The sequence below is a fragment of the Mesoplodon mirus genome (assembly GCF_964341445.2).
Source record: "Mesoplodon mirus genome assembly, chromosome: 8".
NCBI lineage: Eukaryota > Metazoa > Chordata > Mammalia > Artiodactyla > Ziphiidae > Mesoplodon > Mesoplodon mirus.
Window position 1 is genome coordinate 7,402,623 of NC_138984.1, and position 60,602 is coordinate 7,463,224.

Consider the following 60,602-nt stretch of genomic DNA (forward strand, 5'->3'; position numbering starts at 1 on the left):
TTAAAATTTTAACAGTCTACCAAATTGTCCTTCCAAAGGACAACAGCAACGTACTCTCCCACCAATACCATGTGGCAGAGTACCAAAAGCGATTGGTTTTGGAAAGGAGAGGAAGGGAGCAGGGAAACTGACCCCCGATAAGGTCCCTCCGATAAGGACCCCCAATAAGTGCCTCCCTAAGTTGTAGAATTGTAAGTTGGCCCCCTAGAACCAGTTGGCCTCCCCCACAACCAGTCAGGCTGGTGGGTAGGGATGTGGCCAGAATCTGGTCTGGTGTACAAGCAGGGTCAGCGAGGAGAAATCTGAGCAGGGACAAGGCCACAGGTGTCAGGTCACATGATCAGGCCAGGAGGGCTCAGCAAGTGTCAGCTGCAGGGGCGTGGCAGGTGAACAGGCAGCTTGGCAGAAATCTCTCCAGGCTGGTTGGGAAAGGAGACTCAAAAAAACAGAGGAGCTAGGTGAGTGGGCATCTGGGCTTGGGGCCAAGGCAGCAGCCCGGACTGAGCGTTTCTGGGCCACCCTGGCCTGGAGTCCCTCGCATGTGACTTTAAAGACCCAAGGCTCAGAAGGAGAGAGAATTGTAGCAGTGCAAGGTAGAAGACAGAGAGGGGACCCGTATGTCCTGAGCAGTAAATATATGCCAGGGATGGAATCTGCCAGGTAGACAATCACCATTCCCATCTTACAGAAGAGGAAACGGAGGCTCAGTGAGGCTACGTTACTAGCCTAGTATCTGATGGCAACTCCTATGACATCACACAGTCTCCAGGGCAGAGGCAGAACTGATTTGTTTGTTGGTGTTCCCTATTTCTCAGTCAAAGAGGGGCCTTTGGGGAGTTGACTCATCACCTTTCCAGTGAGACAGATGTCCACGCAATCTCTGCTGTCCTCACTTTCAGAGCTGTCCTCTCAGGCTAGGCTCCCATGTCAGGTGCTTAGAAGGTCCCCGAGTCAGTGGCAGTGGTCTTCCCTTGCCCATCTCTGTCTGCTCCAACAAAGCTGGTACGTCCTTGTGAAACAAACAGGCATGTGCGGTGGGAGTTTGTCACATGCAAGGCAGCATACTAGGCCCACAGCAGTGGGTAAGGCAGTTTCTGCCCTTCAAAGAGTCCGTAGTCCAAAGAAGGAAGAAGAGAAGAAAAGAGAAGGATACTGCATAATGTCATAAGGATTACCATAGAGAAAAACTTAGGGTGAAATGGGAACCCTGAGAAGGGGCACTTGGGCTGCAAGCATTAAGAAAGCTTCCTGAAGATAATCTCTTAGCTGAGTCACAATGAGAAATAGTTTGCCAGGGGAAGGGAGGGAGTGCCAGGCACAGGGAACAGCATGTGCAAAAGTCTGGAGGAGTGGCACTTTCTAGGAACTGCTAGGTATTGCATATTCCGGGAGTGTACCATTTGGAAGGGAGGGGGAAGGGCAAGAGATGAAGCAGCAGACGGTGAGCAGGGCCCAGATCCTGAAGGTGGGAGAGATGTTAGCAACGGTCCTCAGTTTATTAAGATTATTCTAACGGCAGTTTGGACAGTCAGGGCAAAATGATGGCAGGGAAACCAGTTCGGAGGCCACTGTAGAGAACCCAGGAAAGAACCAATGCAGGCCTTGGCCATGGAGATGGAGGATGGGAACTGTGGGTAAGAAGCACGAAGGGAACACTATCTATAGGACTTCACGACCAAGAGGGGGCAAAGAAGTGCCGCCTCTGGTCTTCGTAGTTCCATAACCCAATATTTGTCCATTTTTTTCCCTTAAGTTCTTTTTTTTTTTTTGCTGTACGCGGGCCTCTCACTGCTGTGGCCTCTCCCGTTGTGGAGCACAGGCTCCGGACGCGCAGGCTCAGCGGCCATGGCTCACGGGCCCAGCCGCTCCGCGGCATGTGGGATCTTCCCGGACCGGGGCACGAACCCATGTCCCCTGCATCGACAGGCGGACTCTCAACCACTGCGCCACCAGGGAAGCCCCCTTAAGTTCTTTTGTGTCACATTTTCTATCATTTGCAATCAAGAGGTTTTAGCTCTTACATGGCTCTAGTCGTCCACAGAGGGAAATGGACATTTGAAGTAATTAGACTGTTGTCTCCATTCCTTCCTTCCTTCTTTTTTCTTTTCTTTCTTTTTTTTTTAAATTAATAGATTTTCTTTTTTGGAGCAGTTTTAGGTTACAGAAAAACTTAGCAGAAAGTTCAGCGTTTCATAGACCCCTCTCCTCCCTCCCCCTCCAGTTTCACCTATTATTAATACCTCGCACTAGTGTGGTACATTTGTTACAACCGGTGTGCTCATATTGGCACATTAGTATTAACTAAAGTCCATAGCACCATTAGGGTCCACTCTTTGTGTGATACATTCCATTGGGATTTTGACAAATGTATAATGACCACTATAGCATCATTTGGAAGGTTTCACTGCTCTAAAAATCTCCTGTTCATCCCTCCCTCCCCGCCCTAACCCCTGATAACCCTAATCTTTTCACTCCCTTCATAGTTTTGCCTTTTCCAGAATTTCATATAGTTGGAATCATATACAATGCAACCTTTCCAGATTGGCTTCTTTCACTTAGCAATATGCACTTAAGTTTCCTCCATGTCATTTTGTGACTTGATAGCTCATTTCTTTTCAACAGTGAATAATATTTCGTTTTATCGCTGAATTATTATTCCATTGTATGGATCGACCACAGTTTGTTTATCCATTCACCTGTTGAAGAATACCTCGGTTGCTTCTAAGTTTTGAACTATGAATAAAGCTGCTATCAACATTCGTGTGCAGGTTTTTGGGCGGACAAAGTATCTCAGCTCATTTGGATAAATACCAAGAAGCACGATTGCTGGATTATATGGCAAGAGTCTCTCCATGCCTTTTTCATATCCACTTCCTCTGGTGGGGAGGTTGGAGTGACCCTACATGGAAGAAGGATGCCTGAGAATTGTAGGTCTTGGGTTTGTGCAGAAACAGAAATTATTCTCCCTGGGGAGCTAAGGGTGTTCTTTTAGACCAGGGGTCTTTACCTAGGTCCCCTAAATACCCTGGAATTATACATGGGAGGGAAGGGTCATTGGCCCTCATCAGAGTTTCAAGGGGTCCAGGCAGCAAGAGAAATTAAGCTGCAGATTTTACCTGCAGCTGAAAGAATCCTCAGTGATGGGAAGGGGGAGAGTAGCTGACAGGCAGCCTCAGTACTCAGAATGCCCCGGAGTGAAAGCCAGACCTCTAATCACCACTTCTAACTCTACTTCGGGGACTTGGTGTGAAACAGTAGGCTAGGCTGGATGTGGCCCCCACAGAAAGCACCCTTCTCTCCCCTCCAATTCACAGAAGACGAGAAGCACATTGATGTGATGGCAAAGTCCATTTGCACTGTTTATTTAAAAAGAACAGCCGTAAGGTAAAAATGCAGATGTTTTCTTTTTTGTAGAGACAGCAGGTAAAAAAGAGAAGAAATAAATATGATGTTAGAAATTCTTTTATAAAATACAAAAAAATCCCCTGATATTTGTGAGCAATCCCAAGAACTCATAACATATAAAAAATTATGCTGAAGAACAGCTTCACCTCAGCACCTTAGAGCAGAGGTTGGAAACCAGCTAGATGGTGAGGATGGTCGTGACTTTTGGGATTTGGAAAGGCTCTGGGTTTGTCACTTGGGAATGTCAGGGGTCTACTGTAATATAATTTGCATAAAGTCAGAGTTAACAGGAATTCTTCTACTCATTAATATTACTTATAATCATTCTTTCATTCTTACAGTTAAGTAGCACAGTATTTAAGGGTAGGAAAAAAAGGCTGAAGTGGGAAGAGGAATGAAAAGGATAGATATAGGGGGGATGTTAAGAGGACAATGTTAAGAGGAGAAAGGGGATGGGAAGGAACAGAACCTTCTATCCTTTCACTATGTTGTGTCATCTCAGCAGCATGCCGTGCCCGCTGTTGGAGAGGGGATAGGGAGTGGTCCAGCCTGGCCTGCCTTAAACCTCACCATCATCAGAGGACAGAAGATGCAAAAGCACCTGGCAGGATCAGGCTAAGAATGAGAACAGGGAAGTTGGATGAGAAACAAAGGAGAGAGGGGCATGACGGGAAGAGGCACAGAAAAAGGATTACTCAAGAAAATGGGCAGCATTAACATCGTAGGCCTCCAGGGACTATCTCCTCTGAGGACCACCAAAGAAAGAAGTATCTGTACAAATTAATACAGCAGACCACTCTGATGTGGAGTGGGAAAGAGACAAGGAAAAAGTAAAGGTTGCTAAGTAGAGGCACATTCCGGCTACAGAGGAGCGCAGAGGAAGGCGAACAGGAGAGGGACTTGTGGGGGACAGCTGGAACCCCTGGGAGGGGCTCCCAAATGGGGATGAGAGCCGCCCCCTGCCACCCCTATGAGGTTAAGGAGTTTGCGCTGCGTGGTGGTTGTGAAGGCTTGTTGGGGCAAAGGGTCAGCAGGGGCGAGGATGCCCGGCCAGCTCTCCCCGGGTCATCTGTGAGGCACAGCTGTGGCCAGAGGTCAAGGTCAGCTCAACTATGTACTGAAAGCGGCCTTGAGTTCCCGGAAGGCTGCCTGGCGGAGCCTCCTCTTCTCTTCCGCCTGCTTCCGCTCATCTTGCTCTGCTTTTAGCTCCGCTTCAAACTTACTGGCAGAGTTCAAGGCTTGGACCTGCAGAGAAACAGCGAGGACAGACCAACAGAGTGAGAGAGGAAAGAGAAACCTGCAGAGGGAGCAGCCCATCAGACAGAATTCGCTTGTCTCCAGCCACGTGACCTGGGATCCTGGTCCGACCCCCGCCCAATACTCCCTTCCCTTGGTCTTCCAGTGTTTGTTTTCTAACAGCGAGGACACCGTCACTTTATTTGCTGCTGTGTTACACATGCCCCTTCCTATCTGCTGGGGTTGGCTTTTCCACCTCAGCTTCTTTTTCAGGATACCTAGGGGTATCCACACCTATTGCCCACTTCTACTTTCCACCTTTAATTTCATAAGGATATTCTTTAGTTCTAGGGGAAAACAAAAACCAAATGAGCTTCCTGCAGGCATTTCGAATAGGATTGCATCAATCTGCCTGTGGCAGAGGGATATCTTTATAATGTACAGTTTTCCCTGAATGACTCAGTTTTCATTCAGTACTGGTTGTTTTGGGGGTTTTTTAATGTTACCGACTAAAATTTTCAGCTTTCTCTGAATCAATCCTTCCAAATACTGAATGTTTTTTGTTGGCATTGTGAATGGGATATGAATCCATCTTCAATAATACAGTATCAGATAAATCCATCTTATCCTCTATTCTAGGACTGATTCTTCTTTTTTTCCTCTCTGTGTGTCTCATCAATTTTGTAGAATTTGCAAACATGTTGGGCATGTACATTATTTTTAATAAAGACTGCTAAACTGCTCTCCAAACAGCTGCTCCAGTTTGCACCCCACCATCACGGAATGCAAGCGCTCATTTCCCAACCTTACCAACGCTTATCATTAACCTTTTTCCTGTTTGCCAATATGACAGGCAAAAAAATTGGCACCTTCTATTATTTCCTCTTTGGTGAATTACCCATTTGTATGCTTTGCCCATTTTTCTATTCAGTTGGTTTTTTCTTTTCCTTTAATTTGCAATTCTTTACATAATTTAGGTTTAGCCCCCTATTATATACTTTTCTTCAGTTACTTTTCTCTAGTCTTTTGTTTGTCTTTTAACTTCAAGGTATCTCGGGTCATACAAATATTTAAATTTTGATGTCATCAAAAATTTCAACAGAGACTGCTCTTTCTTGACTCTGGCAAGAAGTCCAGGTTGGAATTTACTATCTACCCAGCCTCCCCGAGCATCCATAGAACCCTACAACCAGGGTTCACACTCCCATTCTCTAGTGTGTTGGCCTCGCCCTAGTTTACTTTCTAACCCGAAAAGGATGCCTGACCGGTCTTTGCAACACACCTGTCACAGTACCTCCAACTCCCAGGACCTGCACTTCTTTTTTTTAGGACCTGAACTTCTGCCTGACACACTTCACCTCTCTTCTCCCAGTCTGCCAGGTGCTGCCCTTGGACCAAGGACTTTGTTCCTGCTTGCAGGAACGTGTTTTGCTTAGAAGTTTCACAAGGACGGTGTCTGGACCCTCTGGGAGGTGAGGATTTCCAGTTTGGGCTGGGCCTTCAGTAAAGCTCAGCCCTCCTCCTCCCATCTCTTTCCCCATAGCGGTCATCCGAACAGCCGCAGCCTTTAAGGATCCTGCCACTCTCAGCAGCCCACCTCCTCCCTCATTTAGAAAACACAGAGGAATGCAGTCCGTCCACTCTGGACTCCTCACCCACCCATTTTATCCTTCCCCCTTTCCCTATGCTTCTGGAAGTGAGACCCTGGGCGCTTCATTGAACATCTCTAGGCTCAGAGGTGTACTGGCTGGTACCTGCTTGCAAGCCAGTTGTTTGATTTTCAGGAATTTTATGAGCTGGTTGTTAAATATAGCCATTGTTAGGGATTTCCCCGGTGGTCCAGTGGTTAAGGCTTTGGCTTCCAATGCAGGGGGTGCAGGTTTGATCCCTGGTTGGGGAGCTAAGATCCACATGCCTCACAGCCAAAACACCAAAACATAACAAACAGAAGCAATATTGTAACAAATTCAGTAAAGACTTTAAAAATCATCCACATGAAAAAAATCTTAAGGGACTTCCCTGGTGGCACAGTGGTTAAGAATCCGCCTGCCAATGCAGGGGGGGCATGGGTTTGATCCCTGGTCAGGGAAGATCCCACATGCTGCGAAGCAACTGAGCCTGTGCACCACAATTACTGAGCCTGCGCTCTGGAGCCCGTGAGCCACAACTACTGAGCCTGTGTGCCACAACTACTGAAGCCCGCGTGCCTAGAGCCCATGCTCCACAACAAGAGAAGCCACCGCAGTGAGAACCCCGCGCACCGCAACCAAGAGTAGCCCCGGCTCACCGCAACGAGAGAAAGCCCGCGCACAGCAATGAAAGACCCAACACAATCCAAAAAAGTTTATAACAAAAAAATCTTTAAAAAATATAGCTGTTGTTAAAAATTAGATTTATATACTTTCACAATTAAATAAATTATATTACAAACAAAAGTAATACATACTTAAAAGTCATCACTTCCTGATTATTTTACTACATTTTACTATTATTTGTGTTCTTGAGGTTACCTACGTCTGTTATACCTCTAAGGTGGAAATCCTATATGATTACATGCTACCGTGAATCTTCCCAACTCCGCGTTCAACAGCATCCTGTTGGTAGCTTGAAAGCAACCCCAGTGGGAGTATTTACATCTTGGAACAACTATGCTACAAACAAGGGTTTGATTATTGTTTCATTGACTACCTAGACAATCTTTTCTTAAGAAAGTGATGGAAAAATATTTAAAATGTTTTTAAGTTTTAAGTTTAAACTTAAACATGTGTAGTGTTTGTAGCCTTTACATTGTGAATAGCTCCAAGATGGAGAGAATGTTCTTCCAATATTTGGAAACTATTATCAAATTCAGCGAAGATGTTGTTCACGTCATTGATGAATGAATGAAGTTCTGATATATGTCCTTTCACTTTTTTCTTAGAAATTAATTTTAAACAAAATACCAACCAACATTCATGTTGGAATTACATTTTTTTTTTTTTTTGGCTGCACCACACAGCATGTGGGATGTGTTAGTTCCCCAACCAGGGATCGAGACTCTTGTCCCTGCATTGGAAGCACAGAGTCTTAACCACTGGACCACCAGGGAAGTCCCCAGAACTACATTCTTTTGTCAGTTGCAATCATAGGCTGCCGACAGATGCAAGAATCCAGCAAAGGGGGATTCCTGCTCTGTCCAGGGGTTAGGATTCCTCCACACTTCCACTGCAGGGGGCACAGGTTAGATCCCTTATCAGGGAATTAGCCCCCGCTCACCGCAACTAGAGAGAGCAGCGCACAGCAACGAAGAACCAAAGCAGCCAAAAATAAATAAAATAAATAAATTTATTTTTAAAAAAAGAATCAATAGGCTATATGGAATCTACAATTAAAATAGTATATATTTTATTATTTGCAAATTGTGTGCTACATATCTTTTATATCTGCAAAATATATTTATAATAAACTTAGGCATATATATATATACAGTTTGTCCAGATAGCCATTTGCTTAACATTTATCAACAAACCACTGTCTAAGTTTCAATTTCCTCATCTGCAAAGTGGGTCAGTAACACCTACCTCCAGAGTGATTGTGTGGGCATTAGATAACACATGAATCTGAAGCGCTCAGCAGAGGGTCTGGCCAATCGTCAGCTCTCACATATTTGTCAGTCACCCCACCTGCCCGTTCCTGGCCAGGTCAGAGGAGGCTTGGGGGCCCTTGCAATTACTTTACTTGGACTCCTCCTTCTCCACATTAAAAGTCTACCTCATCTCTTGATTCTGTGATCTCCAAGTCCTTGTCCCATCAATCACCCCTTCCTTTTTTTATCTTCATGTTTTCTTCTGCCTGGATCACTTCCCTGTGACATAAAAACACACCAACATCTATATTCCCTAGGCTTTAAAAAGAAACCCAAAAACTCCGAAGTTCTTTCCTGATCCTAAGCTACCATCCACACTTTGTCCAGGTCCCCTCTGCCAACCTTCTAGACAGAAAAGCAGCCCTCAGGACTCCTTCCCCCCAGTTCCCACCCACCTCTTGCCCTGTTACAATCTGCCCTCCACAGTGAACCTCGTCTCTCAAAAATCTCCACTGACCCATTTGCTGGACCCAAGACCTCTGCTCTGGCCTTATCTGATTCAACCTCTTCTTGAAATTGCTCCTGGCCTCCAAAATAGCATTTTCTCCAGGGTTTCCTTGTATCTCTGGTTACTTCCTTTCCCACAGTCCAGTCACCATTACGTTCTGCCCTTGGTCAATTCCCTCTAGTTCTCGGGTTTCAGCTTGTATCTCGTGAAGATAGATAGCTCCTGTGGTCTGTGTGGCTGAGTGTCCATGAAACATCCATTTCCTCCTTCTTTCTTTCTATGAGATGCTCCCCTGGCACATGGCCCAAGGGTCTAGGGGAGACTGACCTCACCCCTGGGCTCGAGGAGCGAATCCAATCAGGGTAGATGCTCCAGCCCTTGCCAGCGGTTGGTTCAGGAGTGGACAAGTGTGGAAGAGATTATTCCATGACCCTCAGTATCTAGTATGCTCATCTTCCTTAGTAGCAGAATTACAACTGGGCACATGGATCCCCAGGAAAAAAAAAAAGGCATTTTGTAGCCTCCCATTTAGCTGGGTGCGGCCAGGTTCTGTCCAATAGAACCTGAGCAGAAACTATTAGCAAACAAAAGGCACAAGGTCTTTCTTTTTTACTGCGTCTGCAGACAATCAATAAATATATGCCAAGTAGTGAGAAACACTAGAAAGAAAAATACCTAAACTAAAGAGGCTTGGGTAGCAGGGGCGCTAAAATAAACCCAACAGTGTACCCTTCCGATGAAGGGGCCTGAAGTCACCTCGGACTTAACAGTAAAACCCAGCTTACCACTTTTCCTCCATAAACCATTCACATTCACGGGCATGGGTCCTGTCTTGATTCTTTTAAACATCAACCCCTGGCCACACAACTCCAATAACCTCGTGACATTACACTTTCCACCTCCAATCAAGTGGTCGTAAATACTGAGAGTTCTAGGGAGTTGGGGATTCATCCTTATCTCCTCCCCAGCCCCTTTGTCATGCTGTTCATCGGACCTGCAATTCTTCTCCAGCCATCTACGGAGGCTTCCCTGAGTCCAGCCTCCCCCGGGGCAAGTCTGTCCCCATAGTGCCCACGGCTGATCCCATCAAGGCCCTGCTCTCCAAGCCTGGCTATGCACTGCATCCACCTGCAGAGCCCAGGTAGAGTTAGGTGAGGTCTGGGAAGCTGGTTGGCAGATAATTCTGGTGATCAGCAGTCTGCGGAAGGCCTGACCCTCAGGGGAGCCCAGAGCCTCCTGTCCAACTGCGTCCAGTATGGACAGAGGCCAGCCTCCAGACACTCCCCCCGCCCCCCCGCCATGCCTTGGAGCCTTTGCTCTTGCTGTTTCCACAGCAGGAACGCCTTCCCTTCCCTGATTACAAGGTGAATCCCCATTCATCTCTGAACATCTGTAGCAAATGTCAGCTCCTTTATGGCCTCCTCCCAAACTTGGGCAATAATTCCTTCCATTCGTCATTCATGCAAACATTTCCTGAGGGCCATTATTAGTCAGGCACTGTAATTACAAACAGAACACACCTGCCTTTGAATCTGTGGGTGAGGAGGCAGACGTATAAACACAAAAAATTGTATTGTTATTCTTTTCATCTTTTCTCCTTGTTGTAAAAATAATGCACACACATTATAAAACCTTACAAAATTATAGAAAATAAGTTCCTCTGACATCACTATTACTAATACTTTAGTATATAATTATCCAGGTTGTACTTAACTATTTAATGAAATTGGGTTTCAGACATACTGTTTTGCCTAATTCATTCGGGAAATCTGTCCACACATAAATGCAGCTGCGTCTCATTCTTTGAGAGCTGCAGGGTGTACAAATGTGTGGGTGTACCACAGTGGACTCAATTCCCTGGTACTGGAAGTTTGGGCTATTTCCAATTTTCCTCTGTTATAACAATACTGTATGAAAATCCTTGTCTATGCATCTATGTGCATTTTCATGAGTATCTCTGAAAGATAAAATCCTTAAGGCAGATTTCCAGAGGTGAAGGATATGAAATGTTAACAGCTGGCCCCAAACTGCTCTCCAAAAAGTTGGGTCAATTTATACTCTTACCAAGAGCGTCCAAGAATGCCTTGAACAGATAAACTATAATACTGCTTCCATTCATCATAGAGGCACCCAGAAGAGCATGGACAGTCTCAGCCCTGAGAGTCAGGAAAAGCAGCCAAGAAAAGGCAGCTCTTTAAGGTGGGTTTGATAGAATGAGTAGAGTTCTCGTGGAAGAGGCATTTGGGTGGGACATTCCAGGCAGAGGAAACAGCAGGTGTTGAGGCCCAGTTGTGAAAAGACGTGGCAGTACTTGAAGAACTGTGCATAGGGGTGAAGAAGGCTGGAGCTGGGATCAGAGCCAGATTATAAAAGGTTGGGAATGCCCAGATAAGACATTCCCAGAGACTCCATACAGACTTGAGCACTCGGCATATCGCGCTACAGCAGTGTGCTGAAAACAGGGTCCTGTTAACTTTGGGTTTCAATCCCAGGCCCCTGCCCAAGGCATCACGGGAGATCTGCAAGTGGTGATTCAGTCAATGAATAGAGAGGACTCATCCCACCATCCCTCCTCTCTACGCATCATTATCAATGCGAGTCTCTCCAGAGCTTGATTTGGTGCCTGGCATTTCTGGAACTGAGTTGAACCAATGTTACGTCGTGAAGGAAGGGCCAAACCACTTTCAAGATTGGACATACGATGCTGGCGTTGAAGGTGCAGTGAGTGGACCGCCTGTCCCTGAAACTGCCAGGTGACAGCGGTAGGGGATTCAGGCAAAAGGAGGCCACCACGATTCACAGTTTACATACTGGCAGAAAGATGACGGACTCTTGTCTCCAAGGCAATGTCACAGAGAAGTGAAGAGAGAGTGCTGCTTAGGGGCCTGAGCAGGCTGGGCTGTATCACCAAGGACACTTTGTCTCCGGGCAAACTCCTGGAATAAGCCGAAACTCCACAAGAGGCTGGCTGTCTCCTGCCTGGAGGGGAAGGGCGTCCCAACAGCTCATATCACATACAGAGTGCTCTCGGTGAGCCAGGAGCTTGCTAAACACTTCAGACACATGAATGCATTTAATCCTCATGGCAATCCCATTATCAACCCTGTTATACAGATGAGGAAACTGAGGCACAGACAGGTGACAGGTAAGTAGAGGAGGCAGAATCTGAACCCAGGTAGCCTTATCCACTGCACTCCACTGCTGTGGAGGGGGATTGTGCCCTGCGGAGAGGAAAATGACAGCACCCAGCAGGGGTAAAATCTCCATAAACGTTCAACGACTGTATGAACTCGTGAATCAATGGAAGCACCCAGAAGGGCTCCAAGACCAGGCACTGGAGATTCCTTCCCAGCTCCCAGCCATTGTCAATGATGCAAATACGTTTTCTGATTCAGGGCAAGCCACCAAGGCACCCTCCTTGGGCCCCATTATTCACTTGTTTACACACAGGTGTCTAAGATGCAAACATGCAGGTAGCTGTTCAAGTAACTCAACTGTGGTTTGGGGTAAGGAGGAATTCTTTAGGAAAGTCTGGATTCAGAGTCAATCTGGCAGCATTGCACCAGCAAACCTGTTTGAATCTGAAACCAGGATCAAATGCATTTGCCGTCTGGCAGGTTTCCTGTTTTGCTTTTAATTTTCAGGTGGCACACAAACGCACTCTCATTTCCCTACAAGCTCACATGATTAAGCGCTTGCTGTTTCACTTGTCCTGAGGGAGTTAATGAGCTGGTCGCGGGCTGGGAGCTCCTGCTGGGCAGGGTGCACAGAGGGAGGGATTGCCCCGCACAGGAAGGAGGCACCTACCTTGGCTTCAAAGAAGTCCTTGGCACCTTTGACGCCCTCCAGGGCAACATTGATCTCAGAAAGCTTCGCCAGCGCCATCAGCCCACTGTCCTCCTGTAGTTCCCCCGCTGCGGCCTTGTGGAATATGAGCAGGAACTACAGGGGAAGGTTGGTTAGGGTCAAAGTCAGCATCACTGAGAGATTCGCAACAGTCCCCTCTGGCCTGAGCTAGGGTCATTATAGCCCAGCCTATTAAAAGGGGTGTATATGTGTCCGTGTGACAAATTATTTTGTCAAAGCTGAAAACGTGGGGAATTCCCTGATGGTCCAGAGGTTAAGACTCTGCCCTTCCACTGCGGGGGCCGTGGGTTCGATCCCTGTTCGGGGAGCTAAGATCCCACATGACCCGTGCCAAAAATTAAAAAAAAGAAAGAAAGAAAGACAGAAACCAAAGCTGTCTATTTTTTCCACAAGGATGTAGGGGAATGGGCACCCTTATATCGAGTTAATGGGAATGTAACTTGAATCAAAATTTTTGGAGGGTGCTTTGGAAATATTTACAAAAGATAAAATGTTTTCACCCTACCAATCATTAATTCCACTGCTGGGAATCTATCCTTTAGAACCATTTACACAATGGTTTAAGAAGCATTGTCTGTAAAAGCAAAAAATTGGCAACATCCTAGTTAACAGCCATGAAAGAAAAAATCCAGTAGACCTGTATGTACTATTTTTTAAAACTAAATAATTCAATATTTCTGACAGTTTTGAACCATTCCTATTTTCCATTTGTGTCCCATTTTGGGCATTAGACTATTTACCTTTTTTGGTGTTTTCTAAGAGATCTTTATGGAACCTTGTTCCAAATACTTTATGTTTCAAATACATTAGTTCTGCCACTTCCCTTTCAATTTTGTTTACAGCAAAACTTTTTCAAAAATTATCGATCTTTTCTTTTCTCTCACCAATGTTATGCTTAGAAAATCCTTCCTTGCCACCAAGGTTACAGAAACAATTGCCTGTGTTTTTGTCTACTGCCTTTATGACTTTTTTAAAAGCGTAAATATTTAATCTCAAATTTATTCTGATTTGTCATGTGAAGTTGATCATTAACCTTATTTTCTTCCAAATGGTTAGCTAGTAATCCCCACATCATTTATTGAATAATCCACCCCCTTCCTCCAGATTCAAAATGTGACCTGAATGAATTTGTCTTTAAAGCCAACTTGTACTAAGACCTCTGCAAAATAAATTTTTAAATAAATAAATAGGCCAACCTGAAAGAGCTGTCCCTGCCCCTCTCCACTCCCACCTGCACGTCCTTCCATCACCCCCAAGGAAGTTTTATGGCTTTTTACTTCTCTTCTTTTTCTTTTTTTTTTTGGTTTAATTTATTTATTTTTTGTTTTATTTTATTTTTGGCTGCGTTGGGTCTTCATTGTTGTGCGTGGCCTTTCTCTAGCTGCAGGGAGCGGGGGCTACTTTTTGTTGCGGTGCGCGGGCTTCTCATGGCGGTGGTTTCTCTTGTTGCAGAGCATGGGCTCTAGGCACGCAGTCTCAGTAGTTGTGACCCGCGGGCTCTAGAGCGCAGGCTCAGTAGTTGTGGCGCACGGGCTTAGTTGCTCCGCGGCATGTGGACGAGGGCTCAAACCCGTGTCACCTGCATTGGCAGGCGGATTCTTAACCACTGCGCCACCAGGGAAGCCCGGTTTGCTGTTTTTTCTAAACCTACTTTGCTAATGAATGGGGCGGAGTGAGGCTCTAAGTGTTATGCAGATTGTGAAACTGAGTTTTTGGATGGTTAAGTGACTTTTCCAAGGTCACAAAGCCATAGAATGGCCAAGCCAAGGCTTCAGCTGCACCCCCTGGGTCACTCCCAAGTGCATATAGGGTGAATATGCCACCCCTGCTCTTAACCAGGTCCTGAAACCAGGTGTGTGATCTCAGTTGGAATACTGTGGGTTTTGGCCAGGTTCGAGTCTTAGCCAAAACCCAGACTGGGACTTTAACCCACGTGGCCGAGTGGTCTCAGGACTTAATGAACCTCAGGTTCTTGATGTCTCATCGCAGAAAGAATTCAGTGAGAGACAAAGTGATAGGTAAGAAGTTTTATTTATTTAGAGAGATTTATTTAGAGAGAAACACACTCCACAGACAGAGTACGGGCCGTCTCAAAAGGCGAGAGCAGCGTTTACTTCTCTCCTTTAAAAAATTTTTGTGAATTTGTCTATCAGACATCTTCTATCCAACTTCCATAATTTACTTTTCCATCTAGAAAGAATAGAAATTGATGTATTCCAATTCATCCCAGAAAGAGGCTCCTCCAGGTTTTCAAGTGCCTAAAGTATGTGTGAAATTTCAGTTTTCAGGAGTTTTTTTCATGACCATCTCCTCTAAAGATTGTCTTCCCCAAGAGGAAGGAACATCAGCTAAAGCAGAGTGAGAGGTAAGACAGCTTCAGTGCACTTTTTCCAAATTCCAACTTGTGTCTTTTACTGCCAACGCTCCTAATCCCTAGGGGGAAGCGTGTTTCATTAAGTGAAAGTCTCGGCTTCCACCACCAGCACCCCAAAATGCCTTGCCGGCAAGCCTTTCTTTGTAATTCTTGCTTCAGGGGTCCTAACTCCACTGTGGACATCGCCAAATACAAAGCAAGCGGTGAAGCAAGATGTTCCAGGACTTTCAGCTTCATGGAGGCCACCATGGTCAGCTTGACTCTACAGAAACGCCACGTTCACCCACCTGCAGCTTCAAACTCTCTCACTAGAGGCCGGCAGAGACTCAGTTTGCTGCAGACTATCCGAGCCAGAACACTGGCTCCAAAGAAGCCTTGGAAATCAAGCCTAATGAAGGAGGTGAGGCCCCCCAAGAATAGGATGGGGGCCAAGGGGGCAGGGGGACGGCTGTGGTTGGGCTCTCATGGAAGAGACTGAAGCAGCCAAGACTTCAGCGCTGCAAACGTGAGCCTCGGGCAGAGAGCAGTAGTAAAATACCCATCCACCCCTCAGTACCCGGCCCATCGTTAAAGCACTTAGTTACAGAAGCCACCCCCCTCCCCAGTGCTCCATACGGTAAACACAAAACAGAGAGCCCCTCCATACCAGGGAGGCAGCTTAGGAAAGATGGAGCACTGCCCCCAGCCTAGAAGCAATCCAAGTGACCTGACGGGGAGGGGGTGTCTCTTCATCTCTGAAACTCATTTTTCTCACATCTGCAGCAGAGATGGCAATGTTGGTGTTTACAGAAGGACTCAAAGTATTCCTCAAGGGTCCCGGCCACGTGTGCTCACTCTCACTCTGCCAGCTCAGCGGATGACCACCAGCAGCTCTGTCCTAACTTAGGGGTCCCCCCAGCCCCAGCCAGTTAAAGAAGAAAAAAGAAAAAAAATCCAGCTCAACCTGAAAATGTTCAGCCTTCCCTAAAGCATGCCAGACTTTCCCATTTAATGTATTACAATCACCAACCCCTGAATGACAATTTCTCCAACTGCCCAGCCTTGTTTGTCTTCCTATTTATAGTCCACAAAGACTGGTATGTTATAGAGAATTGGAAAGTGTCCTAGCTGTGACTCTGAGCAAAGAGGGGGGAGGGAAGGAGAAGCAGAAAACAAAGAAACAGAGAGAACTAACAAAGCTAAAAAGCAGTTTCAGACACAAGCTGTCAAATGTTTCTGATAAATTTAAGGAAATTTTTTTGATTGAATTTTTTAAAAGATTTTTTTGATGTGGACCAAATTTAGTCTTTATTGAATCTGTTACAATATTGCTTCTGTTTTATATTTTGGATTTTTTTAGCCACATGGCATGTGGGATCTTAGCTCCCCGACCAGGTATCAAAACGGCACCCCTTGCACTGGAAGGCGAAGTCTTAACCACTGGACCGCCAGGGAAGTCCCAAATTTAAGGAAATTTTAAACTTCATGGCTCTGATTGATGATGCAAACACTTCCCCACATTAGTTAGAGCTCTTAGATGGCAAGTGACAGAAACACACTTGTTGGCTTAAGTAAAAAGGAGGTATTCATTATACAAAAACCCAAGGGTAAAATACAGTGACCTGGAAGAGGACCGGAACAGGGAGAGGCAATGTTCTCAGGATTGGAGGCAACATTCCCTCTTGAGCTCTTGTGTCTGGACCATGTGGGAGAAAATGGCTGCCCCACATTGAGTTATTCTTATGGGAAGGGTCACCTGCACAGCCAACATGTAGTACTTCAGCCCCAGTTTCAAATTCCCAGATAGGGAGTCCAACTGACCTAGTCTAGCCAGAGGTCCATCCATGGTCCAATCAACCATGAACAGGCAGGGGTGCAACCCAGTACAGCCAGGGCTGCCAGGGACCCACCCCAGAGAGGGTAAGGTGGGAGGAGAAAACAGGACCTACAGTTCCCAGTACTAACATGTAATCTAGTAAACCCCTTATCCAGCCTTTGTACAAAACTACCACACATCTGGTCTTGGAGCAATTCTCTTTGAGACAGGTGTAATGGAATTAGTAAGGACTACAAGAAAAAGAGGGGAGGATATTAAGGCCTCGCTGTCTGCCTCCAAAGGAGAATGAGGTGCTGAGTGTCTGGAATAGGATTCTAGATCCCTACAGTTATGGACATAGAACTGCTAACTCTGGTCCATCCTTCTGACTTCTTCTACATGTCTGTACACGTACATAAGCCATAAATGCAAACAATTATATTTTATTTTTTAAATTAATTTATTTTAATGATTACTTCTTTTAAAAAATATTTATTTATTTATTTTGGCTGCGTTGGGTCTTCGTTGCTGTGTGCAGCCTTTCTCTAGTTGCGGAGAGCGGAGGCTACTCTTTGTTACGGTGCGTGGGCTTCTCACTGTGGTGGCTTCTCTTGTTGCAGAGCCACGGACTCTAGGCACCTGGGCTTCAGTAGTTGTGGCTCGTGGGCTCTAGGGCGCAGGCTCAGTAGTTGTGGTGCACGGGCTTAGTTGCTCCGCGGCATGTGGGATCTTCTCGGACCAGGGCTCGAACCCGTGTCCCCTGCACCGACAGGTGGATTCTTAACCACCGCGCCACCAGGGAAGCCCTAAACAATTATATTTTATATACAGTTTGGAAATCTGCTTTTGTCCCTGCTTTTTACATTGTCAACATGTGTTCTATGGTCATCAAATACTGTGCTATTGAATACATCATCATTTTTAATGGTTCCATATATGCCATCTTCTAAAATGCCCCTCGTGTGCATATATATTTTCATAATTGGAAGAGAAATGGTTTAAAAGAAAGATCGATTTCCTTGTATGTTGGGGGAAAGTAGCTTTTATTTAGATGTAACTCACTTCAGTTGAGTTAATCCAAAGAAGAAGAAAGGGAATACAAACTCACCAAGCACCTACTAAGTGCCAGGTCATGAGGACACCTGTGATGATGGTGGAGCTGTTGACTATGGTGCCTCGTGGCACATGACCTGGATCTAGCCAATCACAGTACCCTGGATGCAATGACTGGTCCAGGAGGTGGGCATGTATCGCTATTAGGGCCAATCAGAAGACTTCCCCTGAGACTGGTAGGGACTCTATGATAAAGAAGGCCTCTATCCCCTGGGACAATGTAGCCTGGAGCTGACAGCAGCCATCTTGTCATATGCCAGGGACAACACCCTATTTGGAAAGAAAAGATGAGGTGGACACAGAAAAAAGCACATTCAAGATACGGCAAGAGGAAGACCCTGGATTACTTGTGACTAAAGCACTTCCACTTCTTCATCTCCCAGGTATGTAAGCCAATAGTTGTTTGTTCTTTTCTTGTTTAACTTAGCTAGCATTCTCTTTCCCTCACTTGCAATCAAGAGTTCTAACTGATGGATGCATAGAAAGAGAACTTGGTTCTCGAAACAGTCCTGAGCAAAAGCTATTAACAGCCCTATTTTAAGGACAGAAAAACTGAAGCTGAAAAGTAAAATAACTTGCTCCAGTTATGCAGCTCTTTGTGGAAGACGGAGGTTGGGCTGTAAGCCTCTTTTCATTACACAAACACAGCATCGGCCCACTAGTGGCTTACAGCATGTGCAGAAACCAGCAGAGTGAAATACTAAGAGCAGGAGGTTAGACTGTGGAGTATTAATGGCAAATGCATCTATACGTCCAAATCCTGTACCTCTGGGTACAACTCCTAGAGCTGGGGCCACAGTGGGGCTCTGAACTGACAAAAGACTGAATGTGAATGTCACTGAAGGCCTGTAGGCAGGTTGAGGACCCACAACAAAACCCTTTGGAGATGTCCAAGCCTCTGATGTCCACTGTCTGGGCGAAATGGCCAAGCCAGCAGCTAACCAAAAGCTAACTGAGCATCTTGGATGCAGAGAGGGGCACATTTGGGTGGCTCCTGGGTAAAACAGTCGGAGGGATTTTGTCTTAGCTCAGTTGCTGACTTGCACAGACTTTCTAAGCACCCTCAATTTCTGTTCTCCAGAGGCCACAACTTTGCCGTGGAAGTTCTTTCCCCAACCTTGCTTCCAAAGCTTCGCCAAGGCATGATCCTTTACCTTCTATACTCCAGGGGTACCCAGATTGGAAAGAGCCAATGCCCAGCACGATGTATGAATGATACAAAGGAACCAAATGAGAGGCGAGGGAGACAGAGAGGCAGCTGGGAAGTTGAATGTGGTGAATGATGCGGGGGAGGCTGTAACCCAGGCCCAGCCCTGAGCTGGGACCTGATTTCAGGCAAGTGCTGACCCTTTTGGTCTTCTAGCTCCTTAGCCTTGAAATGAGAAGTCTGGTACCAGATTATCCTGAGGGCTACGCCCAACACAGGTTTTCGTGATCCATCTCCATATGTGCCAGTTCAGGAAAGGAAGAGATGGGAGATTCTGGAGTTGATCTGTGGGCAGTGAGAGGCAAGGCCAGCTGGGGAAGTGACTCATGGCTGCTAGGTCAGCTGCAGAGACCCCCAGGAAGAGCATCCAAAGGCCCTATCTAGCCTGGAAAGATGACCAATATTAGGCTAAAGTTCTTACTCTCAGAAACCAGGATGCCTGCACTCCACTCTTTCTGGAATAACCAAGGTTAAACACCAGGAGACAAGAACAGTCCTCTCTTCTCTCAACTCCTGAGGGCCCCCAAAGAGACATGACTGAAAATGAGACCACAGCAGCTGGGCTAATGTCCAAGCCTTTAGCCTGGATGGTGTCGCTAAAGTTATTCTAATAACAGGTCACTGACATATCTAAAAACCTTTCCGCAAGACTCAAACACACAAAACATGGAATTCCCTTCCTTGTGGAGCTGCATCCTTGCCATGGAAGAAACCCAATGGCCTTGAGATTTATTCCCCAAAATAAAAATGGCTGAGGTTTTCATCCATTGGGGGATCAGGTGACTTCATGTGCTCTTCTAGGAAGATATTTGTACGAACACAATTTCAGGGTTTCAAAGACCAAAAAAACCCATCCTTGGACCTGTTTGGAGGGGAAGGTCCATGGGCACAGAGTTAGACCCTTTGTATAATTTCTTTTTTCTTTCTTTCTTTCTTTCTTTTTTTTTTTTTTTTTACTATTTTTAAATGCTTGTTATAAAATTAACAGTTTAAGTATATTTTTTAAGTATAAAATTATAAAACCACCACCACTTTGCACCCACAAACATCCACAATGAATATTTTGGTGAACATCCCTCCAGATTTCTCAGTACTTATCATTTTACCCAAATGAGGTTATTCTACCCACACTGACTTTCAATCTGCTAGCTGAGCATTTTTTCATGCCAGCACTGTGGTTCACTAGATCCTTAAATTTATTTTAAAAAGCAGAACTGTAGGTTAAATATCCAAGCAGCGCTCAAGAGAGGCCAAAGCCATTTGCACTCCAGGGGATGGTAAATCTGCAAGTCCTCTCAGGGCCACCCCCCTCCTCCAGGGGCTCAGGGCCAGCAGGACGCAGGTACCTCACGGAAGCTGAGTTTGCCATCAAAGTCCTCGTCCACCTCCTTGATCATGCTCTTCAGGCCCAGGTGGGTCTGGGGGGCCCCCAGCTTCTCCATCATCAGCTTCAGCTCCATCAGGTCAATGAAGCCATCCCTTCCAGCATCATACCTGTAGGTCAAAGGCAGGGCACTGGTGAGGGATGGCCATGGCCAGGACCAAAGGACACTTGTTAATCTACCAAATGTGCAATGGTTTTGGCCTTATTTACTGAAAAATAACTCAAAAGACTCCTGCCTTGCAGTGCCCACCCGGGTCACTGCATTGGAAGCGTCCCCCTCTCTCTCCTCCAACACCTCTGGGGCTCTGCGGGATATGATTCAAAGTGGGTCTTGTACTGCAGGAGTGTTTTCATGTCTTTCAACTCCTTAATTAGGCCATAAGTTTCTTGAGGATGAAAAACATGCTCGTCTACCTTGATTTTTCCCAGTTTGGGTCAACGAACATCAACTGAACCTCCTGATGCTGGACTATAGAATAGCTGCTGCAGGGCGCCCCACGCACCCACTCTATTATGTGGAGCAACTGACAGCTCTGGAAGCCTCCCCTTGGCCACCGGCCCCTGGGTCTCTGCCGCCCCCAGTTCCACCAACCCCTCCTCTTGTCCTCTGGTCTCCTGTCTCTGGAAACTGCTTCCCGCCCTGGTGCTGGGCTGTGAGTCAGGCCTGGCCCCAGCACTGCGGTTTCATGCTTTGCCCTCCAGCTCACAATTTAGTCTCCAGGTCTGAACGGTCACACCTGTGTGTCACAGATGAGCGGGGTGGTGGCTCTGCCCTCCTGGCCAAGTTTCGACACAGGGCCAGCACCTTTGCTGGCTGTCCCCCCACCCCCAGCCACCTGCAGGAAACGACCCCAGCCTCCCCATGGCAGGGGTCCTGGCCCTGCCCTCTACTCCCGAGTGCCTGGTCAGCCCCGTGGAGCCCTCCTCAGCCTTCTGTCCTGGTCACTCCACCACCCCCGCCCTTCTCTATACACTTGGGCTATTATGGAGCTTCCTCACAGACTCGCTGGCTCTTCTCCCGTCAAGTCCATCCCATTTTCTGCTCCCCAGAGATCACTTGTTGCTCAGGTATGAACATCATGCTTTAAGAAACAAATCCATTCATAATAGCCCAAAGGCAGAAACAACCCCGAGTGTCCACTGACAGATGAACAGATAAACAAAATGAGATATATCCATACAGTGGGATATTATATATTTACACAATAGAATATTATTCACCATTTAAAAAATGAAATTCTAGTACATGCTACAACACGGATGAACAGTGTCAACTTTATGCTAAGGTTGAAATAAGCCAGACGCGAAAGGACAACCGCTGCATAATTCCACTTATGTGAGGTATCTAGAATTCATAGAGACAGAAGGTAGTTACCAGGGACCAGGGGAAGCGGGGGGTGGAGGGGGTTATTATTTCACGGGTTTGAGTTTCAGTTTGGGATGAGGACAAGGTCCTGGAGATGGGCGGTGGCGAGGGTTACACAAGAATGTGAACGTACACTGTTCTCAACACTGACACGGTTAAGATGGTAAACGTAAAAATCAAATACAGGAACAAACAAACAAAACAGGCTTCCTCACTGTCTATCACCCCCCAGCCCCAGCTCCACAAAAGAAACCACCATTGTTAGGAACCACCGTACCAGCCGCCAAGAAATGTAGCCTGTGGGCAGCCAGAAATCTAACCCTGTGGGCTGGTGGTATTTTGAGGCCCCATGTGGTCATGCTGGAGATGAGGCCCAGTACTCCCCAGTGTGCCCTGCTCCAGCCACAGTGGCCGACTCATGCCATTCCTCCCACCCAGAATGCACCTCCACCCACCCTCCTCGGTGGCCTTTTCTGTCCCCTGGAGCTGGGGAGCTGCCCCTTCCTCCTCTGACCGCTGGCAGCACCAGTCTGCCCTCTGTGCCTCAGCAGACGCCTCCTCCTTCAAGCAGGTCTGCGCTCCCGCTGGGCTCCCACTCCCTCCCTGCCTGGAAGGATCACGCTGCTGCGAGACGCTAAAGGACACAGACAACACCCCTGGAATCCTGTGGGTGAGCTCTGAGGACCCTGAAGGACAAGACGGGAGTTCCAGTGTGGTTTCCAGGAAGCGGGCAGAGTGTATGAATCACAGATGGACCAGTCCAGGATCTGGTATTATCAAGGGATGGCACTTAAAAGAGGAAGCAATGGTTGCCAGGGGTCCCCTAAAAGTGATTCGAGGATTGGCCTCATTCACTTGGTTTTTAACTTCTTTTTACAGATTTTTTTGGGGTTTTTTTTTTTTGACCGCGCCACACAGCATGCAGGATCTTAGTTCCCCGACCAGGGATCGAACCCGTGACCCCTGCAGTGGAAGTGTGGAGTCTTAACCCCTGGACCCCCAGACAAGACCCCACTTCTTTTTAAAATAACAGCTTTATTGAGATATAATTCACATACCATAAAATTCACTCTTTTAAACTTGTACAACTCAGTGATTTTTAGCATATTCGCAAGGTTGTGCAGCCATCGTCACTATCTAACTCCTCAACATTTTCATCACCCCAAAAAGAAAGCCATGCCCCGTAGCAGTTGTTCCTCATACCCCTCTCCCCAGCCCCTAGCAACTACTAGTTTGCTTTCTGTCTCTATGGTTTTGCCTATTCTGGACACTTCATATAAATGGCATCATACGATAAGCGACCTTCTGTGTCTGGCTTCTTTCACTTAGCATAATGTTTTCAAAGTTCACCCAGCTTGTAGCACATGTCAATCAGTACTTTATTCTTTTTATTCATTGCTGAATAATATTCTATTGTATAAATAGACCATATTTTGTTTATCCATTCACCTGCTGATAGATGTTTGTGTTGTTTCCACTTATGGCTGTGATGAATAAGGCTGCTGTGAATACTCACATACAAGTTTTTGTGTGGACATTTGTTTTCATTCCCCTTGGGTATATAACCAAGAGTAGAATTGCTAGGTCATATGCTCATTTGCTTTTGAAACAGGGTTGCCAAGCTGGTCCAACAGAAAAGTGCGGTGACTGATCTATTATCTCTACCAGAGTCAGCAAGCCCCCTCTATTAGGCTTCTAGGGGAACGACAGACAGTAGTAGAGGCCCATACGATTCAGCGGCTTGCCTGTTAGGTGTAGGGCCACCTAGGAAGAGCACTGACTATCAAATTTGCTGGTGACACAAAGCTGGGACAGAATCTAGGCCCAAAGGATCTCAGCAAGCTGGTGATGGCCGGAACTGGGCTCTGTGTGTGGACATGACAGAGACGGGTATTAGCCAAGCACAAGGAAGACCTTTCTGGCAAAAACAGCTAACACAAGACCTGAGGCGAGAAGAGCTCTTACAAACAGGCCGGAAGGATGGTCTCTGTTACAGGGAGTCCTAGTCAAAGTAAACAGGCTTCTTTAGTGTGGAACTTTCCAGAGCCTTCCATATGGTCACGTGTCCGAAACTTACCAGAGGGAAACAGCACCCAGACTCATCCAACCACACAATCCTCTGTGTTCAGGGATTTTCCACTGGAGGAGGCACGTCTAAGCAATCGAGTGTTCCAAGGAAAACACTTTGGGAAGCGCTCCTCAGGCAATTCTACCTTAGGAAGGCAGCCCGATAAACAGCCCCTATGTTCCCCTCCAGGCCGAGATTGTGAATGAATGTCCTCTGCCTGCTGCTCAGCGCACAGCGCATGTTCCTGCGAAGTTTGCAGAGGAGACTGAAGCCACGAAGGCGGATGCATTCAAGATGTGGATCTTTCCGAGCAAAGGCAGAGGTTTGGGGTCTGAACGCAGAGAAGAAAGGAAGGAAAGCGAAGGGAGGACGAGAGCAGCTGAAAAGCTCAGGGGTAAAGAGAGGGAAGGGGGCCCCAGGAATAGGAGATGAATTGGGGCAAGATAAGAAAAGGTCAGGGAACAAGGCAGGAATTTGTCCTCACCCAGCAGGGGCAGGAACACAGCTAGCTCAGCCTCCCCAGCACAAACGCAGTCAAGATGGGGTCATGGCAGAGAGGGGCTCGGAGATCTTATCCCTGGCATTTCTCTGGGGTTCTAACTGAGAAGAGTCAAGAAGGGTTGGAAAACTTCTTTTAGGCCCTCAAGCCAGAAACATTCTCCAGGCCTAAGAAAGAGGACAAATATGTGAGAAAGGGCCTTTGCAAAGTCTGGGTGACAGGTTAAAGGAATTCCAATTTCTTTCAACAGGCAGGAAATTTTGGTTTGACCACTTTGGTGAGTATGTGCCTGGGAGCAAAAGCACACCACCTTAGTGGTCAAATCCCAGACAGAAGAAAGGGCCAGGGGACTTCCATGGTGGCACAGTGGTTAAGAATCCGCCTGCTGATGCAGGGACGTGGGTTCGAGCCCTGGTCCGGGAAGATCCCACGTGTCGCGGAGCAGCTAAGCCCGTGTGCCACAGCTGCTGAGTCTGCACTCTAGAGCCCGCGAGCCACAACTACTGAGCCCGTGCGACACAACTGCTCAGGCCCGTGCACCTAGAGCCCGTGCTCCGCAACAGGAGAGGCCACCGCAATGAAAAGCCTGCGCACGGCAAGGAAGAGTAGCCCCTGCTCGCCGCAACTAGAGAAAGCCCGCGCGCAGCAGCGAAGACCCAACACAGCCAATAAATAAATAAATAAATAAATAAATAAATATATTTTAAAAATTTTAAAAAGAGTAGCCTCCGCTCTCCACAACTAGAGAAAGCCCGCTCACAGCAACGAAGACCCAACGCAGCCAAAAATAAATAAATAAATGTTAAAAAGAAAAAAAAGAAAGAAAGGGCCAGGCGTCCTGCCGGGAGCACCAGTTTGGCACAGGAATAAAGCCAGTGTGTGGACTGACAGGGGATGTCTCCAAGGCAAGAAGGGCAGGAAAGAAATGGGTCACGAGTCAGCCACTGCCTCAACTCCCAGGGACTCAGCAAGGACTGCATCCCTTTGTTCCTGCCCGAAGCACCAGCCAAGCCCATAGTTAAGTCCTGGGAGGACCATAAATTGACCACATTAGTGGTGTCCTCGCCCCTCCCCATGGAACTGGGATTTGTAATCCAGAAGTGCATCTTTCCCTCTTTAAAGTGACCATCTCTGAGGGTTTGTCCACAGCCACTTCCTTCAGGGCCTGCATATGCAAGACAGGCAGGAGAAACCTCCCAGGTCCCCCTCATCAACTTACTGTTTCATCTGCTCCTCTGAAAGCATCTGACTACCATATGCGTTCCGCGCACACAGTGGGATTCAAAGCCCCTAATAACTACAACTAGCCTGCTTTGCAGTTCACAACACATTGTCTCATACACTAACCCTTTCATCTTTTTTTTTTTTTTTTTTCTGTACGTGGGCCTCTCACTGTTGTGGCCTCTCCTGTTGTGGAGCACAGGCTCCAGATGCGCAGGCCCAGCAGCCATGGCTCGCGGGCCCAGCCACTCCACGGCACGTGGGATCTTCCCGGACCGGGTCACAAACCCGCGTCCAATGCATCAGCAGGCAGACTCTCAACCACTGCGCCACCAGGGAAGCCCAACCCTTTATCTTTATGACAGTCCTATGAAGAATTCATAACAGCCGGCTGCGTTTACTGTTTATTGAGTGCTTACTAAGTGCCAGGCACTGTGCTAAATCACCTGATTTAATTCAGCAGTGCTGTGAGGTGGTAATGAGTCACCCCATTTGACAGGTCGTGAAAGCTGAGGGGTGCAGTGAAGCCAACTGCTGTGGATCAGAACTAACCTGGGGCTTTCAAGCGGGTGCCTGGCTTCACGTTGGAACAGGGAAGGCAGGAATGACCAAGAACTAAGCTTATACTATGTGCCCCTTAACTCAGTGGGGAGCCAGGGGATGGATAGAGTGCAGACACAATGTCCCAACAAACAGAACACTAGTTAACTGTGCGATTCACACATTTTACAATTTATATCTGATGACTTTGGCAGAAATAATAGGAGTCATGTTGCTGAGTCCTGTACGTGTGTAGATTCTGATTCTGGTCTCGGAGTGCGGTATCGCCAGCTGCCCACATACGCAAAATTATTCATTTTTGCCCGAGAGAATACCGATGTCTCACAAACATTTGAAGAAACAGTCTCACCAACACAGCCCTTCAAATAGATCTGATCTGCTTTAACCCTCCAACATGCCTTTAAGGAACGTCACACTGTCAGGCTGACGAAGAAACCAACCCACCTAGGTCAACCAACCGAAGGTCACTAGGCCCAGTAACGTTAGCCCCGGTTATCCCCACTTGATGCCCAAGCCCACAGCCTGACCGCAGGGCTGGGCAACACAGCCACCAGACGAAGGTTTGGGGGAAGGAAGACTTGATAGCAGGTCAGTCCTTACAGGATGCCAACGTGGCCCCTCCAGTGACGGTTGACAGAGACAAGCCAGCCAAAGCTGAGGCAGAGAGGTGTCCTGGGGAAGCAAGGTATTAAATGGATAAAGGCCCTTCTGAAAGCTGTAGGACAACTTCAGCAACGCATTCCACCGTGGGTGCACTTGAAGGAAGCTGGAGGTAAGGACTCCTAGCAGAGGCCCCCAAGGTTGGACCGGAGGCAAAGCACTCACCCTCAACCTGCTCAGAGCTCCTCTCCTCAAGTAACTGCAGTGTGAGGACCCCCTGAGACAAGGCCATCTTGTGATGGTGACCTTACACCAAACTTCTGGGCCCGTGGGAGAGATGAATGCAGTCGGATTTGTTTTCCTCATTCTGGAAACCTCCTTTGCTTCCAGTCCCTCCACGAAAATTCCATCACATTCCTTGCAGTTTGGAATCCAGCCCCATGGAAAGGGAGCAGCACCTAGAAGAACCTGCCCAGGTCAGGCCCACCTGCACTGCTCAGCTGGCAGAGCCACCCACTAGGGTGGGACCAGGCCCCAGGGGAGTAGGGGAGGGAGCCCTAGGCTCATCTGGGGCTCTCCTTCTCCCTGCAAAGCTGGCCTAAGCTGCATCGCTCTCCCCCTGTTTCAAACCATAAAAATATCTCCTCTCCCCGCATCCCAGTACTTTCTATCTTTCAAATGCTTTCAGGCTCACTGGGGCTCCCTTAAGCCCCTGGCTCCTCCCCCTACCAACATCTTAGCTCCCTGTACCAGTTTTTTTTCTATAATTTAAATTTTAACCAAGATTTTTCTTATTAAAGGCAATCCAGGATATTAAAGAATCAAAAAACAAGAAACCTCACTCATAACTCCAAGACCCTGCATCCTTGTTTGTTTCCTAGGGCTTCCTTCTAACCCTCCTCTGGACTGGTGAGCTTTTCCCATGTTTTTGCTTTAAAATGTCCTCATTCCCTTCATCTTCCTAATCTCCAGGATCTGTTAGATTCCAGTTCCATCAGCACCGCACATGCAGGCCTGGGTGCAAAGCCAGACCTGCCATTCATTTGGGAGTGATGGGCTGCCGAGCCCACTGCAGGCTGACTATAACTGAGCTGTCTGTGCCTTGAAGAGCTGTAAAGGGGCCAACAGGAGATAACACGCCAGCACTGGTCCCCGGCACCCAGCAAGCAAGCAATGGGAGAGAGCTATATTTAAAAGTAGGACTTGTCTGCAGCCGTGAAGAGGAAGCAGACAACTTCCAGGGCTGCTGCTCTGAAGAGCTGCCCACACCCACTGGCCTCAAACAGCCTCTACCATCTTTAGCATTCTGGGGGAAACCCAAATCCACAGGCTGCTGTGGCCCCTTCGGCTGAATTTCCAGGAAGCCCTTGATGAGTGACTCTCATCGCCCCGCCTGTCCTGTATGAGAGCATCACATCTGTCTTCCAAGGGCTCACTTGAAAAGGCTTCCCAACTCAACTGATTGGGGTCGTCACTGGTCAGGGGAATGGGGTGGATTGAGGCAGGATGGGCTGAGATCCCTGAACCCTGGGCCCACCCCCCTGAGTGCCTATGAAGCTGGGAAAGCCCCTGGCCTGGCCAGAGGGGCCCAGGTGACCCCTAATCCTCACCCCACCAAAGGCCTGCCAGTAAGGAGACAGGAGCAAGGGCTCAGGGGCTGGTTTCCAATGTCCGCCCAGTGCTGGTCCATGAATGGCTTGCTCTCTCAGCTCCACTGTGCAGAGCCCCTGGGTTTTCTTGGTTTTCACCTCCCCAGAATAATCCTGCTATCAAGGAAGAAAGAAGCAGGCCAGCCTTTGTCTGCCTGAAACTCAGCCATCAGAAACTCCCCAGGGATCCCCAGGGGGTAGGGGGGTTCTCAGGAGGATTGCCCCAGAAAATGCCTTACTCTTAGTGTTGGGGGGAACCGCCTCCACCTCAGAGACCCAGAACATGGGAACACTCCGGCTTTTCTCCAGAAAGGCCTTGTATGGGAAACATGCACTGCCTTTTCAGACGGGCAGGCTCCGGCAGCCACTCAAAGTGTGGTCCCCGGACCAGCAGCATCACGGTCACCCACGATTATTCCAAGTGCAGAATTTCAGGTCCCTTCCCTGACCTGCTGAATCAGAACCTGCATTTTCACAAGATTCCCCGTGTTGCTCAGGCTCTTTCAAGTAGGAGAAGGGCACTGTGCCAGACCATCCCCAGAGCAGGCCCTTCCTGGGGCTTTCCTGCTTCTCCCATGGGTGTCCCTACCTGTGCCTATCCAGATGAGCCTCAGGGTCCCCCGAGTCCACAGGACTGTTGTTCCTCCGTGCTTCGCTGCCTGCCCCTCCTCTGAGGTCCTGGTTTCCGGTCTTTTGTGTGGGTTCCCCTTAGCTGTCAAATTATCTGCCCTTTCTTTCCTCCCTCTCTCCCCCCCTCTCTCCCTCCCTCTCTCCCTCCCTCTCTCCCTCCCTTTCTCCCTCCCTCCCCTCCTTCCTCCTCCCTCCCTTCCTTCCTTCTGATTTGCTGCAGACTGAGAAACCACATCTCCAAGTGTGTTACAACTGCATGCAAAGTAAGAGAAAGCAGGATCCGAGGAAGGGGGGACTCTGAGGAATTAAGTACAAAAGCTTGAGCCCAGAGTCTGATTTCCAATCAGGCTGCTCCCAGCCGCCTTTGTGGGATGAACGCCTGGTTCTTTGACTCACCTGGCTCACATCTACCTGGGGCCTCTGCAGAGCAGAAGAAAAGCACAAAGACCAGTCCCAGCGGGAAGGCAGATGTACATACAGTTGAGCTGTGATAAGGCCGGAGCATGGGCAGCGCTGGCTCTAACAGGAGCGAGCGTGCAGAGCCCTGGGAGGGAGCCCCTGTCACCAGTGCAGTCCAGAGGTGCCGGGATGTCCCAGAAGGGGGGAGGGGGCCAGCTCCCACAAGGCATTCTGGGAGAGCTGTGTCTTCTTACGGGTAAGAGCGGCAACCCCCAAAGAGTGTGAAGCAGAGAAGTGACACCAGATGGCTGTCTCAGAACGACCCCTCAGCTCGATGTGCAGGATGGATTTAGGGGGGCAGTAGAGGGGGAGAGTGGAGTGAGCAGTTGGGGGGCACACAGTAGTCCTCACTGTGGAGAGATGCAGGGAGAGCGGAGGTGAGCTGGGAGTGGCCCTGGGTGCAGGTGGGCACCGGCTTCACCTGTCCCGTACACAGCCAGTGTTGCGGGGACCCGCTCCCGGGAAATATCCTTCTTTCTCAGGTAAGAGGCCAACATCTTTACAGGCTGCAGGGGGCCGGCTGGGTCTCCCCAGCCACAGCCTCCTATAGTTCTGTACATGGTGTCTGGAAGTTCACAAAGAAAGGGAAGGTGGCAGGGCGGAGCTGAGGGGCCATCCCCACCCCTACAGGGCACCCACTGTGTGCTCAGGGCCCCGCAAGACAGCAAAGGGGATGCAGAGTCAGGCAGCTGCTACCCAGGCTTTTGAGACGAGCAGGGACATCCTCTTTGTCCCAGATGCCTGCAGCGGGAGTGCACTGCACCTGCCAGGGACTCCCACGCAGATTCAGGAGAGAGAGCAGAGTGTGCACCAAGCTCCCCCAGCCTCGTGCTCTCAGACTGGCTGCCGTAGCCCAGTCGTGGAAAAGACCTCAGATTGGGAGGTTTCAGCTCCACGCAGACTCTCCCACTGATGCCAGCAGCCCAGCGTGGAAACAAAGCAAGCCAGCCCCCGCGACCACCCTGCAAAGGAACGTGCCAGTGGCAACCAGTTAATAGGCCAGGAGTGCTAAGTGCTTCAGCCACACTGAGGGCACAGATGCCAAGAACCCATGAGTGACCAGGTAGAGAAGGACAAGCCTTGGAAAGCTTTTGACCTGGCAAATGTAGCAGGGAACAATTCAGTCTATTGGAGCCTTGCTGGACTCCTCCTGAGGAAGGTGGAAGGCAGCAGGGGCTGGCAGTGTGCTCCTGGGGTCAGACTGCCCTGGTTCAAGGCCCCGGTGACATCCTGTGCTGTGTGTCCTGGGGCGAGTTACTCTCTGGGCTTTGTCCAGTTGCTGCCAAGATTACAGGAAGACAGATAAACTCTCAGCTTATCCATAAGCTCATCAGTAAGGGCTCACTTTTTTAGTTTTGGCTCATTAAGAGAAGGACCCTAATCCTGGGGTCTCCCCTTGGTCCTTTTGAAATCGGGGCACCTTTGCTGGGTTTGGATAAGTACAGGCGGCTGGGGACTCACTTGGGAACAGGGAATGGAGAAAGTGGATCTGGGAATTCAGAGTTACCAGCTATCCATCCAGGAAGGAGGAGGAGAAGGGCATCCCAGGGGACGCCCGCCCTGCGCAAACCCTGATGGAGGCGATGGGGAGGCCACAACGGCTCTTCTGATCAGGGGTGTCGAAATGAGCAACGGTGGTTCTTTGCTGTAGTAATGGGGTGTCTCCCCTTGGTTCCCCACACCTCCTATAAAAGGCCTGACGGGCTGGGAAAGTGGGCCAGAGGTGCCTCTGGAAACCTAGTTTGCCTGGGAATCCCCAGGAGCCCTGTGGATCTCGGGGGCCGGGTGCCCCCAAACAACCCAGGGTTTCCACCCCCAGACCCAGTCAGGCCTGGTGCAGCCCCGGTAGTGACCCACACTCCCTCGACTCCCAAGCCCAGCAGCCAGGGAGGGAAATGGCCAGGGAGAGGCCCTGAGGGAGGGGGAGGTCAGGGGCTACAGGCCCAGTGGAATTGGACTGTGGGGGGGACTCAGCCATCCCTCCACATAGAAAGGAAAAGCACCTGGGCTGCCAGCCTCTGGGTCTTCAGAGCCTCCACCCACAGCTACCCTGCCGGGGGCCCCTTTCCAGTGTCCTTCCTCTGGGCTGGCACCACCTTAAATCCAGCAGCCCTGCTAGGGGCCTGGACCTGCAGCTCCCTCAGTGGAAAGAACCTGGGGCTGGACCTGGAGTGACCTAGTTAAGGCTGCGACTGCACACCAAGTGGTCACGCGATCTTGGGGACAACCTGAGAAGGTGGTCACTTTCCTTTTTCCGCATCTCACTTACAGGCATGTGCCCTGTGTCACGTGGTTGTTGGCACTGCCGGAGGGGACTACACAACCCCACCGAAGGCTCCTATCCCTGACAGCCCTGGGAGCTGGGAAGCTCCTCCGCTGGGGCCGTAATTAGGGCCTCAGGGCAGCTCCAGAAGCAGAGCTCAGGCCCCTCTACAGAGGTCAAGGATCCCCTGTCTTGCCTGTGGCCCTGGGTCCAGCCCTGGGGACTGAAGGAAGAAAGAAGTCAGCCACAATCAACCTTAAAGAGCGGACCCTGCTTTCCCAGGGCAAACACCTGGGAGGAGGGAGAGGGGAACCTCCTAAGAATCAACAATAATGGACAGATTGGGAATTGGGGGTTATGGGAGAGAGACGGTGGAGAGGCAACAGCCCAGCAAGAATGGGGTCAGGCTGGGGCAACCAGCGAGAGAGAAGAATGCAGTAGCCCGCTGTGACCGGCCTTGACGGTCAGCGTGAAGGGTCTGAACTTCGTCCCACGGTCCCCATCTGTAACATGAGGGATGATATAAGCACCCGCCTCATAGCGCTTACGATGTGTAAACGCCAAGAACAGTGCCTGCACACAGTAGGTGCTCTGTAAGCAGTGCCGTGAGCGGTGGCTGTGCTCAATGAAGTTGGCCCTTGTAGGAAAGGGTGGGGGGAGTATGAACCGTTTAGGGAGGGGACAGAGACCCTGTCACTGAGGCCAAGATGGACAGAGCTGCACAGGATCAGCGGCCAGCACCTCTCCAGGGCTGTGACAGAGCTCACCATGTCCCTGCGGGCGCAGAGCTGAGCCTGTCAGCAGCCAGATCTTGTTGGGAGAGTGTTGATGACCGGGGACCATGGTCCCAGGCACAGTGTTCAGTGAGAATTGCCAGGTGGGGCTGGGGGTCCCCGGGAGTTGCCTAATTCCAAGGCTAGGATCAACTGCAGCCCTGGGGTCCCTTGCCATTCTGACCAGGAAAGGGCAGCAGGGCCGGCCTCAGGCATGTGACCGTTTATAAGTCCTGAACGACATCCTTCTACTTCCTGCGAACCCGATCTGAGCTGGCAGACTGCTAAGGACATAGTGTCAGCCAGAGGCAGCCTTGTGTGGAGACAGACCACCCAGTCCTCACCTCCAAAATCAAAGAGTTTACCTTCATTCAGCAACACGGGGGGCAGCTAGGCGGAGACTGAAAGAAAATAAAACCAGGCCTGGACACCCTCCAACACACACACCTACCCACCCACGACTTGTACAAAGGGCTCCACACTGAGAGAAGGGCCGTTAGCAGCAGAACATCAGGCAGGCACTGAAAGGAACGAGAGCCATCAGTGCAGGTGACACGCACCAAAGATGGCGCTGGCCACGTGCACTCCCGCCTCTCCACCCGGAGACCCTTCTAAAAGGAGAGGGAATCAGAGGCACTCGACTCATGATGATAGAGGGAATAAGGGAGGTTGGAAGGGGGGCTAGGGAGAAGGGGGGGGTGGTCCAAAGACTTGAGATGAAGAACACCTGCTTTAACCACGGGGCTCAAGGAGGCAGCCACCCAAGGCCAAGGTCTCTGTGCAACCAAGTTAGTTTTCGTTTTCCTTGACGTCTGGAGGGCTTTTGTTCTTTGTGGGGTTTTTTTGTTGTTGTTGTTTTGGCCGCACCACGAAGCTTAGTTCCCAGGCCAAGGATCGAACCCGTGCCCTCTGTAATGGAAGCACAGAGTCCTAACCACTGGACTGCCAGGGAAGTCCCTAAGCCCTTCCTGACCACAGCCCGGCTCAAACACACCTTGGACCACCTCTCAGAGGAAGTAACACCAAGGCAGCCCTTCCAGGGTGCAGAATGTCACCCAGGGATCCCAGCTGCAGGGCACCAGCTGCCCGGCCCTCTTAGGTGGCAGGAGAAGCAGATACACATATTGCTCCTACTCCAGCAATAATCTTCCAGAAGCAGCTCTGGGGTCCTAGAGCTCTGGGATCACTCTGCCGTCCACTTCTGCTTCTGCCTCCTTTTCCCCTGGGGGCTCCAGGTCTGCCCCAACCAGTGAAACCACAGGCCACTGACAGGGAGAAAGGCCGAGAAGTGAGGAAAGGGACGAGCAAGACCACCGACGACTCACAGGGCTCAGGATTCAGAAGATTCCAAAGCAGTTGCCTAGAATAGGGGCCCGGCAAACTATAGCCTACAGGCAAATTCTGCTCACCGAGTCTTATCTGGACACAGCCATGCCAGTTAGTTTAGGTTCCTTGATGTATTGTCTGCAGCTACTTTCGGTCACAGTGGCAGAGTTGAGCAGTGGCAACAGAGACCCTAGGGCCCACAAGGCCAAAATAGATTTACTACCTGGCCCTTTACGGACCAAGCTGGCCCAACCCTGGCCCAGAAGGAACTTTGACCATCCTACAGCCTATCCCCCAGCCTTCCAAGAGCCTCCCAACCCTTCCCTGCTGCAAAACTCTCACTCCACGAAGACAGACCACACCTTCCAATGGAACTCCAGAGAAAGGGGCTTACCACCTTTGAGACTACTCTTTTTATTTCTCAACAACTCCAACCACGAGAAAGTTCTTTCTTCTCTGCGCTGAGCCAAGGCCGTGGCGTCCTTTCACTGAACCCTCATTACCCACCTTCTGCCCCCTGAGGTCGAGCAGATCCCCACCAGACTTCAAACTCTCAGCCCCCATCCTCTGGCTCCAAGAGCCTCGGCCCCAAGGCCTTTGATCCATCGAGGGCCTGAACCCCTTCCCAGTCCTGGCTGGCTGCTCCTCCCTGGCTTTGTCCAGAAAGACCACGACCCCCTGCCCTGAATGCAGCAGCTTCACAGCGTCTGCTAGGCTACCCGGGGTTTCTTATACATGGGTGGTGGATGGCTTTTCCAGGATGTGCATCCTTCCCTGTCAAGCAGCATCATGTTAAATCCAGCCCATTGTTCAGAGTTCATAGAGCTTCTCGAGGGCAGAAACCCCTCCAGATCAATCTGTATATTACCAGTACCTGGCATGTGCTTCACTGAATGAATGAAAAAACTGAATGAATGAATGAAAAAAATGAATGAATGAATAGCTCATAGACAGCAGGTGAGAAAGAGGCTAATCATTAACATCATTATGGTATCCTAGGAGCAGACATTAGCAAATGTACAGACAGTGCTGGCCATGGGAGCCCAGGGGTGGGAGCACTGGGAAAGGGGTCACAGAAGGTCCGTGCAGCCTTGGAACCAAAGAAGGATTCAGTGCGGGACTTGGGTCTGTGTCTTGGCAGGCCATAGAGCACAGGTAGAGTTTCATCCTGCAGGATGGCACAGTCCACGCTCCAACAACTCAGATATCCCTGTATGTAGGCCTTCCAAGGACCATCTAGCATTTAGGACCAGGGGAGCCCTTCAATCACCAACACTGAAGGGACACAGAAGCAGGGGGAGGCTGCAGAATGTGAGCCTGCAAGAGTGCACCTGATACATAGATATTCATGAAGCAGGAAGCTAATAATAGCAAGCTGTGCAAAACCTAGCGTGTGTGCTGGGATCCTACACTGAGTATCTCTTCCCCAAGTCACGGACAGGCCTGGCAGCCACTAGCTCCAGAGCCTGAGACCTGATTCATTCGACACATCCTTAGAGATCACTGGTTCAGCCACGCCGTGAAACCACACATGATGTAGCCCGTGTCCACCAAGCCCCCCAAATTCAATGGAAGATGGTATTTCTATTTACTAGTTAGTCTGGTGGGTGGGGAGGTATCACAGGGCTAAGAGTATAAATAAAGTTAGAGTCCCCTGGACCTTAATGCCTTGAAACTAGGCACTTAACTAATTTTGCAAGAGAGAAAGGAAAAAGAACTTTTTTTTTTTTTTTGGCGTTATGTAAGATTTTAATAAGTCACTCGAATTCTCACAAAATGTGATGCTCTGTAATAAGGAGGGTGGAGGAGGCTTCCCAGAGAAAGGAGGTGAGAAACAAGGAATGAGGAGAAAGGAAACTCTCTGCAAAGATAAAAGTGCCAGAAACAGTGGCACCTCCTTCCAGCTCCCCGGACATCACACTCTGGGCAAAGAAAACCAGTGCTTAAACCTCTCTAAGAAACAGTTACCGGTTACAGCGTCTTTCTGCTGGAGACCAAGGCCCCAAGCAGAAGCCGGCCTGGGTTCTGGCTGACTGCCCGCCAGGAATTCAGACAAGCCCTGGGTTCTCCTGCCCCACCTTCAAGCAGAACAGTCAAATGTGCAAGATCCAGTGCAGGTGAGGGAATTTCGACTCTAAGGTGGATCACCGTGCACTAAAGACACAATCAGGAGAGTCAGAAGCCCTCGCCCTTCTCTAAGGGGGAAAAAATCACTTAACTAACTTCCAGTTATTTCCATCCACCTTTCCCTGTGTATAAGGCAATTCGCTCAAAAGATACAGATAAAGATCCACCTCCCCAGTAAACCTCCTTAACGGGGCTCCCTTCACCCCTTTGGCAAATTCCCAGCCCCCCAAGTCCACATCCCTTCCTCCCTCCCTTAGAGAAAAGTCTAGGGAGGAGAAAAAGAAACTGGGGGTGGGGGAGATGAGAAATGAAGAGTTCCGGGGCAGCCCTGCCTTTTCGGGGTTCAGCAGTGATGGGGAGTCACGTCCTGGCAGGGCGTCCATGATGTCATCATTTCCGATTCTGATAAAAAGACAACTTTCCCACAGCCAAAGGCTCCTCTCCCCACCCTCTCTCTGGGGCATTGAAACACAAGCTTTTAGTACGCTGCAAGAACATCACAGCTGCATTTTAAGATGCTGTATTTGGGTCCACCCTTAAGTGGCTGCCCTCATTACCTCCCTTTGAAAGGGGCCTCTGGATAAGCCCAAGGTAATTAAAATTTCCTGTCTAACCTTCACCGCTCCACCAGCTCGTATTACAGCCCTGGACACACACTGTAGAGTCAGTTTCTTCGGGGCCGTCTCACTCTTCGTTTAAAATCAGGCCACTATTCTCTTGGCCCAGCCTATCCAGTAACACTCTTGGAAACGGAGAGGGAACTTTCTCTGGCGGGGCTGGTGACGCCTCTGGCTTCCCACACTCATTAGAAAATTCTCTCTCTTCTACAACACACCAGGCTCATTTGTAGTAGGTCCCAACAATACAAAGGCAAATAAATGACCCCCGCTCCAAGAAGCTGATGTGTTCACAGGCTGGAAAGGATCCAGGGTTTTTTAAACCTTGAAAATGTAAGAGATCCCTAAGTGAAATACTTTTAAATAGGAAAATCAACTTTAAAAGATCAAGGCACGTTCTGCAGTGTCTGCATGAATCTATATAGCCCCGGACAAAAAGAACAGGCGTACTTTGTTCCTGTCAAGTCAGGTTCTGAGTGAACTCTAAGGCGACATCAGAATCTGGATCTAGAAACGGATTAAAAGCGAAATTCTTGCTGAAAGTAAGTGCACTCCTGGCACAAGTTGGGGGTTTTCTATTGGTATTGTTTTTCTGTAGTTAGATGGCAACTCCATTTGAAATAGGGTTAGGCTTTGAGAAGACTGATCCCCCCTTCTGTTGAGGGTAGGAATCATTCTGGCTTTGGTTACATCTCAGACCTCCTAAATCACCTAAACAATCTAAAGTGGTTAAGACTCTGACATGTCATGATGCACATAGACAGAGCACCTCTGCCCAGGGGCAGTAATGGGTTGAAGAGGGTCCCCACCCCAAAAAAAATTCACAGCTATCTAGAACTTCAGAATGTGACCTATTTGGAAATAAGATCTTTGCAGATATAATAAATTGAATTAAAATGATGTCATTCTGTGGAATTCCCTGGCGGTCTAGTGGTCAGGACTCAGCATTTTCACTGCCGTGGCCCGGGTTCAATCCCTGGTCAGGGAACTAAGATCCTGCAAGCCACGCAGCGTGGCCAAAAAAAAGAAGTCATACTGGATTAGGGTGGGCCCTAAATCCAAGGACTAGTGTCTTTACAAGAAGGCCACGTGAAGACACACACACACAGGGAGAACACCATGTGACTATCAAGACAGGGTGATGCGTCTGTAAGCCAGGGATGCCAAGAATTGCTGGCAACCATCAGAAGCTAGAAGAGGTATGGAAGGGTTCTTCCCTAGAGGCTTTGGAGCGAGCATGGACCTTCTGACACCTTGATTTCAGATTCCAGCCTCCAGAACGGTAAGAGAATACATTTCTCTTGTTTTAATCCACCAGCTTGTGGTCCTTGTTACAGCAGCCCTAGGACACTCATCCACTCACCCAGAAGTAGAACGAATAAGTCCCCTCAACAGAGCCCTGGGGGCAGTCCCAGGGGGACCAATTACCCACGAAGCGGCCACGTCCCCACTCCACAGCTCAAGCTGCAGGTGAAATCAACTTCAAAGGAGAAACCAGACATTGCAAAGTGTTTGCAAATTATTTAACAAAAAGGACAACACACAATTTGCATATCCACCAAAATTATGGCTGTGAAAATTAGTGCCTGAAACTTACTGGCCTCACCACGGGCCAAGCATTGAGCTAACTGCTTCATATACATGAATTTATTTAATCCCCACAATAAACTCACAAGGCAGGTACTTTTCTATCCCCACTTGACATAAGGGGAAACTGAGGCACAGAGCTTTTCAGTAGTAACCTGACCAAAGTAACCTTCCATGTAGCAAGTGGTAGAGTTGGGGTCTGAACCCAGGAAACCCGGGTCCAAGTTCACGCTCTTAACAGCCTCACAACACTGCTTCTGCAATGGATAGAATGTGGAAAGCGTGAAAAACAAGTTGAGATTTTTCACATGATTTTCTTTAAATTTATGCATAAAAACCAAAGGAAAAAGAAAAAGACACATTTCAGTTGGGGTCAGATGTGTGGCAACGAGCAGCTGCTGACTGGACAGGGTGATGGCGGAGTGACACACCCACAGGGCAGGGAGACGAGTCGGGGAGGGGTGGGCATGCCCAGGGCTTCTCCAGGAAGAAGAGGCACCACAAAGGGATGCGCTTGCCCAGCCCAGAGAGTGGCCAAAGCATGTGCAGAAAAGTGTCGATGCAAGAGTGCGCATGGGGACGGGGATGTGAGCAAAAATTAGGCTTTCAAGAGGACCTACCCAGATGTAGTTTTGGGGTTTTTTTTTTTTTTTTTTTTTAAGTCATGCCATTTTTTTAAAAAAGTCAAGTAGGACAGCAGGAACAGGAAAATATGAAAGAGGGCCAGCAGAAAAGCTGGGCTGGGCTGTGAGCAAAGCTGGGACCTCATCAGCTCATCAGCTGCGGAGGGCCAGCTACAGGACAGGTGGTACTGCCAGGTCAACGGGTGGCAAATCCCTAAATCCCAAGCCCCACAGCAGCCTTCCCAGGTAGGAGGGGGCCCACAGCCTACCGCAGCCTGAGCAAGGGCAGTGGGTGCAGGCAGCCCCCAGGGCTAGCGAGATCGGCAGAGAGGGTCCTGGAGCCAGCTGGCCGCCTGGAGGGAGCTCAGGGTAGCAGGATGGCAGAGAGACCGGGGGTAGCAGGGGGGCTGGCCTGACTTAGCAACCATAAGTGGCCCTCCATGAGATGAGGGGTTTGTCCATCAACTAGAGTCACCGCCACGTGCCAAGCACCGAGGATGGATGAGGACTAAAACCAGAGCCGTGTCAGAGATGTCCAAGTGACAAAATCTCCCAGACTGGGGAGTCCCTGACCCTGGTGGGGTGGGGAGAGCAAAGTTTCAGCTGCCTCCCGGGTGAGGAAACTGGGTGGAAACACCTGAGGGGAACCCCATCGGGCTCAGCTGGAGGAGGCTGAGTCTGGAAGCTCAGGGGGGGACCGGGTGTGGGTAGCAGGGCAGCCTGAAGGCACGGCAGGGCGGGAAGCGTTCTAAACATGGACATAAGCCTGGAGCCAAGGTGGAGGGGGGACAGCCTTCAGCAAAAGGCCCCTGTTCCACGTCACATGCTGACTTGGCACTGGCCACCCCCTCCTCTCACTCAGTTCTCACCAAACCCTTGAAAGAAAGGGTTGCCCCCGTTTTACAGATGAAAAGACAGAAGTGGTTAAGCAACTTGCCCTTGATCACAGCTAATGACCCTGGAATGAGGGGACTATAGCCCCACCTTCCTCAAACTCATGATGGATAATTGGGTCTCTCTTTTTTTTTGGCCGCATTGTATAGCATGTGGGACCTTAGTTCCCTGACCAGGGATGGAACCTGTGTCCCCTGCAGTGGAAGCGCAGCATCTCAACCACTGGCCCACCAGGGAAGTCCCAAGATAATTGGGTCTTGATACTAGGTTTAAGGGGTGGGGGGGGCCTTTCCAAACCACTGTTGGGGGAAATATCATTCCCCGAGTGGCCCCTGTCCCTGGCAGTCACAGCAGCTACCTGGCCCTCATGGGAAGGTGGTACTCTTACCAGCAAGAAACTAAGGCTTCGAGGGACCATGTAGCTTGCCCAGGGTCACAGGTCCTAGGCCCTTTCTGACCCTATGCCTGTCAGGCTCCTCCTGCCACACTGGTGTCTCCAGCCACCACTTGGCCGACTCTAACTGGAGCAGTCTTGCCTCCCCTGCTTTCTAGGACATGGGGGGAAATCCCCAGGAAGGTTTCTTTGCAATTACTCGTGCCTCAGATGCCACTGCCTGATGACCGAAGCTGCCAGTCCTGCCTCAGGACACTGGAGGCTGAAGGGCTGAGTCTGCCCACAGTCAGGTCCGGGATGGAGCTGTGAAGGACCTTCACAGTGAGCAGCGCAAATCCCCCCTCCTCAGCAAGAGCCCCACTGCCAGTCCCCCTGCTAGTCTCCGCAGGGGTAGGGCACGTGGCTCAGGCCTGGCCAACCAGAGCAACGGGCTGCTCTGGCCACAGCAATTGGTTCAGAGACAATAAGAAGCAATAGTAAAGCTACAAAAGACACACACACAGTAAGGTCTTTGCTGTGGTTACTCTTCCCACTGGACTTGCTGGAGTTGCTGTGGCCACACTGTCACCACCAGGGATAAGCCACCTGAGAATGGGGACAACACAGAGAGGAAGCTGGGTTAAGAAAAAGAAATTAAGCTCTGATGACATCATTTGAGCTCCCTGATCCAGCCATACCTGACACCAGTCCTTTTTTAGTTTTATGAACCCATTAATCCCTTTTTTGTTTATGCCAATTTTGGTTGCAAGTGACAGAAAACCCAACCTAGACTTGTGACTGACACAGTAGCTCTGGAGGAAGAAGTCTTGTGCTCAGGCTGGACTGCCAGCTCTGTGGGACCCCAGACCACACACTGGCTTCCCTTTAGCTTGACCCTCTTCCGGTATCTGTTTCCTCACCAACGCCACCTTGCTTGGTCTCCCAAGCCCCTCTGATTGTGTGGACTCCCTTTATTACTCTTAGGCAGCCAACAAACAAACAAACAAACATCCTTTCAAAGATTGTTCTGCAGAAAAAAATAATAGTAATAAAAATAAATGAAAGAAATCTGAATCACCCCACAGTGATTGGAAGAAGAAGGTCCCCAAGATGTGCCCTCTGAAGCCAGCTGGACTGGGAGGAAGTGTTGGGACCTGGGAGCAGCCAGAAAGGGAGCAGAATGCCAGGAAATGCATAACCCCAAATAAATCAAAGGGGCTGTGACGCACCATTCACTTTTCTGTCTCTGCCCCAGTGCATTCTTTTGCCTCAACTCAGCCTTCCTTAATGGCCCAAATTATACCTAACGGGTGTTAACACCAGAGATCAGTGCCTGGAAGCCAGGGACGCGGAACTCAGGGTGTTAGGGAAGCGGAGAAGATGCGGAGGCTCCGGGTACCAGCCTCTGCTGACCTCCGCGCAGGGGCTGGGGCTGGACAACAGCCCAGCCTCAGGAAGGGGCCCAGGCTCCTGCCACACAGCGCCGGCCAGAGCGCCTTTAAATAGAACCTCCACGCGGGAGGACAAACACATTCCAAGCGCATTTTAAACCGCCCCAAGCCTGACCTGGCCGGCGGCCTCCGCTCCCCCAGGCATTTTTCCGGTCTTGGCCCAATTCTGGAACTAATATTAATAGCTCAGTTAGGAGCTTACGGTGTGCAAAATACTTTATGGCCTTAAAAGGCAGGGACGATTACTTCCCCCACTCTCCAGATGAAGAAACTGAGGCCCAGGGAGCTGCCAAGCTACGAGGTCGACTACCGGGGGTCTCTCTACGCTGCCTCCACCGCCCGATGGGGCTGACACGGCAGGGCCGGAATGAGCCCCCGCCGGACCAGCTGCCACCTGCCTTGTCCGGTTCCGGAAGGGCGCCTCCTGCCCAAGAGGCAAGAAGGGGGAAAACAGCCAAGGCGACGCTCCCAAGAGGCTCCCTGAACGTGCTCGTTCCAGGAACGTCCTGATCTTTCGTGAAGAGTTTAACAAACTCCCCGTTCTCAGTCTCTGTTGGTACATCAAACCCCGCGCGGCAGCCAAGGATAACTTTCCTCCTTTGTTTTAAAAGATAAAGGACAACGAGGCTAATTTCTCCCTCGGGAGATAAAGTTAAAGTTGGCAGGTGAGGCGCGGCGCGTCTCCGTTTCCTAGAAGTTGCGCCCTGGGCAAATCTCGGAGCCGGCCCGCAGAGGGGGCGGGACCCGCCGTCCGGACCCGGGAGCCCCGGACTCGGGCTCGGCTGCCCGAGGGGAACTTCTGACCTGGGTCACGGAGAACGGCGGCTCCTGCTCTCGGTGTCCCAGCCCCGCTGGATCCCCCCCACCACCACCGCGCAGGGATCGGTCGGGGCGCGCTGGACCTGGGGGGCGTTGGGTCAAATGCTAAAGACACCCCTGGAACACCTGCACTATCCCACCCTGTGTCCCACCCCCCCCCCAAGCGGGGTCCGGGACTCCCAGCCAGAAAGACCAACCCACCGCCACCTCCCCCCTCCCCCGGACTCAGGGTCCCCGGGGGCGCACGGCGCAGGACGCGGCGGGGAGCTTACAGTTTGAACATGCTCTCCAGGTCCTTGATGAGACGGCGGCTGAACTCCGGGAACTCGGAGTAAGGGTGGAAGACCTTGCAGCGGCGGGGCCGCGCCGCGCCCTCGTTGATGTCCAGCCGTCGGTTCAGCTGCGCGCTCAGCTCGGCGTCGGCTCTGGCGGTGGGCGCCCAGGCGGAGGGCTGCGGCTGGGGCTCGGGGACTGGGGCGGCTCGGGGCGCAGGCTGGAGTCCGCCGTCCACCTCCTCCCAATGCATTCGCCGCTGCAGCTTGCTCGCCAGCTCCTCGCTGGCCATGGCCGCGGTGGATCCGGGGACGCGGCGACTGGGCTGACAGCGCGCTCCTCGCCGACTCGCGACTCTGCGACACTTCGCCAAGACGGCGGGGACCCGGCGGTTGGGTGGAACATGGGCGGGGGAGGGGGAGGGGGAGGGCGAAGGGGGGAGGGCGGCGGGCGGGGCGGAGCCGCGGCTTTAAGGAGGCGCTGGGGCTCGGGGACAGCCCGCCCGGCCACAGGCCAGAGGCCACAGGTGTGTGACCTCGACCTGTTCTCCACTACCTGGGGCTCCAGACCGGGAGCTGAGCGCCTTCCGGGACGAGGAGTGGACCCTCGGATCAACTCTGACTTTGCCGCCCGCTCCCAGGGAGCCCAGGAACCCTGTGGTCCCTGGAGAACGGCACCGGGGAAAGTTTCAGTACCGTTCTGGCGGTTCCTTTCTCGTCCCCCAGAAGTGCCCAGACTGGAGCCGCTCGCGGCGGGGGACAGACTGGGGGTGAGGGGAGCCGAGCGCCTCCGGATGACACCTACGCGCCCCCAAGGCTGTGGGTGGCACCCAGTGGTCTCGAGGTCTGGGTGAGGGAGGCGCCCGCAGGGAGAGCGGGGAAGGGGAAGCTGAATTTCACTCACTGAAAAGAAATGTTTCCAAAACATACTAAAAACAAATAAGCAAACCGAAAAAAGAACAAGCCAGGGAGACAAACTCGTGGCTCTCCTGGTGGTAAGACACCAGCGCCACTTCGGGGGCTCTGGCTTTTTCTGTGAAACACAAGAAAGAAAAGAAAAAGAAGCTTGAAAATAAAGAAATAAATCAGCCTTTTTAACAAGAGGGTAAAAAACAAGTACAGTCGTCACTCCCCTAAGGATGGCTGTTACATCAGCCAAGCCTTGAGAAGAATCTTGTAAACACTGATCCGCCCCTACTGGGACACACTCTGTTCTGACTGCCTCAGGGACTGCTGACCCAGGGCAGGTCTGCATCACCCGGCTGTGGGTGCCTGAGACCCAGGACCAGCCTTTGGCATGCAGGCATGTAGGGCCCACAGAGGTCCTGCCAGGGATTCTGAGCATCTGTAGAGGCCTAGTGAAAAAAAAAAAAAAAATATATATATATATATATATATATATACATACATTTTTTTAATTAGGGAAAATATTGTTTTTAAATAAAGTGATCAAATAGAATCTTTTTAACATCCCTACTAAACAATTTTATTCGGTTTTATAAATGACCTTCTTTACATCAGATTTAATGCTTGAAATGGCAATTGATGGACCCCTTCAAATACACCACAGGACGCTACCCTTCCTGACCTGGTGATGGTGACTAGATTTGCTTTTTTTTGTCATTTGTGAACACTTTATGTGACATTATTTCACACACATACACCAAAAAAAGAGATGTAAAATTCTTAACACTCTACATCAACAAGAAACTTTACGTGAATAGGTATTAAAAAATGTCAGCAACCGTTTTACAGGCTAAAATTTACCACAGTTCACATTAAATTTAAAGACTCTAATAGCTCTTCCTTTTCTTTCATTTATGATTCAAGTATAATGTTGAAAATTCTCATGTTCATGAGAATGGATTTTAAATGCAATTCGACTTTTTCATTTAAGTGCCTCCGAATGAGAAAGAGCTTTAAAAAAAAAAAAAACAGCTCTATTGAGGTACAATTGATACACAAAAAACTGCACAGATTTAATGTACACGATTTGATGCACTTGGACATGTGCAAACACCCATGATACTATCACCACAATCAAGGTATTAAACATTTCCATCACCTCCAAAGGTTTCCTTGTGTCCCTTTGGTTTTTGTTTTGGCGATTTTTTTGGCGAGAACACTGCACATGAGGTCTATCCTCTTAACAAATTTTCAAGTACACAAGACCATATTGTTAACTACAGGCTCTGTGCTGCACAGTGGGTCTCTAAGGAAGCATTTTGGAGTCACATACATGTGGAATACAAGCTGTCCCCCAGGCACCACTCAAAAGGCACATCACCTACCAGGGGCAGAGTTTGGGGGCTGTGCCCACCAGGCATCCCCAAGCCTCTCTGCCCTGAGGTAAGAGTGGAGGAGGGAATGCCTCCTAACCCCTGGCACCAAAGCAGAAGGTACCCAGAACGCTCACCAGGCAACAACTGGCCACCCCTAGGGAGAAAATTTCAGTATCTCACTAGTGACCCAAAGTGAGGCACAATCACAGCCAAGACTGGAAACCCTGCTTCCCATCTCCCTTTTTCCAGTGTCCAGCTGGGTGCCTGACAAAGAACTCAAAACAAGATTACTGAATGATGGGTCAATATGAGTACTACTGTGCAAATATGACCCATGTTTTATAAAATACATTTCTATGTATAGAAAAAAAAACAACTAAAGGGAAAGAGACCAAATTATTAACAGTTGTAAATGCTAGGACTCAAACCATTTTCATCAACTATTTTAATTCTCAGTTCCCTGACTTTTCTACAGTGACTATATAAAACTATTATACCAGAAAACAAATGTTATTGCTTGCAATGGTGAAGAACGAGAGGGTGGATATTTTATCTGTAGAGCAGGCGAAAGTATTGGGTTGGCCAAAAAGTTCGTTCAGGTTTTTCCATAAGATGCTACAGAAAATCCGAACGAACTTTTTGGCCAGCCCAATATTTTTGCCTGTGTCATCCCATGAGCGCGTTTATTTCACTAACATTCCTCTGGGATGGCTATAGGAGCTTTTGCATTTCATAGGGAAAATCAAAAGTGTTTTACCTGCAAGACTTCTTTTTCAGTTCTCTATTGCTGTGTAACAAACCATCCCCAAACCTATGGCCCAAACAACAAATCTACTTTGCTCATGAATCTGCAATTTGGGCAGACCTTCAAGGGGAACTCTCTTCTCTGATCCACTTGGAGTAGGCAAGGGCAGCTCTGAGGCTGGGGTCGAGAATCATCTGAAGATTCATTCCCTCCCAGGTACGGGATTGATGCTGGCTGATGCTTGGCCCTTGCTTGGAGCTGTTGGCTAGAACACCTACACGTGGCCTCTTGATATGGCCTGCGCTTCCTCACAACATGGTCACGGGGTTCCTAGGGCAGGCTTGCAAAGAGGGAGAGTCAGGTAGAAACCGTATCACCTTTTATGAAGTAGGCTCTGAAATCACTTAACTCAACTTTATTGGTCAGAGCAGTCGTGAAGGGGAGAGAACACAAATCTCCACCTCTCAATGGAGGAGCGACAACATCATCGAAGAATAGCGTGTGAGATGGGATATGTATCATTGTGGCCATCTTTGGAAAATACAGTTTGCCAGTCCTCCCTCTGAAAATCCCTAAAGGCTTGAGTCTATTGTGGTTCTGTGGCATCCAGACAAAAACAGGTATGTCCTTCAGCCCGGATGTGTTGGCACAATTCTCTGGGCCCTCCAGAAGTACGGACCTGCAAGTCACAAAGGAGTCAGAATGAAATGAAGTCCAGAAAGGGAAAGCCCTTCCAAGAGGGCAGAAACCTGGGGCTGCGTCCATCTTTGGATGCATTCAGTCTTATCTTCACATTATCAACTTCTTCAATGAGTCAAAATCTCAGGGCTTTGATATGTTTTAGAGGAAATTGTTTTGTCTTTTTTTTTTTTTTTTTTTTGCGGTACATGGGCCTCTCACTGTTGTGGCCTCTCCCGTTGCGGAGCACAGGCTCCAGACGCGCAGGCTCAGCGGCCATGGCTCACGGGCCCAGCCGCTCCGCAGCATGTGGGATCTTCCCGGACCAGGGCACGAACCCGTGTGCCCTGCATCGGCAGGCGGACTCTTAACCACTGCGCCACCGGGGAAGCCCTGTTTTGTCTTTTTAAAATGAGGTAAATGTTAGTGCCAGGTGCTCTTTCTAAGTCTCTTCACGCCCTAGCTCACTGAATTGAGAATATTCTAAAATTAGAGAGTGGAGGCAGAATCAAGATGGCGGTGGGGGAAGACGTGGAGTTAGCGCCTCCCCACAACTAGGGCACCTGCCGGCCGCTGTTGGGGGACTCTGACGCCCAAGGAGATGGGAGAAACCCCACAGTGCACTGGTAGGGGTAGGATGTAGAGGGACTGAGGGGGGAGGAGAAGTGGAGGCCAGACAGGATCAGCATCCCTGAGGCTGGGGAGATCAGCAGGCGGGAGGAGCCCTCCGGTAGGAGCGGAGCGGGAGAGGAGTGGAGGGTGATTGCCCCGCCCACTCGAGCTCAGAAAGCCTGCTGGGCTCCCAGTTGAGGTCCCCTGCCTTCTCGGACCAGGGCTGGGGGGCACACCTGGACTCCTTCTGTTCCTTGAGCCTAAGCCCCACCCCCCAGGCCCCCAGGGCCTTTTCAAACCCTGTGGGTCCTGAGCATTGGCCCCACCCACCACCCAAACCTCGCCCTTGCTTAGGCCCCGCCCTCCACAGCCAAGGCCTTTTCCCCCTCCTTTTTTTTTTCCTTTTTTTTTTTCCCCCCTCCTGCTCTTCTTTACTATTGTGGTACTGTTGTACCTTCTGATTGTTGATTCATCTATATTTTCATTTTTATATTCTTCCTAACATATCTGTTAGTTTCCTAGTCTAATTTCATTTTTTACTTTGTTATTTTGTTGTTGTTGTTTTGCCGCCCCAGGCAGCTTGCAGGATCTTGGTTCACGAGTCCGGCCGGGGTCAGGCCGAAGCTCCTGCGTTGGGAGCTCTGAGTCCAAACCACTGGACTAACCTCAGACCCCGGGGAATATTCATTGGAGTGAAGTCTCACAGAGTTCTTCATCTCAGCATCAAGACCCAGCTCTACCCAGTAGCCTACAAACCCCAGTGTGGGAAACCTCAGGCCAAATAACCAGTAAGACAGGAACACAATCTCACTCATAAAAAAATAAATAAAAAATGAGACGGCAAAAAAATATGTCACAGATGAAGGAGCAAGGTAAAAACCGACAAGACCAAATAAATGAAGAGGAAATAGGCAATCTACCTGAAAAAGAATCCAGAGTAATGATAGTAAAGATGATCCAGAATCTCAGAAATAGAATGGAGGCACGGATTGAGAAAATATAAGAAACATTTAACAAAGAACTAAAGAAAAAACAAACAGAGATGAACAACATAATAACTGAAATGAAAAATACACTAGAAGGAATCAATAACAGAATAACTGAGGCAGAAGAATGAATAAGTGAGCTAAAAGACAAAACGGTGGAAATAACTGCCGAGGAGCAGAATAAAGAAAAAAGAAAAAAAGAATCGAAGACAATTTCAGAGACAGCACTGGGACAGCACTAAATGCAGCAACATTCAAATTATAGGGGTCCCAGAAGAGGAAGAGAAAAAGAAAGGGTCTGAGAAAATATTTGAAGAGACTGTAGTTGAAAACTTCCCTAACATGGGAAAGGAAATAGTCACCCAAGTCCAGGAAGCACAGAGAGTCCCATACAGGATAAACCCTAGGAAGAACACAAGACACAAATTAATGAAATTAGAAAACTACATAACACCATACACAAAAATAAACTCCAAATGGATTAAAGGCTTAAATGTAAGACCAGACACTATAAAACTCGTAGAGGAGAACACTCTTTGACATAAACCACAACAAGATCTTTTTTGACCCACCTCCTAGAGTAACGGAAATAAAATAAATAAATAAACAAATGGGACTTAATTAAACTTAAAAGCTTTTGCACAGCAAAGGAAACCATAAACAAGAAGACAACCCTCAGAATGGGAGAAAATATTTGCAAATAAAACAACAGACAAAGGATTAATCTCCAAAGTATACAAACAGCTCATGGAAGTCAATATCAAATAAACAAACAATTCAGTTAAAAAATGGGCAGAAGACCTAAATAGACATTTCCCCAAGGAAGACATACAGATGGCCAAGAGGCACATGAAAAGACGCTCAACATCTTTACTCATTAGAGAAATGCAAATCAAAACTACAATGAGGTATCATCTCACACCAGTCAGAATGGCCATTATCAAAAAATCTAGAAACAATAAATGCTGGAGGGGGTGTGGAGAAAAGGGAACACTCTTGCACTGCTGGTGGGAATGTGAATTGGTACAGCCACTATGCAGAACAGTATGGAGGTTCCTTAAAAAACTAAAAATAGAACTACCATATGACTCAGCAATCCCACTACTGGGCATATACCCTGAGAAAACCATAATTCAAAAAGAGTCATGTACCACAATGTTCATTGCAGCTCTATTTACAATAGCCAGGACATGGAACCAACCTAAATGTCCATCGACAGATGAATGGATAGAGATGTGGCACATATATACAATGGAATATTACTCAGCCATAAAAAGAAACGAAATTGAGATATTTGTAGTGAGGTGGATGGACCTAAAGTCTGTCATACAGAGTGAAGTCAGAAAGAGAAAAACAAATACCGTATGCTAACACATATATATGGAATCTAAAAAAAAAAACATGGTATTGATGAACCTAGTTGCAGGGCAGGAATAAAGAGATAGACATAGCAAATGGACTTGAGGACGTGGGGTGGGAGGGCGAAGCTGGGGCAAAGTGAGAGTAGCATCGACATATATACACTATCGAATGTAAAATAGTTGGCTGGTGGGAAGCAGCCGCATAGCACAGGGAGATCAGCTCGGTGCTTTGCGATGACCTAGAGGGGTGGGATAGGGAGGGTGGGAGGGAGGCTCAAGAGGGAGGGGATATGGGGACATGTGTATGCATATGACTGATTCGCTTTGTTGTGCAACAGAAACTAACAGTATTGTGAAGTAATTATACTCCAATAAAGATCTACTAAAAATAAATAAATAAATAAATATAAATAAAATTAGAGAGTGATGATGGTTTTACAAACTCCATGAATATACTAAAAACCATTGAATTGTATACTTCATAAAGATGAATTTTATGGCATGTGAATTATATCTAAATAAATCTGTTATTTTTTAAATGATGACAGTAAGCCATTACATATTAACATGAATAATATAAGTGAGAAGAAAAACATTGTTTTACATTTTTGCATGTCTTTAATCCCTGCCTTAATAGAAGACACTTGGATATCACATCTGCTTCTACATTTGATTTGCTGCAACTTGTTGCTGTGTTTGCAGTATGTGACAAAAATCCAGGCTTCCACAGATGTCTGGGAATTTAGTTGGATATATAATTGGAAAAGAGAGGAGTATTTGTTCAGTCTTTTCAGATAATTGTGGTTATTATTTTTCTTTGTTACTACACCAAAACGGCTAAGTGATAGTTTCCTGAAGTTTAAATGCAACATGGAAAGCATCCAAACCAAACTCTCCATACTCTGTTACACTGAAATCCATCACTCTACCTTGCACATGTAATGGGGCCTTGATTTAGGCATAACTTTGTACCATTATGCATAGGTCATGTTGACACATTTCACTTACATGATAAAGTCCAAAATTCTAACTTGTGCTTGGAACTCAAGTGTTATTATTGATAGCAAATACTACCAACTGTTTCCAGAAGGCCCTCAATTACTTCTTCCTTTTCTCCAGGGATGTCTCCTTGAGGGCAAGTTTCAGGTCTTTATTTTTATTTGGGAAACCCTTAAAGTGACTCACCTATCTGACCCCAGGCTGGCTGCATCTTCCGCAAAGGAAAGCCCACAGGCACTACCTAAATGGGTTTTCTCACCTTTCTCTCTAGCCCAGTCAGTACAAAAAGAACCCCTAACCACTCCTTGCCCTGCACAGCTGCCGGAGAAATTCCTGGCAGAGAATCAGGCAGAAAAGCTGGGGAGTGCTTTAAACCTCAGACTCCAGGCCCCAGGGTGGACCTAGAGGCTCCGACCCCCAGGGGAGGCCTGGTCCCCAGGCCCCTTTGGCTCCAGGCATCCACGTCTGTGGCCTTGGGGACTTGCCAGGGAGCTCCCAGGGGTGTCGATGAGCTCAGACCCAAGTTCCCTGGGTGGCCTCAGCTCCCTGCCTGCTCAGAAAGCAGAGACGCTGGGCTGTAGTAGATGCTGCTGAAAGCGAAAATAATTCACTTTCCTATTTCTCACCTGATGGAGCAGCAAAGAACTATGAGTGGGCGAAAATGAATTCTACAGGGTTGGAGGAGAGGCAAGCCAGACCCTCCCACGGCTCTAGGGACCCCTGGCTGTGACTGTCAGATCACCCACCCTGCCCTCTCTTCTCCCCACCACGCCCATCAGGGCTGGCCTTCCCTCCCCCTGCTCACCTAGTCAGTCAAGTGTTGGTTCCCCTCCCTGAGGCCGTTCAGATCTCTCCCCTTCTTCCTTGAATCCAGCCAGAGCTCGTCTCTCTGGAAGGGCGATAGGGGACAATGCCATCCTCTGAAGCCGACTTGCCCTCTGCCCATCTGTCCTCCATTTGCTCACCCAGGCAGGAGGAACTGGTCTAGAACAGTGTTGTCCAATAGAAATAGAATGCACACTTTTATTTTAGAATGTGTATTTGGTATTTTAAATTTTCTAGTACCAACATTTTAAAAAGTAAAACTAAAAGAAAACAGGTGAAATTAATTTTCATAATATATATTTTTTTACCCAATATATGCCAAATATTATCATCTCGACAGGTAATCAATGTAAAAAATGTTAATGAGATATTTTACATTATTTCCTACTAAGGCTTTGAAATTTGAGGTATATTTTACACTTACAGCTCATCTCAATTCAAACTAGCCATATTTCAAGTGGTTGATAGCCACTTGCAGTTGGTGGCTACCATCTCGGATAACTCAGGACTAAGGCAAATCACAGGGGTCCCTGCTCCCTGGCTCTGACCCTCAGCTGGTGAAGAAGTTCTGCTACTGAGAAGTTCCTGTCTGGCCTCACCTCTGGCCTCTGCTCCCTCTGATTTGAAATAACGCCCCCAACCCCACCCCCACCCCCCCACACACACACTCAACTTGTCCCTAACACAAGGTACTCGGATCCACCCAGATCTGACCCAGTGCTCCATGGATGCTGGACCTGAGAATAATATCCTAAAATAAAGACCAAACTGTGCCACTGGTCCCAGTTCTGGGTCTCCTTATTTGTTCCAGTCTGGCGCCCTGTCAGTGGCTGCAGGAAGCTGGTGGGAGTGGGTGGGGCCGCCCTCCCCCTGCAGAGGGGACACCTCTGAGGTTCAAAGGTTTGCTTGGTTGTCAGGCACCTGATGATAAGAGCATTTCTTAAAGAGTTTAGGGATATTACACTTCATTTGATCCCCCAAGTTCTCTGACAGTCTTTACATATAGCACAGGGTAAGATAGGCTTTTGGCTATCTTATCTAATAATAATAAACTATTCTGGCTCTTCCGTTTAGACACAGAACCAGGAGCCCTCAGTCATGCGGGCAGAGGTGGAAGGAGGAGAGCAGCTGTGGAAATGCTGCCTCTGTCACTCAGCGGCTGTGTGACTTTGAGTTAGTTACTTAACTTCTCTGAACTTCTGTTTTATCATATATACAACAAAGATATAGCCGTCATCAGAGATATTGCAGGTTTGGTTCCAGACCACTGCAATAAAGCGAGTCACATGAATTTTTTGGTTTCCCCGTGCATATAAAAGTTACATTTACACTATACAGTAGTCTATTAAGTGTGCAATAGCATTATGTCTAAAAAAACAATGTACACACCTTAATTTAAAAATATTTTATCGTGGAATTCCCTGGTGGTCCAGTGGTTAGGACCCCATGCTCTCACTGCTGAGGGCCTGGGTTCAATCCCTGGTCAGGGAACTAAAATCTCGCAAGCCATGCAGTGTGGCCAAAAAAAACCCCAAAAAACTTTATTGCTAAAAAATGCTAACCGTCATATGAGCCCTCAGTGAGATCACTGACCACAGATCCCCATAACAAATATAACAATAATGAAAAAGTTTGACATATCGCGAGAATTACCAAAATGTGACACAGAGACATGAAGTGAGCGAATGCTGCTCGAAAAATGGCACGAATAGACTTGTTCAAGGCAGGGTTACCACAAACCTTCAATGTGTAAAAAACGCAGTATCTGCGAAGCGCAGTAAAACAAGTTGTGCCTATAATACTACCCACAAGACATACGAGGCAGCTGTGATGACTGATTGCATGTAAAGCACCTATAGCAGGTGTGGAATTAATGTCACCCTTTTGCTACAGGTGCAGCACAGGGGGTGCCTGACGGTGGGGCTGAAGGAAAAGAACCCGAGCCACAGGGCAGGCCCAGGCCCTCCAGCTTTCACCAGGGCACCAACTAAGCCTGTTTTTGCGGGGGTGGGGGGGCGGGCGGGGGGAGCATCTTGCAGCCCTCACCCACATTCCGGCTACGCAGACAAGCAGCTCGGCCCTTCCTGATTTCAAAAGCCTACACTGGCCAGCGTGATTTGGAGACACCAGGGAATCACATCACAGTCATGGCCACAAATGATTTGACACACCTCCCATTGAGAGGGTCTGTGTCCCTACCCCTTGAACTTGGATGGGCTCATGTGGCTGGTGGACCAAAAGAATATGGTAGAAGTGATACAACATCGCTTCTGAGACTAGGTCAAGAAAGGCCATGCTGCTTTCGCCTCACCTGCTGGGAACATTCATTCTTGCAACCCTGAGCCCCTGTGCAAAAAGCCTGGTTACTTTGAGGCTGCCAGGCTGGAGGTGCCGCCTGTAGGGCTATAGTCTGCAGGCCCAGAGGAGCTTGTCCATCCCATGTGCCACACATGTGAGTAAAGAATCATCTTGGAAGCAGACTCTCTGGCCCAGCTCTTCCAGCCCCAGCCATTGGGGTCACCCCAGCTGAGGTCCCAGATATCCTGGAGCAGAGAAGAACCACCTTCCCTGTGCCCAAACTCCTGATTCAGAGAGCCCATGAACATAATACAATGATGGTGGCTGTTTTACATCACTGTGTTTTTTTAAATTGTGGTTAAAAGAAAACAACAAAACACACAACATAAAATTTATCATCTTAATAATTGTTAAGTGTATGGTCCAGTAGTGTTAAGTATATGTGCAACAGATCCCAAAATATTTCATCTTGGGAAAATGAAACTCTGCACCCATTAAACAACTCCCCTCTCCCCCTCACCCCTGTTCCTGTCAACCAGCATTCTACCTTCTGTCTCAATGAATTTGAAGACTCCAGAAACCTCATCTAAGTGGAATCAGACAGTATTTGTTTTTTTGTGACTGGCTTATTTCACTTAACATAATATCCTCAAGTTTCACCCATGTTGGAGCATGTGCCAGAATTTCCTTCCTTATTAAGACTAAATAGTATTCCATTGTACGTAGAGACCACATTTTGCTGACACATTCATCCATCAGTGGACACTCCAGTTGCTTCCACCTTTTGGCTATTGTGAATAATAATGCTGCCATGAACACCACTAAGTTTTGAGGTGGTTTGTTACACCATAGCAAAGAGCTGGAACAACATTGTGCCTCAATACAAGTGTATTAAAAAAAAAAGATAATTAAAGATGACTACACTTAAAAAAATATTACCCAGCAAAGCATTCTTACAAGGATTAGGCAACATGCAGATGCTCAGGGAATGCAGCCCTGTGACTTCTTGAAAAAACAAAACCCTTCCGTGCTGGACAGCACCATCCAGAGATAAATCCAAATAAACAAGGCTAGGCATGGAAAAGCTATAGAGGAAGGTCTGGTGGAGAACACCAAATCTACTCTATTATAGAAACTAAAGAAGAGGGGGAATCATGGTTATTCGGTTGAATATGTACGATATAAACCTGGAGGTTTTAAGCAAAATTATGTAAATAATCCTATTATTTATAGCCATATAATTACAGGTGTAACACTATATATAGTTATACATATATATACATGAAGAAGGTGGGATTGGTACAGAGCTAATTTCTTCCTCTAAATATCAGAAAATCAATCCATTGTATCTACTACCAAACTACACAGGGTTTTGGTTTGTTTTGTTTTTAATGATTATAAACACAACAACAAAGAAGGAGTGATTTGTCTGGAAGGGGCTTTCTGTACAGCACTGTCTTCAAGCCCACACCACCCTGAGGTTAGTGGTATCTGCTCATTTTACTGAGGTTCAGAGGAGGTAAGTGCCTGCCCAAAGGCGCACAGCTGGCCGTGGGAGGGGCCCAGACGCAGGGTTTCTCATGCCTGATCCTGACTCCAACCCTCCAACTCCATCCCTGCAGGCTTGGCCGCCCCTTCCCCAGCCTTGGAAAGCCCTCTCTTCTTCTGGAGTAGGGAAAATGTCCAGGACTAGGCCTTAGCGGGCTGAGTCAGCTGCTAATTTGGAAGAACATGCGAAAATGGCCTTCTAGCTTCAGCTTCATCTCTAAGACAGAAAGAACGATCCTTTGCTTTTCATTCATCAGTAACAACAATTGAGGGCATCCTCTGTGCCAGGCCCTGGGTCACAACGGGGCAAAGTGCTGTGATGGAGACAGCCCAAGGAAGTGCTGACACCTCGGGGCTCAGGGAGACCTCTGGAGGGAGGAGAGACACTGAAGCTGATAGCTTGGCAAGGACGGGAGGGCGTGCCCGCCAAGCAGGGCACACACAAGGCAGAGAAGTGAGACCCTCGTGCTGGGTGGCAAGTTACCCCTGCCCCTGGTAATCCGGATCCGTTTTCTGCCACTTTCCATTCATTTGCCTGTTCTAGAATTTTATATAAGTGGAGCCATGTAGTATGTACTTTTTTGTGTCTGGCTTTTTCCATTCAAACTGATTTTGAGATTCATGTGTATAATAAGTCTGGGTTTCTTCTTACTGCTGAGCCGTAGTGCATTGTATGGATACACCACAGTTTACGCATCAGTCATGATGAATGCTATAGACTGAATGTCTGTGTCCCCCCAAAATTCATATGTTGAAACTTGACCCTAATGTGATGGTATTTGAGGGTATTTATGTATTCTGGATACAAGTCCTTTGCCAAATATATGTGTTGTGAATATTTTCTGCCAGTCTGTGGCTTGCGTTTTAATTTCCTTATTGGTATCTTTTGAAACTCATGCTTGTTTGTTTGTTTGTTTTAATAAATTTATTTATTTATTTACTTTTGGCTGTGTTGGGTCTTTGTTGCTGTGTGTGGGCTTTCTCTAGTTGCAGCCGGTGGGGGCTACTCTTTGTTGAGGTGTGCGGGTTTCTCACTGCGGTGGCTTCTCTTGTTGCAGAGCACGGGTTCTAGGTGTGTGGGCTTCAGTAGTTGTGTTATGTGGGCTCAGTAGTTGTGGCTCGCGGGCTCTAGAGTGCAGGCTCAGTAGGTGTGGCGTAGGGGCTTAGTTGCTCCGCGGCACGTGGGATCTTCCCGGACCAGGGTTTGAATCTGTGTCCCCTGCGTTGGCAGGAGGATTCTTAACTACTGCGCCACCAGGGAAGTCCCTCATGCTTGTTTTTATGTCAATAAAACATCCAGTGGTGATCATTTTGTGATGTATAGAAATATCAAATCACTATGTTTTCCACCAGGAACTAACATTGTATTGTTGGTCAATTATACTTCAAAAACAAACAAAGTCATAGAAAAAGAGATCAGATTTCTGGTTACCTGAGGTGAGGCGTGGGGCGAGGGAATTGGATGAAGGTGATCAAAAGGGACAAACTACCAGCTCTAAGATAAGTACTAGGGATGTAATGTACAACGTGATAAATATAATTAACATTGCTGTATGTTATATATGAAAGTTGTTAAGAGTAAATCCTAAGACTTCTCATCATAAGGAAAAGGTTTTTTTCTTTTTCTTTTATTTTGTATCTATATGAGGTGTTGGATGTTCACTAAACTTATTGTGGTAATCATTTCACAATGTATGGAAGTCAAATCATTATGCTGTACACTTTAAACTTATACAGTGCTGTACATCAATTATATGTCAATAAAACTGGAAGAAAAAAATATCCAAAAGAGGGAGGAATTCAGTGCACGGGTGATGCTCCAAGCTCAGCTGATTTGGGCATTACTCAGAAATGAGAATAAAGCAAAGCTGAAATGACACGGACTCTGACATCCTAACTCATGTCTGGTGTTAATGTTTCCTCATTTGGAGCCCTGGCAGGTAAAGGGCCAGGCAGGCTGGTTTTTTACTGGATACTGATCGCTGCCGTCTGCTCTTCTGGACACCTGGGAGCTGGCCTGAGGAAGCCTGCACCCGGTTGGGAGAGCATGGCCCCCAATTTCCCAGACAGGCTGCCCCCTGCTGGAGGTCATGGGGAACCACATGGCAGATGGTTCCCTGAGTCACCTGGCTGGTTGGTGGGAACCCCCTGGGCATGGAGGCCTCCTACCTGCCCCTTCTCCGGATGCCAGCAGAGGCTTCTTGATGGCAGTACGTCACTGGGACAGTTCTTGCCTCAGGGGTTTCAGATTTAGTTCTTGGAATCTCTGAGGTTTAGGAGGGCAAACAGAACTGCTCTGCCCAAGGAAGGGAGATTCAGATGCAGAAGTGGCTCCAACCAGCCGGTGAGTAGCTGGGAGCAAGGCAGGCACACCCGCCTCCCTGAGTTCTTTGCCACTGCATTCCAACTGACTGCCACAGGGTATCTGCTGCTGGGGCCTGCCCCTGACAACTATTTCTTCATTCCCCAGGTGACTGGAGCCCTCTAGCTATGGAAGATCTTGCCACGAAGGTCATGCATGTGATGGGGGAGGGGGTCCGGGGGCAGTGGACGGCCCCCTCCCAAGATGCCACTGTGGGCCAGGTTGCAGAGCCGGTGTCCTCATCTGGCTTTAGGGCTCTGGACAGGCTCACCAAGGCAGCTGTCTTCTTAGGATGGACCCCCCTGCACTTCCAGGATACATGTGGGACCAAGGGGCCCCTGGAAACCCAGTGGACAGGGTGGGTGCCCTGATCATACTAGTTCCCTTGTCCCTACAAATGGGGTCTGGAGCCTCCACCCCCTGGGTCTGACTGGGAGGTTGTTGATTCATTTGACAATATTTACTGGGCATCTACTACGCACAGATAATCATAGGCACCTGGGTTGCTTACTGCTAGTGGTAAAAATAATAAAAGCGGGCTTCCCTGGTGGCGCAATGGTTAAGAGTCCGCTTGCCGATGCAGGGGACGCGGTCCGGGAAGATCCCACATGCCGCGGAGCGGCTGGGCCCGTGAACCATGGCCGCTGAGCCTGCGCGTCCGGAGCCTGTGCTCCGCAACGGGAGAGGCCACAGCAGTGAGAGGCCCGCGTACCGCAAAAAATAAAATAAAATAAAATAAAATAAAATAAATAATAAAAGCTCCCATTCAACCAACACTTACTCTGTGCTGCCTGCTGCCCATGGTACTAGGATCTTTACATATATGGCCTCACTTGATTTCCCAAAAGTCCTGCAGGCTAGGATACGTCTTATTTAATCTTCCCACCCTAACCGGAAGCAGAATCTCTGGAGATGGAGACTGGGAATCTCTATTTTATTTCCGGAGGTGCCCCAGCTTGGGGTTACCAAGGAGGCGGATCCTGTGCACCCTAACTTTAAAGACGAGGGTCTGTGCGTTGCAGAACTTGCTCAGGGCGTCTCCAGCCCTGCGGGTCTCCGCACTCGACCCGCCCCTCAGGAGAGACCGCTAGAGAATCAGGAGCAGAGAAGGAGGGAGAGCGTGGGTCCCCCTCTCACTAATGTTCCAGGTGAGTCCGACTGCGGGCTTCTCCACCTCCACCCGCCTGCTAGGGTTGTAGGGGGCTGCGAGATCTTACAAGCTTTTAGTTACCAATCCTCTCGTCTACAGGACAAACTCGAGTACGGGTTTAAAAGTGAAGAGGATTTCAAATCCCGCCAGGCAGGGGATTTAAACCTGAAAGTGCCACCTAGTGGCGGAAGCGAGGAATTACCGCGTCCCTACAAAGCTACAAGAAATTTGCTGAGAGTAGACCTTAAAAAAAAAGAAAGAAAAGAAAAAAGAAAATTATGTGAGGTGATGGATGTGTTAATTAACTAAGTGGGGGATGCTTTCACAATGTATACATTTATCAAATCACCACAATGTACACTTTAAATGTCTTACTATTTTATATGTCAATTATACCTCAATAAAGCTAAAATTTAAAGAGAAAAAAAAGGTTGTCTGGTTAACGTCGAAAATTACAGACTTTCAAAACTGAAAGGGGTTTTAAAGAGCACCAGCTACAACCCTCCCACTTTCCGTCTGGGGACTGTCTTACTTGTAAGGACGATGCTCTCATGGTCGTCCTGAAGAAAGTGAGTGATATGACTTCGGAGAAAGGCCTCTGTTAAGACTAAATCATCAAAAGGAAGCCACACAGGGGCCCGAATATTATTTACCTGCACTTGGTATGCTTTCCTGAAGCACACCTAAGGCTGAACCCGGCGAGTTCCGGTTCATCAGGAGTTTGAAGCGCCCTCTTCTGGGTACCAATGGTTTGTCAATGACACTCTTAAAATTTGCTTTGAAGACCAAATAAAATTCATTATGGCCATAGCATTTGTTCATTCATTGAGCAAATGTTTATCATGACACCCCATGCAGGCACTGTGCTTCGTGCTGGAGATTCAAGGAACACACGACCTCAGTTCTTGTGCTCAGGGCATTAATGGAGGAGACAGATATTAATAAAACATTCACATAAATTCACACCAGCTGTGATAAATAGCCAGGATGAAAGAACAGGGAGGTGACAACGTATTACAGGGGACCTGACCCGGGAGGTTAGGGAGGGCTTCCCATAGAAGGTGACATTGCTCCTGAAGTGGAAGTTTGGAGTTAAAATGTCAGGCAACAGGGCCTGATGTGGAAAGACTGAGCTCCCATCCAGCCTGGTGCTAAGGTCACTGCAGGGGAAGCTGACCTCAGTGCACTGTTAGGTGGAAACAGTTTCCCAAGAGGGATAAGAAGCAGGATCCCGTTTCCAAGTTTCATCAAGGAATGTTAATAGGAGCTCATTTTAGAATGGGAATTTGAAAAGTTCTATCTATCATCTTTTGTCATTTCTGGGTCAGTTAATATAATCTGATTTTTCCTCAGGCTACAGGCAACCTTTTACTTATTTTTTTTTAATCATTAAGTCTATTATTTATTTACTTATTTATTTATTTTTGGCTGTGTTGGGTCTTTGTTGCTCTGCACGGGCTTTCTCTAGCTGTGGCGAGCAGGGGTTACTCTTCATTGTGGTGCGTGGGTTTCTCATTGTGGTGGCTTCTCTTGTTGCGGAGCATGGGCTCTAGGCATGCGGGCTCAGTAGCTGTGGCTCGCAAGCTCTAGAGCGCAGGCTCAGTAGTTGTGGTGCACGGGCTTAGCTGCTCTGCAGCATGTGGGATCTTCCCAGACCACGGATCGAACTGTGTCCCGTGCACTGGCAGGTGGATTCTTAACCACTGTGCCACCAGGGAAGTCCTTTACTTCTTATTCTTATGTCAAGTAATTTTTTTACTGGATGTCAGACATTGTGAGATTTTTGTTTTGGGGTGCTGGGTGTTGTTGTGTCCCTTTAAAGAGTGTTGGAGTTTTTGCGGCAAGCAATTTATTTGCAGATCACTTTGATCTTTTAAGACTTGTTTTTAAGCTCTTTCAAGACTGGTCTCTCCTTTACCGCCAATTTAACCCACTTTTAAGTTGTGGCACTTCTGGGCTCTCTACCCAACACCCTATGCATTCAATGAAATCTCTTCACTTTGGCTGATGGGAACTCAATTCTTAGTGCTTATGAGCTTGGGGAATTGTTCAGCTTATGGCTCTGCAGTAATTGTTCTTTCCCCGGAAGGTGTTATTGTCTGGCCCCCCAAAAAACTCGGGGGA

At 48.5% G+C, this 60,602-nt stretch overlaps 1 protein-coding gene across 1 annotated transcript; it reads right to left on the bottom strand.

Moving 5' to 3' along the window:
• Positions 1–3,335: 3,335 nt before the first annotated feature.
• On the bottom strand, positions 3,336–43,009 carry EFHD1 (EF-hand domain family member D1). Its single transcript, XM_082631008.1, has 4 exons — positions 42,633–43,009; positions 20,417–20,564; positions 12,522–12,656; positions 3,336–4,650 (listed from the first exon to the last, which is right to left on the bottom strand). Exons 1-4 carry the CDS (start codon positions 42,923–42,925, stop codon positions 4,516–4,518), a joined length of 711 nt encoding a protein of 236 aa, XP_082487134.1. The 5' UTR covers positions 42,926–43,009; the 3' UTR covers positions 3,336–4,515.
• Positions 43,010–60,602: the final 17,593 nt, after the last annotated feature.

What these genes read in the sequence shown, in the direction of transcription:
- EFHD1 (XM_082631008.1), bottom strand. Translation starts at nt 42,925, where the DNA reads ATGGCCAGCGAGGAGCTGGCGAGCAAGCTGCAGCGGCGAATGCATTGG. An exon ending in CTGGAGAGCATGTTCAAACT is followed by an intron (nt 20,565 to 42,632) that starts GTAAGCTCCCCG and finishes TTTGACCTACAG; the next exon opens with GTATGATGCTGGAAGGGATG. An exon ending in GCAAACTCAGCTTCCGTGAG is followed by an intron (nt 12,657 to 20,416) that starts GTACCTGCGTCC and finishes CTTCCCCTGTAG; the next exon opens with TTCCTGCTCATATTCCACAA.